General features: G+C 41.2%; 1 protein-coding gene across 1 annotated transcript; it reads left to right on the top strand.

Moving 5' to 3' along the window:
* The first annotated feature begins 9,737 nt into the window (after window positions 1–9,737).
* On the top strand, window positions 9,738–30,369 carry DLL1 (delta like canonical Notch ligand 1). The gene is made up of 11 exons (XM_070733910.1): window positions 9,738–10,521; window positions 11,102–11,437; window positions 14,575–14,635; window positions 15,574–15,831; window positions 21,697–21,757; window positions 22,797–22,927; window positions 23,060–23,229; window positions 23,335–23,551; window positions 27,999–28,791; window positions 29,127–29,241; window positions 29,666–30,369. Exons 1-11 carry the CDS (start codon window positions 10,462–10,464, stop codon window positions 29,669–29,671), a joined length of 2,208 nt encoding a protein of 735 aa, XP_070590011.1. The 5' UTR covers window positions 9,738–10,461; the 3' UTR covers window positions 29,672–30,369.
* Window positions 30,370–60,948: the final 30,579 nt, after the last annotated feature.

Here is a 60,948-nt window from a genome sequence, read left to right as displayed (position 1 = left end):
GTGTGAGTATTGAATGAATGCAAATGAATGTTTTAAAGTAGAATTTTAAAGAATCTTTTAGTATATTAATTGGATAAACTGTATTGTTATGTTTTTGGTATATGCTGAGCCGCCTCGAGTCCGCAAAGAGGGGCGGCATACAACTCCAATAAATAAATATATTTCAAAATTTTCTGCACATATTGATGTCCATTTTCCACTGATTTGAATTATGTTCTATATAGCCTTTTGACTTTAGCAGAATTGAACTCCAAAAATAACCCTAATCTCCAAGTCTTCACAATCCATTCAAGATCAAGCAAATGCACTGAGTTTACCTAAAAGTAAATACAGTTGAAGAATGAATGAGTCATATGACCTCTGGGAAAATAATATCTATTCAGCCAAGGTGGGTTTTTTTGCCAATATTTGATCCTGGTTTTGGATTGATCCCTAAATCCATTTAGGATAAGGAAATTGGAACTCTCCAGATGTTTTGGACTATGGCCATCCTAATTCCTTCCTATTTTACTGGGGAATTTCAAAAAAGTTGGAGTTACCATGTTTCTTACCTTGAACTGAATCAGTTTACTCAGTCAGTGTACATGAAAATATCTAGCTTGTTAATCAATAGCTTGGACCTCAAAGCAATTTCCTCCATGTTAAAGCCTCATGTCTTGGAGTTATCTTTTGTAGGTGGGAAGCTTCCAGTAGATTAAATTAATGGCACGCTGATATGAGACTATGATTAGTCAATAGCAATCCTTTGGGTTGATTTTTTTTTGCACATTTATAAAAAAACATCTAACCCTATTTTAGCTCACTGCCTAAATTGCTGAGAATGATGATGGAAGTTGCTGCCCATTTCTTTTGGAAGATGCTGGAATGGGGAAGAATGGTTGTTTTAGTCCAATATCAAAGGAAGGTTTCCCGTCAGTGAATGAAGCATTATAATTCCATATCATCCTTCTTGAAAGTGTTGTTTTCCTTACTCAATGGATACATATAGGGTGAAGAGATGAGCTTGATGAATCCTAAGAGAAGAGCTTGCAAATGGAATTATTTTATCGTTCTGACTTGGAGTCTCTGGACTTAGTGGAATTAATGGAATTTCTTGCTATAACCATATAAGACCAACTGGTTTAATGTTCATCAACCTAGCCCACTGTATCTGGTAATAGAAGTAATACCATAACTGGGTTGCACAAATTAAAGCTCATCTTGTGTTCACATAACTGTGCCAGGCATATTATGATATAGATCCCAATATTTTCAGGTTGGTGATTGTTCAATGTCCAGTTAGTGGCATGACATTTTAGAGATTATTATTATTATTATTATTATTATTATTATTATTATTATTATTTATTAGATTTGTATACCGCCCCTCTCCGGAGACTCGGGGCGGCTCACAGCAATAATAAGAACAATATATGGTAATAAATCTAATAATTAAAAAACTAAAAAAAACCTTATTTAAAATAAATCATACACTCAAACATACCATGCATAAAATATATAGGCCGGGGGAGATGTCTCAATTCCCCCATGCCTGACAGCAGAGGTGAGTCTTAAGTTTACGAAAGGCAAGGAGGGTGGGTGCAATCCTAATCTCCGGGGGGAGCTGGTTCCAAAGGGTCAGGGCCGCCACAGAGAAGGCTCTTTCCCTGGGCCCCGCCAGATGACATTGTTTCATTGATGGGACCAGGAGAAGGCCAACTCTGTGGGACCTAACTGGTCACTGGGATTCGTGCGGCAGAAGGCGGTCCCGGAGATATTCTGGTCTGATGCCATGAAGGGCTTTATAGGTCATAACCAACACTTTGAATTGTGACCGGAAACTGATCGGCAACCAATGCAGACTGCGGAGTGTTGGTGTAACATGGGCATACTTAGGAAAGCCCATGATTGCTCTCACAGCTGCATTCTGCACGGTCTGAAGTTTCCGAACACTTTTCAAAGGTAGCCCCATGTAGAGAGCGTTACAGTAGTCGAACCTCGAGGTGATGAGACTGTTGGTCATTAACCTAGAGGTAGAGGCCGAGACATGCTCACATCACATTTCTGATCGTATCCTGCAAAAGGTTACCTGGTTTTACTTCTCCCAAACTGGCAGGAGAATTGGCAGTTCTTGGAAGTTGTGGGATTTAGTTTTCCACTAGCCAGGAGAAATGGAACCTTTTACAATGTGATTCAATCTTGCTTGTAGTTTCTTACCAAGGGTGGTCACTTATACCCTTCTCTAGAAAGCTCCATTCTGTCCTCTTTTCCATTTCCCTGCAACAGCTTGCATCCGGTGCCCCTTAACTCAATTTTTAAAGTTTTTTTAAAACATCTGCATATTTTGCTATTTTCTTTTTTAAATGGATGCTTCCTTTTTGTACAGTATTACATCCATAGATACCTTAATTCTGTCTATGTGCAGACCCATACAAATTCAACATGAATGAAAGTTAAATTGAACCCTGTGTTCAAGGAACTAAATGAGAAAGTAAATATGTGTTGCCTTGATGCTTATAAATGTAGGGTTTGGTTTGCATACTGTGTGGAATTATCTTTTTGTTTAACTCTAGTTTCGTGAGTATGCTTTCCGCTGATTGGATTCACATCACTTCATGATTTAGGAATTTATATATCATATTAATGATTATGAATCCAGGTAGTCCCCTTATCATTTATATACAGTACAGGTACCACTTGACCAAGGACTCTCTAAAACTTCTTACTTGGAAGTATCTTGGGCTGAACTTTCTCCAGACCAAACAAGTTTATTCGTTTATTTGTTCGACTTGTAGGCCACCCAACTCCTCACAGACTCTGTCCCTTAGTAATGACTATTAAGGCAAAGGAAATGCTCGAGCAAGATAGATTCTTCATCTGCTCTTTATCATTTGTCTCAGTGGTGGAATTCAATTTTTTTAACTACCAGTTCTGTGGGTGTGGCTGGGTGGGTGTGGCTTCATGGGCACGGCAGGGAAAGGATGCTGTAAAATAGGGGTAGGGAATGTTGGCTCTTCTATGACATGTGGACTTCAACTCCCAGAATTCCTGAGCTAGCATGATTGGCTTAGGAATTCTGGGAATTGAAGTCCACAAGTCATAGAAGAGCCAATGTTCCCTACCCCTGCAAGATCTCCATTCCCTTCCCTCTCCAGGGAAAGGTTACTGTAAGTAAGTAAGTAAGTAAGTAAGTAAGTAAGTAAGTAAGTAAGTAAGTAAATAAATAAGATGGGGCGGGGCTAGTCAAAGGTGGCATTTACTGGTTCTCTGAACTACTCAAAATTTCTGCTACCAGTTCTTCAGAACCAGTCAGAATCTGCTGAAACCAGGTTTGTCTTGGCTATTTTTAGCCTCAGAAAAGGCTGCTCATAGTCTTGCTGGAGAAGGGCAACTGAAAAAGGTTTTTGCATCCTCCCCAGAAAGAAGTTGCCAACCTTCCACTTCTCAGATCACCCGACTACTCTCCAATCTGAAATTCTTTCAGAGCCTTTTGAGCTAACTGGAGCAAATTCTCAGGCTGCTCATAAGACAGGGGTTTTCTCTCTGTCCCCCTCCTGCAGAAAGAACCCCAGGTCCCCACCCTCTCAGATCTTGCTTCCTCCCCCCCAAACAGGAACAAATTCACCTTCTAACATTTTGTCTGTGCTGCTTAATGAGTTCAACGTAGTACAGCAAATTTGCTGAGGAATCAAAAAAGTATTTAAAAGGGGCTTGCGGCACTGCCTTAAATGAAAAATGGTAAGGATTTATCACTTTTTTCCCCCTGGCTGATTTTTTCCCCAATCACCCTCCTTTCTCTGTCCAACACCCCCCCCCCCAGTCTATTCAACATACTTTAACTTAAGCTGCCTTTGCACTGAGTGGAAAGGGGTGGTGGTGCAGGGAGCTAGAGAGAGACTGAAAGTGTGAGAGTGGAATCTAGAGACACGCAGGAGCTAGGATGAAAAAACACCATTTGGTTAGGAGCAGATGGCTGGCCAGGGGGGTGGATTGCATTTAAAGGCGTGTCATCTCCCTTCAGCTCGAATCCCTGAGGGCTCCCCTTGTCTTCAAAATCAATGAAAATTAAAGCGCAGAGAAAGGATGAATGGAGAGACGTGGAGTCTCTTCTTTGTTCGGCCTAGCTACTGGTGGGCAGGAGTTAAACTACAACAGCCTCCTATAGAAACACTTAAGTTAAACAGTCTCCCCGTTAGCCCAGAAGCATCTGAGAAGAAGGAGGGGGTGGGGAGCAAAGCAAAGAGGAAGGGGAAAAAAAAAAGGGGGGGGGTTTCTGCTTGATTTCCCCAATACAGAATCGCGTGGCATAAATTAAGTTGGAAGAGAATAAGCGCTTTGGGGCAGGATTCTGATGGATTTTATGACGCCTTTCAGTTCCGCTTTGCAGACCTAATCGAGAAATCTGTGCTGCGTCAATTTAACAAATCCTTGAGAGCGAAGGCAGGTTAGTCAAAAAAGTTTCGGAAAGATTTTTTTTTTTTAATGTGGGGGAGAGGCAGGGGTGACCCAGGGAAAGCAGGCTTTTAAGCCCTTGCACGCGCGCGCATTAACTTTGATTCACACTCCTTCCCATAACAGGAATGTCAAATGAATCTCCCAAAAGTCTGGCTTCTTGGATCAAATCACCATGGATCCTACATCTACTACGCCTTTATTCTAGGACACTGACTTAACTGACCTTGGAAAAGATGCCACCAATAGCAAATTTCTCTTTGCATCACTTCTTCCTCCAGCCTGGGCAATGTCTATGAAAAACAGATAGAGGTTTCTCTTGCACAAGAGGGCATGTTTTGCACAAGTAAAAATATGTTATTAATGAGATCCAGAAGGGTGATTATTATCTTTTTGTATTCCAGCTCCACTTCCATTTGATAGTACCCCTGGGTGAGAGAAATGCTTCTGGCTGAGGTTTTTTGGAGGAATTTTCAATATATTTCTTAGTTGTTGTAGGTTCTATATACTTACCTTATGATAGTTACTCTGAAAATTGTCTCAAAGGCCAATAGGGAACTTCTAAAGTGTTTGAATCTTACTCACCCTGTTTACAATCCCTGAATTGTATTGAAATCTCTGGGCTTTCACAAAAACTGGGAATAATTGAGAGTAACAGAATAATGATACTTCAATGTATAAAACTAATTACAGATGAATACTCATTTAAATATTTACTTGAATGAGTGATATAAAATTAAAATATGTGTCCAAACTCGAAAAACATGCCAACACTGCAACCCTAAATGAGACACTACAGGATTTCACCCAATGTGCTCAAGAGGAAGTGCTGCCCAGGGCCTATTTTAACTTACCTAAAGTAGTTAAAAGAATTCTTTATCTTTCCAAACAGGTTGCATCAGACCAAGAATGTAATGCAACCACAATTATTTTCTTCAGAAAACATTTACATTTGCAATATACAATTACAAACATACCTGCTGTTTTGCTATCCTGAGATGCAAAGGATCAAACTCCAAAATCTTCAACCTTACATTGTCTACAGTTGACCTCTCCCCTTTTCTAAGAGATCTGTAAAGGGCGTGCATAAGTGCATCATTGCACCTACTGTTCCTCTCCTATTGTCCTATTGTCTTTTTAAAAAAACATTACTTTCTATTTCATGTTTATACTGCATAAGCTACTATCCTATACTTGATTGACAAAAATAAATAAAATAAAAATAAATAAATTTATATTTCTGTGGAAATGCATTTACCCAGGCATACCATATTTTATTACACACTCAGATTTTCTTCTGTTTTTCACAGGTATTTCCCCTCTCATTTTAAATCAGACATATACCTTGTCCATCAGTATTCTCCATCCAGATGCACTTATTGTTCATTAGATTACAATTCCCATCAACTTGTAGGCCAATACACATTAAAAGCACTGAATGCAGAAAGTTTACAATAAGGTATAAGAAACTTCAGATGTGCAGAATGCAGCTGCGAGAGCAATCATGGGCTTCCCCAAATATGCTCATGTTACACCAACACTCTGCAGTCTGCATTGGTTGCCGATCAGTTTCCGGTCACAATTCAAAGTGTTGGTTATGACCTATAAAGCCCTTCATGGCACCGGACCAGATTATCTCAGGGACCGCCTTCTGCTGCACGAATCCCAGCGACCAGTTAGGTCCCACAGAGTGGGCCTTCTCCGGGTCCCGTCAACTAAACAATGTCGTTTGCCGGGACCCAGGGGAAGAGCCTTCTCTGTGGTGGCCCCGGCCCTCTGGAACCAACTCCCCCCAGAGATTAGAATTGCCCCCACCCTCCTCGCCTTTCGTAAGCTTCTTAAAACCCACCTTTGCCGTCAGGCATGGGAGAACTGAGATATTCTTTCCCCCTAGGCCTTTACAATTTATGAATGGTATGTTTGTATGTATGTTTGGTTTTATAATAAGGGTTTTTTATTTCTTTTAGTATTGGATTGTTACATGCTGTTTTTTTATCACTGTTGTTAGCCACCCCAGTCTACCGAGAGGGGCGGCATACAAATCCAATCAATCAATCAATCAATCAATAAGCAAGCAAGAATAAGCAGGTGAACTTCCAAAAGATACCCAGTTGATTATTCTCAGACCAATTTATCAGTGTTATTGGGAACTTAAAAAAAAAATATGAATCACTGCCTTGAAAAAGAGAAGATAAATACCTTAAGCTATACTTACAAACTGGTGCCCATACATTTGACATGCAAACTTAAATAAACAGCAACATTTTTCACTGGTTCTGTGGCATATCATATTTGGATCATTTATTTTTCTGGAGCAGCCTGGATTCCTTAAATATAGGACCTCTTAAAAGCAGACATTCATACCATGGTTAGAGTGAAAATCATTGCCCCTTTTTGAGGTGATTAGTTTGAGGTGAAGATATGAAAGTCATTTTATAGTTTTCTGATCTGGCTGGCTTTCTGAATTTGCCATTAATAAACTCAGACTGCTTGGTGCAAGTTGATTTACACCATCCTTTTCAAAATCTGATCATTGGGTCTCTAAGAGTGGTACAACCAACAATTATGTGCACTAACCCATCCAGACCTATCAGAAGCCAAGCCATATGGCTGGGATGTTGCCTCTGCTTATAAACTACCATTCATATTCAAATAACAAAAAATTAAGATATTTTGATCAGAAAGAGCCAACATTTTGCAGAAAATGCATTCCCTATGCCATACTTTGACACCTTGCATTAAACTAAAGTTTGTTTAACAACAGCCTTCTCCCTCCAAAATCTACCCCTTAATTGGCTAAACTGTACATAATAAAAAACCAAACTATTTTATGGCATACCATGCTGGGTAAACCCAGCTATTAGATTCAACGTTAAATTTCTCCTATGCCACCAGGAAAAGTAGACTTGTCTTCTCCAATGCATATCCAATTAGTGATTTTCTTTTAATTGACCTTCAACAGCAATTGGATTTGATGAAGTGGTTTAGTGGTTTCCCCCCTTCTTGCGCTCCTCACTCCTGCCCCCCTCCGCAGGCCCAACACGCACATTGTAAGGCAATTTGTGATCAAGCCATCTGCTTCAATGAAAGTCGCATTTTATCCATTGGAAAGGCCGTTCAAATCCCATAATGCGGTCATAAAAGATTTCCAGCGGGCCTTGCGAAACAGGGAGCTAACTCTTCGCAGCCAAACCTTCTCCTTCACCATTCTAAAGCTGCCCCGGAATCTCTAGCATTTCAAGTGACGTTTGCACAGATAGTTCAGGCTGCCTCAAAAACTGCCTGTTTTGGTGGAGGGGGTTTTGCAACGAGGCCCATCTTCCTTTCCTTATTAAGGCCAACTTCCTGGCGTTGCTGTTGCTTAATTCTAAATTCTTGCTTCCAGGAAGGCGGGCTTATTACATTTTGCTCTGATAGCAGGGCGGGTTTCCCCCCCCCCTTTACACGCGTGCATTTTAACCAATATAAAAGCTTCCGCGTTAATAAATGCGTTAAAAAGAAAAGGGGAGAGGGGGAGGAGGGGAAAAAAATAAGGTTGACACAGAGTAGGGTCCCCCCCCTCGGGTAAGGTAGGGAGGGGAATGAAGGCCGCGGAAAGGGATTTCTTTTTTAAAAAATGGGGGCACATTGTTGTAGAGTCAGTAGCGTGCGCTGAGGGGAGCTCTTTCTCTCAGTTGCATTGTGCAGAGAGCAGGTGCTTGTCCACATTACCATACAGCTGAGGGCACAAAGCGCCAACTGATGCAAGGCCTCCCATAATAACAAACTGCCTTAATGACAGCCACGCGAACGACCCACACCGCTCACGTTAAACACACACACACACAACACAAAAAGTGCGCTCAGAGAAGGCGGGGGGGGGGGCGCAGAAAGAGACAGCTCAAAGCACGGGGAGAGGGGAAGAAACGAAGTCGGGGCCTCGGTCGTTGCGAGTTGGCCAAGAATTCAGGGGAAAGGGAGGAAAAAGCGGGAGGAGAGGGAGCGGGGCGAGGGACTGAAAGAGCTTTTTTTTGCGGGGGGGGGGGGAGATCTTTAAAAAGCAAGACTGTTTACCCAGCCAAACTTCCCTCCCGCTTTTCCCCCTCTTGGAACTTAAAACAAGGCAAGAGTCTTTTCCGGGATTGTTTGCAACTGAAAGTCTTCGGGGGTTTATTGCACGTTAAGGATCCCGGGAAAAGCGCGCAGGGACTATTTGGAACCTTCCCATCCAACTCAACGCGCCCCCCCCCCTCCGGCTGTAGGATCCCCATAACTCCATAGCGCAAGCGACCGAGCCTTTTGGAAAACAACAACAACCCAACAGACTGTGCAAGACGTTTTGGGAATCTTAAGGGAATCTCTGGGAATTGCGCCCACGTCTCCCGTTCCTTCCCTTGTCCCAAGACTATTGAAATACAAAGAGAGCTCATTCAAGAGATGCCGGTTCCCTGCAGAAGAGACTCCCCTGCGCTAGATAAGACGCGTCGCACTACACTTCCCATCACTTTGTGTCGAGGCGATGGGAATTGTAGTCCGACGTCGGAAAGGCTATGGAGTGCAAGCGGATTTACGCATCCCTGTAGACTGCGCTTATTAAGCGCAAAGGAGCGAGAAGAAAAAAGCTTGGTGCGCCCACGCGAACGCAGACACGCTTTTAAGACGTTTCCAAATATACAGTATATATCCAGCGGGGTTTTTTTTCTCCTCCCCGATGCTTGAAAATGTTTCCTGCCTCCTTCCTGTTCGGGGAAGAAAAAGCGCGAGCGAGGGAGGCTATTGGGAAAGCCAAGCCAGGGTGCGCGCGTGGGGTGGGAGGTCGGTTTCTTGCGGTTTCCCAAATTTGCAGGCGCGTAAATCAGGGCCTTTGGAGATTTTGGTGGGAGCTGAAGAGGAGGGGAAGGCGAGGGTTGCCCATTTTACAGCTCACTGACCATTTGGTGATCCATTGAGGAAAGGGAGGCTTGGAAAAGTGGTTCCTTTGTGACCGCTCTAGCCAGATTGGGGGGGCGCGGGAGGGGCTGCTCATTTGCATCTCATTTGCCATGCAGGCGGCCGGCGAGATATAAGGCAGGCGAGGCGCCCGAAAAGCAGGCAGATCCTTAGCGCTGCACGGAGCAAAGGCGGCGAGGGAAAAATTTAAAAAAGAAAAAAAACACCGGGAAAAAAAGGGAATAATTTTAGCCAATCTAAGCAAGGCGAAAGAAAAGCTCCCCCATGGCTAAAGTGGAGAGCAGACATTAACGCGGGAACCGCCAAGCCACCGACTTTGGAAAATCCACGAAAGCAAAATCATTTTGCTTGGTGTTTTTTTTCCCCTGGGAGCCGGGGGGGAGGGGGGCCCGCAAAAGGCTTGGATTTTTTTTCTTTTCTTAAAGCAACGCATCGATCGGAATTCATTGCGAGAAAGTGGCGACCGGCAAAGCCTGGAAGGAGGGGGGATTTGAAAACAACTGCTTGTGCGTAGTCGCCAATCCCTCCAGCAAAACTCAAAAACCACATGCACGCCAAAACAAACCCGCCACTCTTCTTCGCCTGAAGCCACCGGGAATTATCTCCTCGTACCTTTGAGGGATTTCCAGATCGTTGATTATTTATAATCTGCTTTGGGAAGTCTTTTCTTCGTCCCTGGGAATTAAGTGGCTTTCCCCCCCTCCTTTTGCTTTTGGTTGGAGCAAGAGAAAACCGAAGCGCTAAGAACTGTATCTGGAAAAGGAAGCCAAGGAGGAGGGTAGTCCTTTTTTTCTCTCGCTTGCGGCTAATTCATCTTTAAAACAAGATCTGCCAGTCAACTCAAGGGCGTATCTGAAACGCATCGACGAGAGGGGTCGCGGAGGGGGGCCAAGAGAGAGACTGCAAACAAAATAAATCATCATTCTAATCTCCCCTCCGGCCAGGCTCGGAGCGGAGAAACGTCCGGGACCCTCGCCTTGACCAGAAGCTCATCTTGGTTTTGCCCGTTTGGAAAGGAAAAGCCAGGACAAGAAGGGAAAGAAGCCCAGGACCTCTTTTCTTCCCCTTCCCACCTCCCCTCGTTTCATCAGCCTTGCCAAAATGGGTGGACGGTCCACGCTGGCTTTGGTTGTCTTTTGCATGCTTCAGCTTCCCTGTCAGGTAAGCCCTCAGGGATGCGGTGTGGGGGGGGGCGAGGATGCGAAAGGTGTATGTGAGGAGGGGGTGCGTGCTGAGGGGGGCTCCGGAATTCAACCATCCCTAAAAGTTGGCGCGCGCCCCCTTTCTGGGAGGGGGGCACGCGAGGAGAGAAGCGTCGGCGACCTGCTGCCTGTCCTCCCTCAAGAAATTTTTGGCGTCTCCTTTCACGCGTTCCCAAAGAAAGCGCGGCTCGAGAGGATTCCCGGGGAAATCTGCGCTACTCGGGACACGTGCGCTCTGTGTCTCTCTCGCGCGCTCTCGCCCTCTTTCCGCGCGTTTTTTTCCCCTCACCCTCCCCGCCGTAGGAGCGTCGCGAGGGGCCAGGTGGGCATCAAACGGGCGCGTGGCGCGCGCGCAATTTGGTGGTTGTCCATTACGCGTGGGCGCTGAGAGGGGGGAGAGGGCGCGCGCCGCCGTCCGTTTGCGATGCCAGAACTTTCATTGGCCTATTTGCCCCGCCCCTTCGAGACTGTAAACCCCCCCCCCCCCCGGAGCCCCTCTAACAGTGTGTCGCTCCCCCCCCCCCGGCCCTTCTCCACAGGTTTGGACCTCGGGCGTCTTCGAGCTGAAACTGCAGGAGTTTGTCAACAAGAAGGGGCTTCTGGGCAACCGCAACTGCTGCCCTGAGGGCCTGGGCTCCGCCAATCCCGGCGCTTCGGCCGGCTTGCAACGACGGTGCGACTGCAAAACTTTCTTCCGCGTGTGCCTTAAGCACTACCAGGCGAACGTGTCCCCGGAGCCGCCTTGCACCTACGGCAGCGCCGTCACGCCGGTTCTGGGAGCCGACTCGTTCAGCGTCCCCGACAGCGCCGCCGGCAGCGACGGCGAACCGGCTTTCAGCAACCCCATCCGCTTCCCCTTCGGCTTCACCTGGCCGGTAAGATCGCCCGGAGCCTCTTTGAGGAGAGAAGCCTGGGACCGAGAAAGAAAGGGGAGGTTTGCATGCAAGAGAATAGAACTGGATTTAAGCCCGCATCAAATGGACTTAAAATGTGTAATGTGGTAGCATTCTGAATGCTACAAATGTGCAATAACAATACCATTTAGACTTATATACCACTTCATAGTGCTTTACAGCCCTCTAAGTGGTTTATTTATTTATATTATTATATTATTTATTCAATTTTTAGGCCGCCTTTCTCCTTAGACTCAGGGTGGCTTACAACATGTTAGCAATCACACTTTTTAACAGAGCCAGCATATTGCCTCCACAATCCGGGTCCTCATTTAACCTACCTTGGAAGGATGGAAGGCTGAGTCAACCTTGAGCCGGTGATGAGATTTGAACCGCTGACCTACAGATCTACAGTCAGTTTCAGTGGCCTGCAGTACAGCATTCTACTTGCTGCGTCACCCCAGCATATTTATTGTATTTATATGCTGCTCATTTCAAAGCGGACTCTGAACGGTTAACAAATAGTATGCATATTGCCCCCCAACAATTTGGGTCCTGATTTTACCCACCTCGGAAGGATGGAAGGCTGAGTTAACCGAAGGGATCGGGCAGCATACAAGTCAAATGAATAAATAAATAAACGTTGAGCCTACTGAGATTCGATCTGCCAAACTGCTGGCAGCCGGTGATCAGCAGAAGTAGCTTGCAGTACTGCACTCTAACCACTGCACCACCAAGGCTAATTGGGTAGTATTTTGCATGTAGTGGAAGAATCTGTTAATTACTTGGAAATGACAATGCCACTCTGTTTATTTAAGAATGAGATCCATCTTTTAATTAGGGGGTTGGGGTTCTTTTGCCAGTGGAAAAAGTCTTAACCATTACTTTGGCGATCTGTATTGGGATAACATGTCCATGGAGATTCTCAGTCATCCAGGTCATGGTTGTCCCAAAGGTGCTTTTTCAAGAGGCAACTGGACTGTCTTGTTTTTCCCTTTGCATTATTTCCTTTGCATTCCCCCCCTAAAAATGTAAATGACCAGCTGTCTGCAAGGAATATAAATCCTTCCATTCCCCATCATACAATCAGAGTTGAAGAAGCTTCTTGGATGACAGGTGAAACTTCTTCAAAACAACAACAACCCCCAAGAAAGTCCAGTTGCCTCTTGAAAAAGCATATTTGGGACTGCTATAATATATGCAATACAGTATATGCATTTCACATACATAGATACCCCCCCCCCCTGACACACAGAGCTATAAATTACTAGTGAGGAAATGACCTTGGAATGCCATTCTATCTAGATTAGGAAATGGATGTTCACAATGAAAAATGCATGGTCCAGAAATCTATAGAAAGGATACGTTATTGTTAGTCTTTCCAAAAGGCGGAACACTTAATGGTACTCTTGAATTCACCTCAGTGGACAGATTCTGGGTTTAGAAGGAAGGGATCCAATTTATTTCAAGTCAAGTCATACAGAAGGAGCTTCCATGGGAGGCTTTCATTGGGGAGCTTACAAAATATATAGGTTCAGATGTTATTTGCCTCCGCCACCTCCTGTGTCTTATTTTCCTCTTTCTCGGTGATTTTATTCATGCCAAAGGAAAGCAAGTGTAAAGGAACAGCTCTGCAACCATTTAAAATATCAGAATTCTCTTGTTTGCATGCTTTAAGGCAATGGTTCTCAACCTTTCTAATGCCGTGACCCCTTAATACAGTTCCTTGTGTTGTGGTAACCGCAACCATAAGTCTAGCACCAATTCTCCCAACAGAGCTTTAAGCTGATTGGCTGGAAGGTCTCAGACGGACACCCCCACTGTAAACGCCTGATTGGTCGGATTGTAAAAATATGTTCCAAGGTGTCAGAATAGGAGCTTTGGGAAATTTGTCTTTTTCCACAGTCCTAGGTGACCCCTGTGAAATGATCGTTCGACCTCAAAAGGGGTCCCGACCCCCAGGTTGAGAACCACTGCTTTAAGGGCAGGCAATAGGTTGTCCTTTAGAACAACATTTCTCCAATGAGGCAACTTTTAAGATGTGTGGACTACATGGCTGCCTGGGAAATTCTGGGAGTTGAAAGTTGCCAAGCTGGAGCAACACTGATGTAAATGTTTCAGAACTACATTTCTTGCAGTCTGCTGCCATTGACCTTTCTGGCTGTAATTAATGGGAGTTGAAAACACAAAATCCTGGGTGGTACCAGGTTGCCTTAAATGAAAATGGGTGTCTGTTTTGGCAGAACTTTTTTGTCACCCTACAAAACAAGTGAGCCTTTCTAAAGACCTTCAGTTAGGTCAGGGGTACGCAAAATTGGCTCCTCCAATGACTTGTGGACTTCAACTCCCAGAATTCTTGAGGCAGTCATATTAGCTCAGGAATTCTGGGAGTTGAAGTTCACATGTCATAGAAGAGCCAACTTTGCCTTCCCCTGAGTTAGGTGGCTGCTTTCCTGGTGTTTCCTGCAGTATTCAATGCAGCTGAATACTTGGATTACCAGTGCTGATGGCTTGGAGGTAGTTCTTATCTGTCAGGAATTATTGTTCTACAGTTCTAACATATTTCTCTAGATTGTGTGGTATGCTGCAGTTCTGCCACTGGAAATGCAAACAATTTTGTAGACTGCAATTTAGTTGTGGCAGGTTGACAGTTGATCATCACTAGGAACCACAGCTGATCCATTGAAGGGAATAGGGTAGGAAGGGCAGGATTGACAGAATATCTGAACATAACCCCATCCCTCTTGTCTGCCTACTGTAAGAATACCAAAGTTGTTGCCAGTTTGACCCACCACTCTTCTAGCATCCTTCCCCCCCTCCCCCTCCCATCCCTCTTCATTAAGGGGGGCAGGATTGGCAGTCATGGCTGTTCCCAGCCCCTCACCATTTCCCCTCACTGCTCCATTTTAATACCATATCCTGTATGAGCAGGCTGAAAAAACAGGCCAGGAAGCAAGTTTTGAAAAAGTGCTGCCATTTCCTTGAGGGGGAAAAAAATGAGAGGCCTGAGTCAGGGGATCAGAGAGTCATGCTGGCTGTTGTGGCTGTAGTCTCCTGTGATTAGATTATTCTGCTGACTGCAGGCCTTCACGTTCATTGTTTCTTCCCTTTCTCTGCAGGGCACTTTCTCTCTCATCATTGAAGCGCTGCACACTGACTCTCCTGATGACCTCAGCACAGGTAAATAATGTTTTCCCAAGTGGTACATTCAAGAGTCTTTCTTAACCTGGAGCCGTGACCCCTGTGTTACCTTCCCGTGATGGGGAAAACAGTCTGGCACACCTGGAGGGCAACGGTTGTGAAGATAATTTTACACATTCCTTCTCATCTAATTCCCTATTCGATGGGCTGGCCTTCCATTATCTTCAGCCATTTGGCTAGAGGTCAAGCCCAATAGCATCCTGGGGTCTGTTCTTTTCTCATTAAACACCTGTCTTTTGCAACATACAGTGGTGCCTCTACTTAAGAACTTAATTCGTTCTGTGACCAGGTTCTTAAGTAGAAATGTTTGTAAGTAGAAGCAATTTTTCCCATAGGAATCAATGTAAAAGCAAATAATGTGTGCAAATCCATTAGGAAAGAAATAAAAGCTCGGAATTTGGGTGGGAGGAGGAGAAGGAAGAAGAGGAGAACAGTCGCTGCCCAGAGCGAAGGAAGCGTTTCTTTTCTCTGGGAGCTGGCAGAGGTTTATTCCCTCTCCAAGTGCCCAAAGAAAGGAAAATGCTTTGTTCACTCCGGACTGCCAAAGCCTCCTTAAGCATCACCGAAAGGCTCCTCTGGCAGCCCAGAAAAGCCTGAGATGTCTGGGATTAAAGGGGGAATGGCAGGAAACTGGCCGGGCCTTTGTGCCGCTCTCTAATTCCCTGGGAAATGTTTCCAGGCTCTGGTTCTTAAGTAGAAAATGGTTCTTAAGAAGAGGGAAAAAAATCTTGAATACCCGGTTATTATCTAGAAAAGTTCTTAAGTAGAGGCATTCTTAAGTAGAGGTACAACTGTACTTAGAAATACCCAACTTTTCCCAAAGTTCTTCTAGGTCTCCAGTGGCACATCACCTTTCTTATTTAATGAACTCTGTTGCTTTTCCATTTCCTTATCCCACTCTACCCCTCCCTCTTCAGAGAATCCGGAGCGTCTCATTAGCCGCCTGGCTACACAGAGACATTTGACTGTTGGGGAAGAATGGTCCAGTGACCTGCATAGCAGTGATCGCACTGACCTCAAATACTCCTACCGATTTGTGTGTGATGAGCATTACTACGGAGAAGGCTGTTCCGTCTTTTGTCGCCCTCGGGATGACGCGTTTGGACACTTCACTTGTGGAGAGCCTGGGGAAAAGATCTGCAATCCGGGCTGGAAGGGAGACTACTGTGGTGACCGTGAGTATCCGTAGATGAAAACTTTCAATTTTCTCTCTGTTGATTCTGGTTACTCTGCATAAATCCAAACATGCCCCACTCATAGATCCCTCTTTGCCATTGGACAAAATGATGGTGGCTTCCCTTAGGATATTGCCTGTTGGTATACTATAGCCCATTTCCGTGTCTGAACGCTAAGAAGTTAATCAATGCAAATAAATTATGTACATAAACACACTGTGTATATACAGTATGTGTACATTGTAGCCTGGGTGGCCCCTGGAGTGGGGCTGAAAGGCAGAAGTAAGCAGTATGTTCCCTCCCACATTTGGGCATACCAGGTGACTGACAGAAAAACATTAATCTTTCCCCTGGCACAGCTGATAAGGGAGGAGAACTTATCTTTTAAGTGGGTAAAAGCACTGTCTAACTAGGCAAGCAGCCCAGGTTTGAATGCTAAAAGGATATGGCTAGCTGATCAGAGCTAAATAGTTTGAAATAAATCTATACTAGTCTCCCTTTATTTCTTTTTCAGTTCTTTGTAAGTTTGAATACATACAAAGATACATACATTCATACATACATACATATATAAACATATACACGCACACATATACACACACATATATATACACATATATACATACACCCAAAACTAAATCTGATCTCATTAAGATATGGGGTAAGGATCAAACATGAAGAGCATTTGATCCTAAAAATGAGGTAATTAATGCAAAGCAATGATAAAAATATATCAGTTATTAATCATATAATTGTTACGTATGATGACTTCACTTACAAGGACAAAGAAATAAAGGTCTGTAAAGATATTTCATTAGTTTCAAAATTATGATCACAGTCCAGCTAACATTATGTCTTAAGACTTTGTTTTTAAGGGTTATTTGGAACTAAGAGACTGACTTTGAAGAAAATGTCTCATTGTTTTAAGAATTGACTTAATTTTATTGAGTTGATTCCTTAAAACAAACATCTGTTTTCAGATTTTCATGCAATCCTGGAAAAAAAATCAAGCTGCTCTAATGAATAGCAGAGAGATGCTGCAATATCCAAAACAATTCTTTGTAATTTTGAATGCAGAGATCTATTAAACATTAATCAGTTTTAATCCCCATGGTTCTTTCTGGGAGACTTGTGTTCTACCACTAATATCTGAAACTTTCAAGTGGCTAACATCAATGATTCTATTCTTTGAAATTGCAAGTGAAACAATATCTCTGCAAAATATAGGCTCCTATCTTAGGTTAGAAATTTCCTTCATGTAGCTCAGCCAAATTATGTGCAGCAGGTTCTTCAGCCTGGTAGCCTCTAGCAGTTTTAGTCCTCAACTTCCATAATTCCCAACCACAATACCATAGTCCAACACAGCTGGAGGGCATTACTCTGGGAAAGACTGATACAGAAGCTTTGGAAAAAATTGATAGTGTTTTAGAAATCTCATTCCATCTTTCAAAAAGTGAAGAATTCCATATTCTGTCTTGAACAGTAAAATAGTGGCCATTAGAGAATCAGTAGCAGTCAAATTATTTTACATGGAGGCCTGACTGTCAGTGAATGAAGCAATGTAAAGAAACTCACATACATATTCAGTGACAATTTAAATAAATTTGCTATAGAATAAGGTTTCTTGAAGATCATCATTTTTCTCTTGAATAAATATGGCTACGTTTAATGGGCATTAAATGAAGTTAGCAATACCATAATCATGATAAAGAGATTCCTCAAGTGGATACCAGTGGGGATAGGGAGGAGCAGGAGTCTTCCCGCTGCAATTCTTAAACTCCTCAGCTGCTCTTTCCTGCTATGGCAGAAGACCATGGATGCTAGACTAAGCTGAGTCAAATATCAATGCCAAAATCAAAATATAGAGGCATCTTACTGGCTTCTTTCTACGGGAAAGGAAGATGATGCCATCTTGTCATTCATCTCAGGTGGCAAAACCTCTCCGACAACCATGACATTAAAGCTTACAAATCCCTCAAAGGGTTGTATTGTTCATTAATTAATTAGTAATGTCAGCCAAATTGATCCACCTAATTCCCTCTATTATTTATTATGTCCAACAAACTGACATAGCATCGCAATGGCTATCATAAGTTAACTGTCCAATAAATGCATTTTGCAAGCATTTTGTTATGAGCAAAGAAGGCAGTTCTTGTTTTTTTTAAATCTGCATTCCAATGTTTCTATTAGATAGCGTGTTTATTAGACCATCGAATAAGATTACATTACTGTTCAAGCATTCAAATTCTGTAGAATTATTCAGTGTTGGATAATAACTGATCTAAGATATGGGTAAGGTAGTGATAGGGAGAAGAGCAGAAAAAAGACAAAATTTTCTCCTTTTCTTCATTTTATCTCCCCTTTCCCACCCATTTCTTTCACTTGCTGTCTAGCATGTAGTTCTCTGACATCCTGCTGACTTAGTACATTATATTGTTGCAATCTTACATTTGGAAAAGTTATTCAAAACACCAAACAAAAAAACTAATTCCCTGCCCTATTTTCTGCACTTTACAGAAGCTTTTTGTATTATTCATTTTACTATTATTCTAGATCAGTGATGGTGAACATTTTTTGGCTTGGGTGCCAAGAAGGTGTGCGTGCAGACTAGCGTGCATGCGCATGCCCACATCCAAAATGCAATTCCCTCGCTCATTCATACAACCCGCCCCCCCTTTGCCCCCAATGCATGCTGATCGGCGTCACTGAAGCCTCTGGTCTTCCGGTAGGCCCATTGGGCTGTTTTTCGTGATCCCCAGGGTTCAGGGAAGTCCCCTGAATCATGGGAATGGCGAAAAATGGCCAAACGGGACAAACAAAAGTTGGGAAACAAACGAAAAGGAGGCCCCAAATCAGCTGGCAGGCAAAATCAGCTGACATAGGGCAATGCCTGGGGTGCCCTCAGATATGACTCTATGTGCCATCTGTGCCATAGGTTCACCATTACGGTTCTAGACTGTCTTCCCTGAAAAGCTAAATTAGTAAGAAGACTGGCTTAGGAAAGGCTTGGGTGGCATAGGATGACACAGGCAAAGCCTGACAGCGGATATTTATAAAGGGCAAATCCTCCCAATCGTTGTTTGACCCTTAATTTCAATGGGTTGTCAGTCATGTCATTCTTAAAAAAAGGGGGGGGGGAGAGTCTTACTGAAATCAATTTGTTCTCTAGGCCAGGGTTTCCCAACCTTGGCAACTTGAAGATATCTGGACTTCAACCCCCAGAATTCCCCAGCCAGCGGGGAATTCTGGGGGTTGAAGTCCAGATATCTTCAAGTTGCCAAGGTTGGGAAACACTGCTCTAGGCAGTTTATTAAATGTCAATAGTGATAGTGAAACTCAGAAAAGTAGTTAGAAACATATTTCATTAAACCCAGATCTGTTTCCAAGTAACTTGGATTACATTTCCCAGAATTCCTGGCTATCTTCTACGCCAGCTGCAGTTTATAAGGGTCGTAGCTCAAAACATCTGGAGGGCATCAAGTGGCCTAACCTTGAACTGGACACTCTTCATTCAAAGTCACACACTGGCTGCGTTACAGGGACATAACTGCAAATACAGTATAAATATCCGGGAAGTAGAACAAGTAAGCACTCATATACTTAACTAGCCAGAGTGGATCATAAATAACATGGAAAACAGCCAGCGGCAATATTGGCCAGAGTCCAAGAAATTGCATGATTAATTCTTACTCTAAAGAGGTTTTAGATTTGTGCCTTTTAGCAGAGTTAAGTAATGTTGGTATCTGTACTTAATGGAATTTGCCCCTCCTTCCAATTCAACTCTTTATTAAAATTTCATTAATTTTCAGATATGTCAGCCAGCCCTAATCAGTTTGGAGCTATCCTTATGCTTCTTTAAAAAAAATCCTTCAAATTTGAATTCACAGATTTTCTTAAATAGATTATGATTTAGCAGGAAATCTTCCATTCTTTCATGAGAAACAAGTATCTTTTCTTCTGGATGTTCCTTGGTTTTAAAGTTGCTTGATAACTTTGCCTGGTGGGAGAGTATTTAAAAGTAGTGGCGGAGTCAGAGGAGGAAAAAAAAATTCACTAGAAATTTTTCATTTTTATTGCATGCCTCAAGTAACTGTCCAAATTCAGGCTATTATGTTAAGTCATGTGATTGTCCTCATTGAGAATTAGTATGACATACTGACTTATAATTACTGGTCCAGGAACTGGTATGTTGGCCTGGAGCTCCTGGAGGAAATGAAACAAATAAAACACTGTTAAAACTTCATAGGTCCAATGTCTACTGGACATTGTGCAGAGATTGGAAGGGGAATCTCAACTTCAACTTTGACCAAAGTACTTTGACAAAAACATGGAATCGAAATGTCTCTCTTCAAAGTGATGAATACGTAAGGCCCCTTTCCAATGGATGGAAGCAGCCAGCTGAACTGAATTGGAATGCCAATTGGATGCTTCCATTTGATCTGTCCAAGTGGGGTCATTCGATTTTCCCAAGTCAGGTTGCTGCCTTAATGAGTGCTGCAGTGGTACAGATCAAGGGGTTTGCCTCAGGATTCAGAGAAGCTGCTTTGCATGGGCCCCAAATCTCTAGTCTTTGGAAGTAGGACCACCATGATTCTGATTTGCTTAATGGGTCAGATAAGAAAACCCTCATGTGATAGGATCTCCAATGCATGTTGCTCCCTTTAATTAGATTTAGGGGAGTAGATGAGAAATAAGATATTGTTGGAAGCCATTGGAAGTAAAACAACAACAACCCTCCCTGCTTTTCTTTCCAAAAAATTCTGAACCTTGTGAGCAAGTTGTTAGAATGCATGGTGCATTTACTTGGGGTTGGGGAGAGGGAAATGATGTCAACCCAAAAGCCTGTCCCAAAATTGGCAAGCTTGTCTCATCTACACACTTGCACCATTCATTCCTTCTCTTCCTCTCCCCCCCCCCTTTTTAACAATCTGATGATCAGTCCCGTTCTTCTTCATCTTCTGTTGCTCCTTCTGGGCTTGTCATTGTCTCTGGCTTGCTTTGTGGGGTTAAAACTCACAGTGCCTGCTTAATGAGTTCCATAACCAGGCAAAGTAATGAGCAGAAGTCTTCCCTCCCTGCCTTGCTCCCAACCTCCCTCCTGCTGGCCTGCTTACCTCTTTCCTATGTCTGTGTTCTTCAGGCTCCACTCCCCCTCCTTCCTTTGGGTGTGTGTGTGAAAGAACTTTAGACTTAATTATTTGAATAAGAAAAACCCTTCCCCTTTGCCCAGAAATCATGCGCGTGCCATAGATTAGATCTGGGTAGGGATAGGCTGATGAGAAAGCACATCTCGCCTCTGATTGGCTATAAGGAGTTGGGGTATTGTTGCAGCGGGGCAGCTGCTGGGAGAGAATAGACAATGGAGCAGCTGTCCCGGCTGGCACCCTGCACACCAGCTGTCTATCCTTATCTGTGCATGCTCTCTCTCTCCTCTCTCTCTCTCCTCTCTCTCTCTCTCTCCCTCCCTCCCTCCTTCCCTCCCTCCCTCTCTCTCTCTTATACTTGCTGAGGATGCTGACGATACCAAGAGGAGGAGCTCTGGTACTGAATGGGATGGGGGAGGGAAATAGGACTTCTGACCCTTACTGGGAAGAAAAGGCGGATGGGATTTTGTGCAGGATTTTGTGCGGAAAGGAGTCATTGTGTGCTCTCTTTTGTTTGTGTGCAACTGCATTAAAGGGAATGTTCATTCCTAGTGATAAGTAAAGCCCCCTGTTACAAAAGCACGACCACTACTCTTAGCAAATCTCCGAAGATTCATTTAGCTGCTGTCACCAACTCAACTGTCATGAAAAAGAATTTGACCTAAGCTCACAAGGCTCCAAAAGGCTTATGGATATATTTTGGTTCCTTTGTGTTTTGCAGCAATTTGCTTGCCAGGCTGTGATGACCAGCATGGATTCTGTGACAAGCCTGGAGAATGCAAGTAAGTTTCCAGACCTCTCCTTCTCCTGCTCTCGCTCCATCCTTCTTCCTGCAAACTTGATTTGAGAATCCCAGATTTGATTATATTCAGGCCTGCTTTACTTCTTAACCTAATGTCCATGTAAGTCAAATAAGAGGAAGCCAAAGCATCACTCCAGAATTTATGATATTTGGAAGAAGTTGAATGGGGCTTAGTGTCAGGCAGGCAGGATTCCCTTGGGTAACATTTGTTGGGGGTCAAGGGAAAGGGAGGGTTTTGCCTTCTCTTTCTGCTTCAGATTCCCATGTACAATTGGTGGGCCATTGTGTGACACAGAATGCTGGACTCGATGGGCTTTCACCCAATTCAGCATGGCTCTTCTTATGTTCTTAGGTGTCTAGAAGGACACTAGGAGCACATTAACTTTCAAACTTAATGGATGCACTGTGCCTTGAATCTAGCCATTTGAAATCATGGAAGAATTATAATTAATTTGATGGAATAATTAGATGGCTCTTTATGGGTGTGATTACTGGAATAACTCAATCAAGGAGAGAATAGATGTGTTTTGGTTTGGAGCAGGGAAGTCTATGCCTCTCTGATGAACTATAAAAATATGTGGCCCTTGGGAAATCAATTTCTCCGTCGGAATAATCATCTTTGCAGAGTTCATGTGGAGATTAAATGGGATTAGCATTCTTAGTGTCTTGGAAGAAGAGTGATTTATAAAAGTGATGGTTAATAAATCAAGGCTACCAGCAAAAGGAACTTGAACTCAGGAGTAAGGACAACAAAAATGAAAGAGATTAGCTTGTTCACATAGCTAAAAATTATTTCAGGTAGCGAAAAAGCTTCTGAGCTTAATAAGATCAATAGTATTGGAACAAGTATACTACTTAAGAAGTTTGATTTTTGTTTAGTTTAGATTTGAATAATTTTCAGTCTTCAGAGAGGGGCGGCATACAAATATAAATAATAATAATAATAACAATTATTATTGTTGTTGTTGTTATTGTGATGGGACTCCCTGGACTAAAATGGTTTAAAAATTGTTTCACAGATGTCGTGTTGGTTGGCAAGGGCGTTACTGTGATGAATGCATCCGATACCCAGGTTGTCTTCATGGTACCTGTCAACAACCTTGGCAGTGCAATTGTCAGGAAGGATGGGGTGGTCTTTTTTGTAACCAGGGTAAGTTTTATCATTTGTAACTTTTATACAGTCTACTTTTCTTAGGCTTGAATCTCTCTTAAATTAAATGTTCTTGCAGAGCCACAGGTAATCTTCTGGATGTAACCTTTTTGTCTGTAACTTCTCCCGCAGATCTAAACTACTGCACACACCATAAGCCTTGCAAAAATGCTGCCACTTGTACCAACACAGGCCAAGGAAGTTATACCTGTTCTTGCCGTCCCGGTTACACCGGTTCCAATTGTGAAATTGAAATCAACGAATGCGATGTCAGCCCTTGCAAGAATGGAGGAAGTTGTACTGTAAGTTAATGCTACCGTGGCAACTAGTCTGAAAAGAAGTTTTTGTCCCAGTTGCTAAGAAACGTAGTAAAGATTGCTAAATAGGGCGGGCCTTTCTTCCAACAGGATCTTGAGAACAGCTACTCCTGTACCTGTCCACCTGGCTTTTATGGTAAAAACTGCGAGCTGGGTGCAATGACTTGTGCTGACGGGCCTTGCTTCAATAGAGGACGATGTACAGACAATCCTGAAGGTGGATATAGCTGTCGTTGCCCCGTGGGTTACTCTGGATTTAACTGCGAAAAGAAAATTGACTATTGCAGCTCCAGTCCTTGTACTAATGGTAAGCTAAACCGGTACCTGTATTTGATCACCCATTCAAGTTAATGGCCATTTTGCCCTAAACTTCCATGGGAAGTTAATGACCTTTCTGCCGCAGTTCACTTAACTTCTAAGGGGAAGCGAGTAAACCTCTCACTGCAGTTCATTTGCCATGTTATAATCGGAGGTCTTGATTTAATGGAGGAAGAGAGAGATACAAGCATCACTGAAACTTGCTAAGCCACACTGGTTTCTGTGGGAGAGAAGGGACAGTTTGTGAGTGTGTGGTCTTCAGCATAAGCCTGACACTCTTCAGTGATTCTTAAACAATTCTGAAGCTGTTGTGCAATTTTTTAAAAATAAAACTATGAAACTACACTAGACTGCAAAAAATATGACTTCAGCAGTAGAGTGATGAACTCTGGAATGCACTACTTGACTCTGTGGTTTCTACTCCTAACCCCCAAACCTTTAACCTTAGATTATCTACAATTGACCTCTCCCCGTTTCTAAGAGATCTGTAAAAAAATAAATAAAACACAAAAAGTCATCAACTGTTTGGAGAAATTTTACTTTACCATTTTGTAAGGAGAAGAAGGGTGCATTTCTGAGAAGTTTTATATGTCTTGCCCGACTTCCTCTAGACTTGTTGGATTTCAATTCTTATAATTTTCCAGTTCAGCCACCATTATGAGCATCCTTGTTGAAGGATTATGGGAGGTGAGGTTTAACATAGCGAGAGGGCATCAGATTCAGGAAAGCTTGAGTTATACGTCAGTTTTTGTTCCTTCCTTTCCAAATTAGGCTAAAGGCAGAATCCAAAAGGAAACCTAGATGTATAAAATGTCCATCTGGAAAATTTAAATCAGTATAATTGGCAGCTGGAATGATCCAGTTGTGCAGTAATGTACATCCAGACTAAAACTTGCCCCTCACTTTTGTTTGAATTAGTCCCATGAGGCTTGTCTGTTCTTCAACTTAACAGTGAAAGCCTGTAACCTTTATCAACCTACATGTGAAATAAGGCCAAAAGAGCCCGAAATCCTGTTTGTAAGATTGCAGACCTATATGTGGCTATTTCCATTTAAGTGAGCCCATGTAGGATGATCGGGCATACCCGTCTTTAGCAAAAAATACCGGCCTTATAAATGTGATGACTAGTGGCACCAAGTCCCCACATGATGCCTACTAGAGATACAGGGGGGTCTCTTTCCATCTAATTGGCTGTCAACTGATCTTGAAGTACCAGGCTCAATGATGCTGACTCGATGAGTCCATTTACCCTTTTCAATTAAAGTAGGTAGTATGTTTTATTGAATGCTCCACTTTAATCTATGGGTGGAAAGTTCATATTTGGAAGTTTTCCCAAAAACTTTCGAAACAAAAAGCAATTGGGTTTTCTTTTTCCTTTGAAAAGAGACTTCTTGAATGAGAAATAAAATGTTTTCAAAGGGGGGGGGGAACAAGCCCAGTTGCCTTTGGGAAAAAACACCATTAGGATAACTATGACCTGGATGATTGAAAATCTCTATATATTCATTTTGAAAAAATCCTGAAGAATGGTTCAATTATTTGATTTCTGCAGGAGGTTAAATGTCTCTATCATAAGAACAAGGGCCTGGAGTAGTAGTGTATTCTAAAACCATTTGCTACTGGTTCACATGCTTGTGTGCAGGCACAATACTTCTACGCATGTGCAGAAGCGTCCCGGGCAAGTGCATGCAGCCTTCCGCTGGTGGTGGCACTGGTTCTTAGAACCATGCTGAACTGGGAACAACCCACTGCTGGTCAGGAGGAAAGATAGAAAGACAGATCAAATTGAATATTGACCCCCCCCCCCAAAAAAAAAATAGAGGAGTTCATAAGGGGGTCAAAGAAAATAATTTGAAAACAAGCACAACCAAACGTTAACATGGATTTGTCAAGAATATGTTGTGCCACACTTCCATTAATGTGTGGGTGTGGGTGTGGTTAAATAGACTGCAAGAATAATGTAAACATAATACACTGATTTCAGAAAAGCATTTGAGAAAGTATTGAGATTAGCTGGCTAGTTAAACCTGGTGTGGAGGAAACATAATTGAAGTTGACCCTTTCCCCATAGGCTTGCTGGTGGATTCTCATAGCAAATAGTCATTTCTGGGAAGAGAAGAATCTCAATCTGTGGCTTTAGGAAGTGCTTGGGACTTTGATATCTGAGAACCCAAAGGATACTGGCAATGCTGTATTCCCTTCTCTTTGCCTAGAGATGCAGCAAAGAGGGGACCTCAAGCACTTCAGAGTAATTTGAAAGAATACTATGTGCTGAAAACATGTATGGTGTTTTCTGTGAGGAAGAGGTTAGCTTTTTCAGGGGCATATTCTTTCCCACCCTTCATGGAATAGTTGTGAAAATTGGCCATTTGACTAGGATTGGTTGTTCCACATCAAAGTTGATAGAATAACAACAACAGCAACAGAGTTGGAAGGGACCTTGGAGGTCTTCTAGTCTAATCCTCCTGCTTGAGCAGGATACCCTACACTATTTCAGACAAACATCTTAAAAACTTCCAGTGTTGGAGCATTCACAACTTCTGGAGGCAAGTTGTTCCACTGATCAATTGTTCTGTCAGGAAATTTCTCCTTAGTTCTAAGTTACTTCTCTCCTTGTTTAATTTCTACCGATTGCTTCTTGTCCTACCCTCAGGTGCTTTGGAGAATAGGTTGACTCCTTCTTCTTTGTGGCAACCCCTGAGATATTGGAACACTGCTATCATTTTTCCCCTAATCCTTCTTTTCATTAAACTAGACATGCCCAGTTCTTGCAACCGTTCTTCATATGTTTTAGCCTCCAGTCCCCTAATCATCTTTGTTGCCCTTCTCTGCACTCTTTCTAGAGGGTCAATGTCCTTTGTACATCACGGTGACCAAAACTGAATGCAGTATTCTAATACCAAGGCATTATATAGTGATATTAACACTTCACGTCATCTTGATTCTGTCCTGTTAATGCAGCCAAGAACTGTGTTGGCTTTTTTGGCAGCTGCTGCACACTGCTGGCAGCATGTAGTTTATTATTATTCAGTAGTTTATTCTTATTCAGCAGTGGATCTGATTTAGTCTAAATGTAGTCTTGGAGTTAGTTAACTGACTGAATTGGCCTCTTTTTAATGTTCTCATAATACATTAAGCCCCACCTTAATTAAAAAAGTTGTGTGAACAGATTTTAGAAGACAAGAAATTAGGGTGGGAAAATTTAATCTTATTTTTGCAATGTTTGTGGAGATTTCATTTATTCATTTCATGTAGGAAAAAAGTATCTTTTTTGTTGTGTACAAAAGTAGCCTGAGGCCAGTACAGAATATGTGCTGCAACCTTGGTTCTGTTATGTAGTTAAAATAATCTGAAGGCTTTTATTCTGTTTTAAGGCTGTTGGTCATTTATTTTGCTCTTAATTGCTTGGACAATATTACGTTAATCAGGTACAAACTCCCACAACATTTAAAAGCAGCCATATATATGATCTGATTTTTAAATACTCTAAGCATCCATTTATTAGAGTAGGGGTGGGGAACTATGGCCCTTTTATGTCCTGTGGACTTCAATTCCCAGAATTCCTGAGTCAGCATGAGTGGCTCAAGAATTCTGGAAGTTGAAGGCCACAAGTCACATAAAAGCTGTATTTCCTAACCTCTGCATTAGAGTAATGAAAGGCTGCCTTTAAAATAGTCATAAAAAGTATCCAGACTCTTATACAAGTAATATTATAGCCTGGAAACCTACGGCACGGGTGCCACAGGTGGCACATAGAGCCTTATCAGTTGGCACGTGAGCTGTTGCCCTAGCTTAGCTCCAACGTATATGTGTGTGGCAGTCAGCTGATTTTTGGCTTGCACTGAGGCTCTTGGTGGGCATTTTTGTCCTCCAGAAAGCCTCTAGGGTGATGGGGGAGGGTGTTTTACCCTCCCTGGCTCCAGGAAAGCTTTTGGAGAAACACGAGCCTACTGGGTCCACCAGAAGTTGGGAAACAGGCCATTTCCGGCCTCCAGAGGGCCTCTGGGGGGTGGGGGAAGCTGTTTTCACCCTCCCCAGGCATTGAATTATGGGTGTGGGTACTCGTGCATGTGTGATAGTGCGTACACACGCTTTTTTGGCACCTGAGGAAAAAAAAGGTTTGCCATCACTGCCTAAAAGAATGTGCCATCTCTTCATTCATTCCTGTTCTGTTCTTATGAAAAATAACTACATTATGTCAACAGCAAAAAACTCTATAAGCTGTAAGGTTCTGATGTACTGATTATGTAAATCCTGGTCTTCTTGAATCCAAAAAGCTGTTTGGATGACCTTGAATGGTCCCTGTCTCTTATTCTTTGGTAGGCTTGTTTTAAATAGGCAGCACCCTGGATAGATAATAAGAGATCACCACTAGCATTGCTAGTCCCTATGACTGGTTCCTCCTATTTATCATTGTCCTCTCCAAACCTTTGCAGGAGCTCAGTGTGTGGATCTTACGAATTCCTACATATGCCAATGTCAAGCTGGCTTCACGGGAAGACACTGTGACGACAATGTGGACGACTGTGCCTTCTTTCCTTGCTTAAACGGGGGGACCTGTCAAGATGGAGTCAACGACTATTCCTGCACCTGTCCTCCGGGATACAATGGAAAGAACTGCAGCTCTCCTGTCAGCAAATGTGAGCACGATCCCTGCCACAACGGGGCTACTTGCCACGAAAGAAACAACCGCTACGTGTGTGAATGTGCACGCAGTTATGGGGGCCTTAACTGCCAGTTCTTGCTTCCTGAACCCCCTCAAGGGGCCGTTATTGTTGACATCAACGAGCAATACGCAGATCGTCAGAACTCCCAGTTCCCGTGGATTGCAGTATGTGCTGGGATTATCTTGGTCCTTATGCTCTTGCTGGGCTGTGCTGCCATTGTGGTCTGTTTCCGTCTCAAAACACAAAAGCAGCAGCCTCAGCAAGATGCCTGCAGGAGTGAAGTTGAGACCATGAACAACCTGGCCAACTGTCAGCGAGAGAAGGACATCTCCATAAGCGTCATTGGCGCCACCCAGATTAAGAATACAAACAAGAAAATAGACTTCCACAGCGAAAATGCGGATAAAAATGGCTACAAAGTCAGATACCCGTCAGTGGATTACAATTTGGTCCATGACCTCAAGCATGAGGACACTGTAAAAGAGGATCATGGGAGATGTGAAAGGAAGGGTGAAACATATGACTTGGAAGCAGAAGAAAAAAACACAGTACAGTCCAAAAGGTATGGGAGCATCAGAGGGGCGTGGCTGCATGGGCCAGGTTTTTAATTTGTCAAAAGTGATGGTATATTGCAGTACTGGGTTTCACTTACCTTGGCTACCAGTTCCGAACTGTGAACCCGCATGTTCTTGCTTTGCTCGTACATGGTGCTCTGCGCATGCACGGAACCTTCTGCGCATGCGCAGATTGTCTCTGATGACATACAGGTGGGTGGACGCAGCCTCCCACCCCCACTGCTACCGGTTTGCCCAAACCAGGGCAAACTAGTGGCAACCCACTATCGGTGTATTGAAATTGGCTGCACAACCAACCTCATCTGAAATTTTCTCTTTGCAGTGAAACATCTGAAAGGAAACGGCCAGAATCGGTATATTCCACTTCAAAAGACACAAAGTACCAGTCAGTGTATGTCATATCAGAAGAGAAAGATGAATGCATCATAGCAACGGAGGTAGATATATTCTCTCCCAGGCTCAAAATCCCCTCCCATTGCACTAACGCACCACTTCCTCTAATGCAGCTTGGTTTGTTCCAATCATGGTTTCTTGGCTTTGTAGGGATGGGTTAGTAGGGCAATTTCAAAATTAACAGCACATGAGCTTATGAATCTTCCCCATAATAATATGCAGTATTGTCATCCCATCTTTAGCCATTGGTGGACAAATTCCAATCTTCCAATTCCGTCCAATAAAATGCATTAGTCACCCTGTCCATGCAGAAATGTGGGTGGGTAGGAAATAAAACCGCTTTCCTTCAAAAGCCTCGCCTGGAGGACATTCTTGATTTGCCTAACAATCAAGTGAATACCTTTTTATGTCTTAATGTCTTAATCCTTGGATTGTTTTTTTCACCCTGCCTCTCTTGAAATCTTGCAGGTGTAAAAAGGAAGATGACATAGCAAAATTGTTTTGACACAATTTTCAAAGGTGATATGCCCCAATGAATGCTGCTGAACAAGGAAAGGGAGAGAGATTCCTTCACTGACTGCTGCTGAGAAACTAAATTCAGACTGAGCTGGTTCTCTACTGAAGTTAGCAAAAAGGACTGCAAATAATACATGATGGACGCTAGGTCAGGCTCTGTGTTCAAAGATACCTGTTGCACTGCCTTTTATGAAGATTTATCATTGCACTATGGTCAGTTGATTTCTTTCCCCTATATGTATTTAAATGACAGACTGAATTTCTACACAAGAAGTGTGCACTGCCTGGAGTGTGTATTTTGGATTCTATGAGCCAGTTGATTCTTGAGATACAGACACTGCCTTTACTTGTCCTTTTTTTATACTAAAATGTGTTTTTATTAGGTGGGGAAAGAAAGTGTGTTATTTTTTTTAATCTGTAAAAATTATTTTCAGGATATTTGTAAAGCTGGGGTATTTTGTGATTTTTTTTAATAATTTAATTTTTTTGGTAAATATGTACAAAGGCACTTCGGGTCTATGCGACTATTTTTTTTTGTATATAATGTATTTATGAAACATTGTGCAAAATGTTATTTGAGGTTTTTTTTTACTGTTTTTGTTAATAAATAAATTCATTTTTAAAATATTTTTCCAAAATAAATATTATTAATGATATCCAAGGCATATGCATTTTTATTTTGCAAAACACTTCTGAGCATTCAAGTTGAGAAGCTGCTATTGGTATAGCAGCAACATCAAGGAAAATTAAATGGTTAGCAGTGTATGTGTCAGGCGTGAAAGATCAGGTCCATATGTGAAGGTCTAATTAAACTGATTTATTTCTAATCATGAGTGCATAGGAACTAACAGCATCTGCTTGGGCTTAGATAAATACCGTATCAACAGAATTCAAGGGAGGTTGGGCTTAGTTTGATTATGACCACGTAGAGCAGTGGTTCTCAACTATTCTAATGCTGCGACCCCTTAATACAATTTCTCATGTTGTGGTGATCCCCAAACATATATCTAGCACCAATTCTCCCAGCAGAGCTTTAAGCTGATTGGCAGGAAAGTCAGAGCCCTCCCCCTATTGTAAACGCCTGATTGGATTATAAAAATATGTTCCAAGGTGCCAAAATACAAGCTTTAGTTCCTAACACCATGGGAAATTTGTCTTTTCCCATGGTCTTAGGCGACCCCTGTGAAACAGTTGTTTGACACCCAAGGGGGTCCTGACCCCTAGGTTGAGAACCATTGACGTAGAGTTTCTAGTCTGATCTGTCTTTTAACTCTGTCCCTAGGTTCTGTCACTCCTACTGTTTGAAATTCCATGTTTTGTTACTAATTAATCTTAGAATTTAAAAGGACTTAGCAGTGGGGGCTCTGGAGAAATCAAGGAAGGCAAGATGGTAGCTATGTAGTACAATCAAAACCTTATCCTTTTGTGCAATAATCAACCAAAAAGCAAACAAGGCAAATATGGAAGGGCAGGACTATAATAGAAGTATTATGTCATTGAGAATGTTAACAGAGATTCAGCATTGGGTTGGATAGATCAGTTTTATAAATAATATGAATAGAGTTTCTCACATTTAAATGAGTGGTATAGGCCAAAAAGTGCATAAAGCACTGAGCAGGAGGTTGGATTAAATGACCTCTGACTCTTTCCAAATTTTATGATTTGGAGAGGGGCGGCATAAATATAAAATCAAATCAATCAATCAATCAATCAATCAATCAATAGCATTCAATTAGAACTGTTTCAGGTTTGGTGGAAGAACGTGAACACTTGCCCATTCGTGGAAAATAGCTATTCTATTTATTCCCTGCATAGAAAATATTTTACAAACCCATGGGCTTTGGGGGGTTTACTTGCAAAAACGCTGAGTACTTTATTAGAAAATCACAAGACTTGCACTGGAATAAATTAGTAGGCTTAACTTATTGGAAAAAAATTATGGTTTTCAGTTTTTTGTTAATACCTAACAAATTATACCTAATACTTATGCTAATACTGTACCTAACTTTCTGGAATCTTTCTGGAAAGCCTAACACTAGACCAGTGCTTCTCAAATATGCGGTGTGCTCTTTTGTGGGGGGGCACAGAACGATGTTGGGGTGGAACGTGACCCCCGAGAATATGCTTTTTGCTGCAGGGAGTCGGATTTGTGTCCTACCTGACACTTGTACCCGTTCCTCTGTTGCTTTGTTCCTCGGCATTGTGTCCAGAGCAGCCCGTTCTAACAGAAAATATATCATGAGTTAAATCAAACTTCTTGAACTCGCGAGATGTTTTCTTCTAGAGTAGGCTGCCTTGGACACGATACCGAGGAACGCAATAGAGGTACTGGTACAAGTGTCAGGTAGCATGTGCGTCTTGCGATGGGGTGCAATTTGGGGGTGGCAGATTGGGCGGGCCGGGCTGTGATATTATTTACAGGACAGTTGGGGGTGGTGTGAAATATGTACTTTTTCCTGGGGGGGGGGAATAGCAGAAAATAATTGAGAAGTACTGCACTATGGTGGGTAAAGCACATTGCACATAGACCTTCCTCTCACACAATGGACCCTTCGATGTTGATTCCGAGTTCTAGTTTTGATAGCCCAGTTAAAAGGCTTTCTTGTTAGTTTACTTCTAAAACATCTTCATCATGCTTCTTTCAGTCCTGCTTTGGTTTGAGATAGTATTTAATATGTCTATACCAAAATGCAGTACGTAGCAGTGAAACAATTCATTTTGTAATAAATATGGATCATAAATGGATGCCTGTAGCCTCATTTTTGGTGTGCATGCCCAATTTTGTTTCTCTTTAAAGAATATTTTTGCTGTTATTAATTAAAAATCCACATTGGTAAAAATGTTAAATTCCAATTTAAATTTTACTAAAATCTAGTGTAATTTGGTACAATACATGTCACTAGACCTAGAGTTTTTTCGATAATTCTATCAACAGATGATGTTACTCCAAAAAAGGAGTACAGTGTTCCCTCGATTTTTGCGGGTTCAAACTTCACGAAAAGTCTATACCACGGTTTTTCAAAAATATCAATTAAAAAATACTTAGCGGGTTTTTTTCCTATACCACAGTTTTTCCCCTCCAATGACGTCATATGTCATCGCCAAACTTTCATCCGCCTTTAATAAATATTTTTTTAAACAAACTTTGATAAATAAACATGGTGAGTAATAATCTAAATGGTTTCTAAGGGAATGGGAAATTGTAATTTAGGGTTTTAAAGTGTTAAGGGAAGGCTTGAGATACTGTTCATAGCCAAAAATAGTGTATTTACTTCCGCATCTCTACTTCGCAGAAATTCGACTTTTGCGGGAGGTCTCGGAACGCATTCCCCACAAAAGTCGAGGGAACACTGTATATTGAAGAGCATAACTATAATGTATGAATTAAACTGTCCTCAAATTTCTTGTACCACCAAGATGAGTTGAATTTGACTGAATGAATACTATGAATAGATTATAAAGAGAATCCAAATGATCTTTTCACATGAAAGAAATTGAAAGAGGAGGAATATTAAAAGAGGAAGAAAGAATATTAGAAAAACGGAGGAAAATGAGAAAGATGAATACGTTATCTTTACTATTGCTGCCGATGGCATAGCTCCACAAAGGAATGTAATTAAGCTGTGCAACACCAAATTTAATATCATAATCAAAAGAATTTGAACCTTATAACGGCAATCTCATATCACTGTTGGTCCTTCTATGAAGTCTTTGAAATTTTCAACTCTTATGTTGCATACTTTGTGTAGATGTGAAGATCTAGATCTTAAAAAATTTCCTCACTAGCATTGAAACATGCATTTTTTCTTTAACTAAGAAAAAAGTAAAAAGAACTTTGAAAGACTGATGTTGGCTATTTTAGTGACCCAGTATTAATCCTAATGTGGCCAAAGGGGGGAAATTCTTTTCAAAATGAAAATGGACATGGAGAACAAGTCTTCCATATAGAATCAATGGTCTTCCAAATCTGTTGGGTTCTTAGTGGAAGTTGGAAAACATCTACTTATTAACATAACTGCTGTCAAAGTAAACAACATAAACAATAACTACCTAGTCCAATGGCCCAGTTCAGTATAAGGCAGCATCATACAAGTAGTCCTCTTTTAGCGACCACACTTGGGACTGGTAACTTGGTTGTGAAACAAATGTCTTGCTAAATGAAACTATGACTGCGTCTATGAACTTACTTCAACTGTCCTTTGCTTTACAGACCAGCAAAGTTGATTTTTCATCATTATTGTAATTGTGAACAGTTGCTATAATGAAACAGTCACTCAATGAGGACAACCTGTATAGTATACTTTTATCCAGAAAGCCCATATTTCATAAGCAACCAAGAATCAGCCCAACTTATCAATGTAGGAACAGCAACATGTTGTGATAGGATAGCCACAACTTTAGCCTTCTAATTTCTGATCAGAGTTCTAGGATCATTACACATAAATCACATATTCCTCAAGGATACTGCAACATGTAATTTTTGGTTGAATTTTTGTTTCTTTATTTCGGTCATAGCAAAGGATATATTGACCCTGTAGTTGTAACCAATGGATGGAACAATAACTGGAAATATTATCTTCACTTTAGACAATGATTTAAGAGACTCAACAGCAAAAGCAAGAATAGCCAGACTGAAAAATATTAATGCACAACTAATAACAGTAACATGGTTACAAAACAGCTAACTTTAAAAGCTCTGAAAATAAATAATTTCCTTTCATCTTCTTAGCTCATTTAATTATGATCTATTATCATAACAGTCAGCTTTTCCACTGGCCGGTATCGTAGGAAAGAAGAGAAAACCTAAATGCAATTTCCAAGCCAATGGCAGTGGCGCAAGGATTGTTTAAAGCATTGTATAATAGAATAGATTATTGCAATTTACACACAACATCTCGTCAATTGTTTTGGCAAAAAGATCAAAATTATACCAACTGATATGCAACTAAAACTCTCAAGTACCCATAGCTCACCAACTCAGGTTGCATTCTGAGGATAATCATTAATGTCTCTTCCATCACTATTTCAGCCACAAGAGATGCTTTGACAAATGCTTAACATCTAATCCAAGATGAATCTTGCTCAAGTCCATGGACTTAAGTGGGTTCCTCCCTGTCTCCTTTAGCATTAGATTTGGTCCATTTAATCCGACAATGTTGTTTTACGCTTCATCCTGCTTTCCTTGCTTTCTAGTTTTAATGAAGGGGAAAGCAATACAATCTTAGGTACTGACAGGCTATTTGTGTAATTCTGTCCAGGTTGGCTTTGAATTAATTCCAGGAAGTGTTATCTATTTGAACAGCAGCTGTGAGCATCCAGAAGTTGGGTAGGTTTATCTAGGTTGTCTATCTATCAAGTGCAAGAGTTCTTTTGACATTTCCTCTTGAGAAAGACAATGCCATGCTTTGTTCAAATTTGCTGTTGTCCACTTACATTTGTCTTGTGGCATAATTTTGTAACAACATGTTTTCACCAAGTTCAAATGAGCAGTTCTGTTTTCATAAGTGTGTGTCTATGGAAAAATCCCAATGGTTTACTTATCTTGACAAAAATACACTTTTATTTTTGACACATGTTTAGCATTTCACTAATAAGTTTATAATTCAAACTGTTAGGAAAGAATGGTTTCCATTTACTTTATAATACTTAAGCATTTAGATTTTTAAAGATGTTGTTAAGAGTTAAACAAAAAGAATTATTTTGTTTAACTTATATTCTTTAGCTTAGCTTCTCTTATTTTTTTTTAAATTTGCACTCTTCAAATATGAGGTCTTCCCTCTTGATAACATCTAAAAATAAAACTATAAATTGGAAAGGGAGCTCTCAGCTCCTGGCTTAGAAAAATCTGACCATTCTAAAAGCTATGTCACAAAACTGGAATTATGGCTATCCATTTAGGTTTACACATGTGAGACATATTTTCATGAGAAGTCATGCTTAGAGGTCTGTCTAATCTTGTAGCTTCCAAGAAACCCGCCACAAGTTCATGATTAGATTTCTTGTATTCTACAGAGTTAATTTTTTAAAAAAATTAGGGCTACCAGACCTGGGTGAAAAATCAGGACAGTCACTACATTCTGCCATCTAAAGATCATCTGGATTGTTTGCACCCCAGAATCTACGTATGCCATTAGTCAAACTCACAGCATCATGTTACCGTCACATGACTTATTATTGTTATTATTATTTATTAGATTTGTATGCCGCCCTTCTCCGAAAACTCGGGGCGGCTCACAGAATAAATATAGAAACAAAGCATACAAGACCAATATAATACATTTTTAAAAAACTACAGCTAAAACCCCAATGTATTACACAATCCAATCACACCATGCATCACATTTATTGGTCAGGGGGGCAAGATCTAATTGTCCCAGGCCTGGCAACATAGGTGAGTCTAATGCTCCTGCGGAAGGGGAGGAGGATGGGGGTAGTGTGAATCTCTGGGGGGAGCTGATTCCAGAGGGCCCCTCCCCCCACAGAGACAGCTCTTCCCCTAGGCCCCGCCAAACGACATTGTCTGGTTGACGGGTCCCGGAGAAGGCCAACTCTGTGGGACCTAACCGGCCACTGGGATTTATGTGGCAGAATGCGGACCTGTAAGTAATCTGGTCAGATGCCATGTAGGGCTTTGTAGGTCATTACCAACACTTTGAATTGTGTCTGAAAACCAATTGTCTGGCAGTGCAGTCCGCGGAGTGTTGGAGAGACATGGGTATATCTAGGGAGACCCATGATGACTGCTCGCGTGGCTGCATTCTGCACTCTTCAAAGGTAGCCCAATGTAGAGCGCGTTGCAGTAGTCGAACCTCGAGGTGATAAGAGCATGAGTGACCGTGAGCAAGGACTCCCTACCCTAATGTTTCCCTTCATGCAGCTGGGGTGGGCGTGACCTGTGTGTGATACATCCGACCCAAGGGCCACCAATTTAATACCTCTGCTATAGATCCATTAATCTTTCCGTTTAGGGCTATTAGTTGTGTATCAGAACTTTCTGAAAGGAGTCAATCACCTGGAAGAGCCAGATGAAGGGAGGATAATCTACAATTTAAAGGAGATCCTCATTAAGGACTTTGCTCATTAATAGTTGAGCTGCTGCACCCAATTCCCAGAAACGCAGTTCTGCTCTGACCATCCATGATTTGTCTTTGTGCTTTTCAAGTAGGGAAATGGAAGAGCCGGGGTGGCGCAGCAGGTAGAGTGCAGGCCACTGATGCTAACTTGTAGATCTGAAGGTCAGCGGTTCAAATCTCATCACCGGCTCAAGGTTGACTCAGCCTTCCATCCTTCCGAGGTGGGTAAAATGAGGACCCAGATTGTGGGGGCAATAGCCTAGCTCTGTTACAAAAGTGCTATTGCTAACATGTTGTAAGCCGCCCTGAGTCTAAGGAGAAGGGCGGCATAAAAATAGAATGAATGAATGAATGAATGAATGAATGAATGAATGAATGAATGACATTACTGTGTTTGGAATGGTCTTGTTATTGCTTATTATGAGTATAAACTCCAGTAGTTAATTGTAGAACACAGGGAAAAAAAATGTATCAGGAATCTATGGGGGGCTGTTTGGCTTAATGATAGCTTTATTTGACTATTTCACATACTTCGATGACAAGATAGCTATCATCCCAATAAACATCCATAAGAGCTATTGGTTTTCAGTTGAGCTGGGAAAGCACTCAAATTAAGCTTGGGCAGGTAAATATGTCGTTCAAATGTTGCTGAACTCCAATTCCTGGAGACCCCCTCTAGCATGAATAATGGTAAAAGATGCTGAAATTTGTAGTTCAAGAACCATTGGAGGTTGAATTGTGAATTAAGTTGTCAGGGCTGAGCTAAAAGACTGCTGGTACCTATGAAACCATTAAACACCAACAGGTTTCCCAGCCACTTCTGCATGGAAGCTATAGCATAAAATGGTGTTTAACACCATGCAGGGAGAATTTGATTGTTACTGTTTTGTTGCAAGAAAGGTTTTCTTTGAGGATTTAAAGAAAAATATCTTACAGCTGAAATATGCCAGCCAATTACCATGGAAATGCCATATAAAGGAGCCTCTGCTTCTGCAACAGACAAAGATTTTCTTAGCCTTTTCCAGAAATGTTACAGGAAGTATAATGATGAGGATAAAGAACAGGTGCTTTCAACAGCTGTTAATGTACTACAAGTTGCCTTTTTTAAAATTGGTTTTTGTTACGGGATCAAGATCTGTTTTTTTCCAGAGGGTTTCATCATCAAATATTCAAAGAATCTTTCTTTCTTTCTTTCTTTCTTTCTTTCTTTCTTTCTTTCTTTCTTTCTTTCTTTCTTTCTTTCTTTCTTTCTTCCTTCCTTCCTTCCTTCCTTCCCTTCCCTCCCTCCCTCCCTCCCTCCCTCCTTCTTTCTTTCTTTTTTCCTTTCTTTTTCTTTTTCCTCTTTCTTTCTTTCTCTCTTTCTCCCTCCCTTCAGAGTCTTCGGAGGGGGCGGCATACAAATCTAATCAATTAAATTAAATTCAATTCTCTCTATGCTTTTAAAATTTAAGAAAAAGGGTAAAAGTCATTTTCATTTGGTTAACATGCAGCCTTCAAAGTTATAACTTTTCAGCAAAATTAATAACGTAGCTTATTGCTTTCTGCATATGAGCAATATAAACATATCTTTTGGAAACCCAAAGAACATTTCTGATGAATGGCTTGCAAAAAAAAGACTTTAGAATTATTAGAAACACAAACTTTGCAATAAATACAGTATATCAGAACCCAATTTGCAAATGGGTTCTTACTTCACTTGGTTATATTGCCTTACATTCCACCTGGATCAGAGTGGAAGCGGCAAAAGGAGAAATTAATATAAATACCTTTCCTAATTTGTTAGATAGATACCTTGTCTTTCTTCCATAATCTCAAGAGAGTATACATATCTGTTCTTCACAACTCTGTGAGGGAGATTGTGCGAAAGTAGAGTGATTAAATTTTAAGTGAATTAGGAACTTGCAATAAATGTTCAGTTTTACATCACCACTTACACTGGCCAGGATCTCTTCTCAATATTACTTCTCAATTGCTTTATTCAAGTTTGATCAGAGATTGAGACACTGGCAGGCTGCAGCTGCTGCCGAATATCATCTGCTCCGGCAATCTCACACTACTCACAAGAGCCTACAAAACTTTTGCCAGACCCATTCTTGAATACAGCTCATCTGTCTGGAATCCATACCACATCTAGGACATCAAAACCCTCAAAAATGTCCAAAGATACTTCACCAGAAGAGCCCTTCACTCCTCCACTCGAAACAGAATACCCTACGAAAATAGACTAACAATACTGGGTCTAGAAAGCTTAGAACTATGATGCCTAAAACACGATCTAAGTATTGCCCACAAGATCATATGCTGCAATGTCCTGCCTGTCAATGACTACTTCAGCTTCAACCGCAACAACACAAGAGCACGCAACAAGTTCAAACTTAATATTAACCACTCCAAACATGACTGTAAAAAATATGACTTTAACAATCGAGTTGTCGAAGCGTGGAACTCATTACCGGACTCTGTAGTGTCAACCCCTAACCCCCAACATTTTTCCCTTTGACTATCCACGATTGACCTCTCCAGGTTCCTAAGAGGTCAGTAAGGGGCATACATAAGTGCACCAGTGTGCCTTTTGTCCCCTGTCCAATTGTATTTCCTTTATCTCATACATCTTTTCTTCCTTTCATATATTTTCTCCTCAATTTTTATATCTTTTCTCCTATCCTTTTCTTTATATATATTACTACATGTCTATTCTCTTCAATATGTATTGTGTATTGGACAAAACAAACAAACAAACAAACAAACAAACAAATAAATAAATAAATAAATAAATAAATAAAATGTTTGCTGGCTCTTGTGTATGTGCCTTAGAGTGGGACGTCCAACCGGGCTGATCACCCTGAAATCATGTTTTCCCCAAAATAAGCCCTAGTGGGCCTCAAAAGAAAATAAGTCTGGGCCCCAAAAGAAAATAAGTCTGGGCCCCAAAAGAAAATTTTGGGCCCCAAAAGAAAAAAAGTCTGGGTCTTATTTTGGGAAAAACAGTAGTTAACTCCCATGTAGACATCATACAACCCTATCAGTCCATCCACCTGTCCATTTTATTTGTTTTTTTCCATTTGATACTCAACATTTTCTGTCTACTGAATATATTCAATTCAATCCATGGTGAATTAGAGATGATAAAAAATGTGTGTAGGCAGGAGTGCACTTTTCACCAGTTAGATTCTGCTGAGTTAGATGACACTTGGTTAGAAACCACTAGCCAATGGCTTAAAAGAAGTCAAGTATTGGCTCATGCTCACACATTGATGGAAACATTTTAAGGTGAGGAAGCTGAGAGTAACAGTTAACGTAATTAAATTTACGAAGACATTTTTATTGGACCAAATATCATGAATCTAAAATGTGAAATGTAGGCTATGGAAATGTGCCATGACTTCTTACAATTCTGGAAGTGATGAAACACACCACCACTCTTTGCCAGAAAACGTATGCCAACATTAACTTAGTATGAGCAGTAAGGTTTGTTTTGTGCGTGTGTGTGTGTGTGGGGAGGGGGGTCCAGTGTCACTTCTTGTCATTTTATCGTGGATTTCTTCTGCATTATTGGAAAGATGTGCTATGAGATGATGCAAACACAGAATAAGTGATTTTATAAATAAAACAATATAAACGAACGCTACTTTAAAAATCAGAATGCATAAAATTTATGCCAGTTTACTTTACACTTGGCATACAAATTGTTTTTTCTTAAAAAACAAATAAACTATCTATTCAAACATGAGGATTGTTATTTAGGATATCCTAAATTTAGGATATTAGGGCTTGACATCTGGACAGCCTGGTGTCAATACTTGTCAGTTGTAAGAAAATCTTGTTTGTCTTCAGAATAATTCATATTCCTCCTCTTTTTCCAGGATGGGAAAATATTATAAAGTTATAGAAGAGTTTCCTTTGAATTGTATTCCTTTGGATAGATGGGATTTTAACATTTATATTTCTCAGCCATTAGGGGAACTGAAAGAATTATGGGATGAACTCAAAATATGCTAAGATTGCAACTCCTAGAAATCTAAAGAAGTTGTTTAAATCAATATTTACCGGTAAGTCAAAATAGTGGGAAAACAGCATATTGCACAAAGACTTATTTGATATTTGTGTAGAAGATGGCTATAATATTTGCCATTTTGTCCTTTATCTTTGCCAAAACCCTTATCCCTAAAACAACTCCAAATTCTTCCTTTTGGGCTACCTTAGGAATACATTTGTGGTATCTCAAATGGTTGGAAAAATATGCTCTGTTAAAAAGATTTCTACTCCAGGAAGAGCAGATGTTAAATCTAAAGGTAAGAAAGGTCATTGGGATGGTTTGTGGATCACTATGGAAATGATTGGCCATTGGTTAATGATCTTAAAGACGCATTCCTTTTGTCTGCAATAAATCTATCCCATAGTGTTTCCCTTTTGATCCCTTTATATAGAGACAAACAAAAAGATGTGTTTGCAGTGAATAACTGGAGCTGATATTCTTGCCAGCTGTTAGGGGACATTTAAAAAAAACCCGAAGGGGGAAGTAAGGTCAATGACATCTGGTTAACAATGATGTTTCCAAACAGAACTATTTGTTGGGAGCTTCTGGAAAAAAAGAAGGTAATAAGAGATGCTGTCAACTAGTGGCCTTGCATTCCCCTTTTTGAAAACTGAAAGTGATGACATGGAATCAAAATCCCAGTAACATTAATAGGAACCTGATAGCAAAGAAATGATGGCATCGCATTAGCTGGTATTAAATAATGCAAGCATTTGTGTTTTGCACTGTAAACTTTCCAGTTTAGCTTTTTCCCTTCTCCCGTCAAGCTACTCAATGGATCCACCCCTTATTTTTTTTGTTCTGCAAAATATTGGAAAGACAGGCAGAGAATGAGTTCTTTATATTACCTATCCACCCGTTCTCCTTTTCTGCTCAGCAATTAGCCACAAAGATTTTCACTCCAACTCTTTTGCTCTAAGTTGGCTTCCCAGTTTCCTTTTTTCACCTTCTTTCCAATTTTACAGATCATGTTCGGAGAAAATGTCATCAATAAACACATTTGTTTTTAAGCATTAAAATCTTGTTTGTTTGTTTTTAAACTACAATTTAGCTTGACTACCCTTGGTACAAGACACTAGGATTTTCAAAGGAAAAGATGAAAAGCCATATTTTCATTTCCTGGTTTTCCTCCCCAGCTCTTCCAGTAGAAGGTGTGTTGACTTTTGCTCGAGACTAAATTCAACTTAGCCTGCCTTTCTCTTTCTGTTCGTTTCACGGAAGTCTAAGCAGCTCAAATCAGTAGATAATGAAAATCCCAAAATGGAAACAAGATTTATTTTTCTAATAACGTTGTTTCCTGAGGTCAACAAAGGACAGGAAAGGAGATGACAATTACTTAAATAAACAGGACTCAGAGGGAAAAAAAAATCAGCATGCAAACGAAACCACAAAGTCACAAAACTGTGATTCCAGCAACAAAACAATTATTCTACAAATCTATTAGAACTTTGTTATTTTTAGTCAAATGGCCTCAAGGAATATTTGAAAGACTGTAATGCTTTTTTAATTCCTGTATTCCTAAAATTATTACTTCTATTAGTACTAATAAAATACAACCCCTTGAAAATAGTTTTCAAAATGATAGTAATACTAAAGTCAGCCAGATTAAAGACCAATTTGGGATTAATTACCTCCTAATTAATCTCAGATTTTTAATACTCCCAAGAATGTATAGCCCACCATTACTGTTTGTTAATAACAGTATATTGAGAGATTTACTAGATTTACCCTTTGCTTTAACTACTTTAAATTATTTCGAGCAATAAAAGCAAGTTATTTGACTCATGACACATGGGAAAGCACATAGATCTGAGAGCAAAACAAAAACAGCTTGAAAACAATCTTTGCTTACTAATGGAAAAATCCATAAGGATGGCATTTGTCATATAACATTTGGACTGAAATGGCTTGCATTTTGATACTAAAGTCAAAATGTCTATCTTTGTCCTGTTCTTCAATAACTGAAGAACCAGGAAGAGGCCAAATAGTTTATTCTGGCTTTGCACGACAGGAAAATAATCCCCCAAAGGAAGAAGTTATGTAGCTTCTTTCTCAAACTTGGTAGCTTCCAGTTAATTCTGGGACATTTTACTTCCCATATGTTTGAGGCAGTCAAGCTGGGGAGAGCTCTGATGTCTTTGGCAAACAAAGGCATATTTTTCAGATCTTGATAACTCCTTATGGCAGGCCCCTTCTGTACCCCAACATTTGCCAAATCTGTGAACATTAAAAAAAAATCAGATAATTTAAATTCCATGAGCTGAATTGAGAAAGCTCAAAATGTAATTATTGAGAATAATCATAGGATCATTATGTTCTTGAATTAAACTAGTATTCTGGTAAAGCCCATTGAATCACATTGTCTAATTCATACATTGACATTTGTGTAAGCAGTCAATGGTTCGTTCAGTGCCATGATTGTGGCTTTTAACATCATAATTGTAGTAGCATCTACATGTGTGTATCACTCTGTGATTGTCTGAGTTAAGGACAATATTTGGGAAAATAGTTCTGATATTGAAGGTATTGACCAGCTAAGCCTCTAATGGAGCCACTAAAACAAAATAGACTTTTGGAGGCTGGTCAAACTCCTTTCATGATAGTCAAGTTGGTGATACTACCATAGTGTGGGAAGTTCCATATTTTAGCAAAAAAAATAAAAATAAAAATCCTAAATGTGGTTTCGGAAAAATAAGCTAAGCCAATAACCCCTAGCCAAAGTTAGCAACTAAATCAATAAATAAAATTAACAATCTCTTGAGCGATTACACATTGTTGTATGCTAGGAAGAACCTGAGAACTAGAATGAGAGAAATAACATGGGGTAGCTGACCATAGGAGCCATTTAACATAAAGCATTTTGTTGTTGATCATACTGATTGGAGATATATTAATAGAAACCAATTTATGAGTGGCCAGCTTGTCTGTCACTCCCTGCTTCTCCAAATCTACTTCCCAACATACATACAGACTGTTGCTAAGCAGCCAATATAGTGTAGTAAAGCTGTTAGTGTGGTTTTTAGTTATTGCAATAATAAGCTGTCAGAAACAGTATCGCAGCAATTCCCTGAGTTTCTGCACATGGGAATTCTGTCTGGGTATTCCTACACCTGATTAAAATTATAGACAGAATCATGGGATCTGTTGTCTAACGTTGTTGTCTTCCTCCTGATCCTGTGCTCAGCTTTACTATTTTTAATCTATTCGAGCAGTGTTGTCTAAACAAGGGGCTCTCCAGATTTGTGGGCCAATTTCAGAATTCCCTAACCAACATGGTTACTTTTGTGGTTAGCTCTGGCCCAGCTCCTGCCCCAAGGACTGTGGATGTGGGGGAGACATCCACATGCTGCAGGCCTGTTTTGCTCCCGGTGGAATCTGCTGATGAAGGCTCCTCTGACCAAGAAGACATGAGTGACAGGGAGGAGGAGAGTGTGGCAGACAGCTCAGAAGGAGATCAATTATCTCTCTCCTCCTTGGATTCGGAACAAGAGTTAATGATACAGCCACGCATGCGGAGAGCGATGCATAGGCAGCAACAACTGAGAGAGTATTATCAAAGAAAATGAGGCCACCTGTGGTTGGGTGGGGCTGTGATAATTAGTGAGTTTGCTATAAAGAGCAGCGTGTGGGTTTGGCCATTGTGGAGGATTATCTGATCATTGTGTTTCGTGCCTGCCTTGCTGACTTCGACCTTGGTGTGTTGCTTTTTCCCCACTTTGAAACTAAAGCAGAGCAAAGGGTGTTTCATTTCGTGAAAGAAGAAGGACTGTGAATTGCCTCACAGCTGCAAGCTAAGTGTCTCAGAACTGATAAGGGACTTGTACCAATTACCAGTTTGTTTGGAGACGAGTGCTCTTTGCTATACCAAAAGAGGACTTAGTTTAAGTGAATTTTCGTTATAAAGAACATTGTTTTGAATTTTCAAACGTGGGTGTGTCTGCAATTTGTACCTGTGAATTTTCGGGAGGATTCTACCAGAGAGCCCGACAGAACAGTTACACAGTTTGGAAGTGCCAATTTTGGGGCAGATTACTTTGAAGAGTGAATATCTGCAAGAGAGAGAGAATACACTTCTGCTGCATAAGTTCCATCTCTCCAAAATGTGGTGGGAATAGACTTCAGATAGATTCAAATGTTATGTTTCATTGATATCTATACTTATACCTTAACTATACCTTAATACAGCGTTTCCCAACCGGTGTTCCGCGGCACACTGGTGTGCCGCGAGACATGGCCAGGTGTGCCGCCAAGCTTCAGCTGGGTGGGGCGCTGCCGGTACTCCCGCTCGCAGCTGTCTCCTGCTCGATGCCGCGGTTTTCGGCGCTCTCCTGCTGAGCCCCAAAGAAAGAAGGCAGGAAGAAGGAGAGCTCCATTCTTCGCACCTTTTTCCCGCCTTCTTTCTTTGGGGCCCAGCAGGAGAGCGCCGAAAACCGCGGCATCGAGCAGGAGGCGGGGGACAGCTGCGAGCGGAAGCCCCAGGACGGAAGTACCGGCAGCGCCCCGCCCAGCTGGAGCTCCTCTTTCGTCGACGGCAAGTGTCCGATGGGAGCGGGGGGGGGGGCGTCGGGGGAGATGGCGGCGGCGAGAGGGATCGCTCGCTCTCTCTCTCTCAGCTGACTGCAAGTGGGAGCCCTGACGGTGGCGGTTGGACGTTCTGCTGGACGTCGTACATGCTGGCGCTGCGTGCCTGGCATATACGGTGTCCAGCACCACGTCCAGCTGCCGCCGTCAGGGCTCCCGCTTGCAGTCAGCTGAGAGAGAGAGAGAAAGAGAGACATATAAGAGGCAGAGAAAGAGAGAAAGAGAGACATAGCAAGAGAGGCAGAGAAAGAGAGACAGAGCAAGAAAGAGAGACAGCAAGAGAGGCAGAGAAAGAGAGATAGAGAAAGAAATAGAAAGAGAGACATAGCAAGAGAGGCAGAGAGAGAAAAAGAAAGAGAGACATAGCAAGAGAAAAAGAGAGACTTAGCAAGAGAGGCACAGAGAGAGAGAGAAAGAGAAAGAAAGAGAGACATAGCAAGAGAGACAGAGAGAGAAAGAGAGATAGCAAGAGAGGCAAAGAGAAAGAAAGAGACATATAGCAAGACAGTGAAAGAGAGAGAGAGAGCAAGAGAGAGAGAAAAAAGCAAGAAAGAGATAGCAAGAGAGACAGAGAGAGAGCAAGGGAGAGAGAAAGACATAGAGGAAGGGAAGGAGGGAGAGAGAAAGAGAGCAAAAAAGAGAGGAAGAAAGAAAGAAAGAAAGAGGGATGGAGAGAGAGAATGAAGGGAAGGAAGGAAAAGAGAGAAAGAGGGAGAAATAGAGCGAAAGGGAGGAAGAGAGAGGGTTTTTTTTGTCCAAACTTTTCTTTAGCCCCCCCCCCCTTTCAGTGTTCCCCAGGATTTTGAAAATACGAATAATGTGCCGCGGCTCAAAAAAGGTTGGGAAACACTGCCTTAATATTAGGGTTATTCCGGCTCAAATCTAGCATAGTTGCCTCTGACTCTCTTATTTTAGGGGTTTTTTTTAAACAGCCAAAGAATAATCATTATAAAAATCAGAAATCTAATATTTCAAATAGTCCTCATTTAGTGACCGCAGTTGAGTCTGACACTTCTATCTTAAGCCATTGTGATAATTAAATGGATTACCACATGACCTGACTCGAGTTTATGATGGCCACTGCATCTCAGGGACCGCCTTCTGCTGCACCAGTTAGGTCCCACAGAGTGGGCCTTCTCCAAGTCTCGTCAACTAAACAATGTCATTTGGTGGGACCCAAGGGAAGAGCCTTCTCTGTGGTGGCCCCGGGCCTTTGGAACCAACTCCCTCCAGAGATTAAAATTGCCCCCACCCTCCTCACCTTTCGTAAGCTTCTTAAAACCCACCTCTGCCGTCAGGCATGGGGGGAACTGAGATACTCTTTCCCCCTAGGCCTTTACAATTTACACATGGTATATTTGTATGTATGTTTGGTTTTATAATAAGGTTTTTTTTAGTCATTTTAGTATTGGATTGGATTGTTACATGCTGTTTTTATCACTGTTGTTAGCCGCCCCGAATCTACGGACAGGGGCGGCATACAAATCCAATCAATCAACAAACAAACAAACAAACAAACAAACAAACAAACAAACAAAGTTGTTAAATAAATCGCATGGTTGAATTTGTCTCTAATCTGAGGAAAGGAAAAAAAGAAAAATACATATAAAAGGTAAAAGCAATGTAACCTGGGCTATTTTGGGAATCTCAGATGAGGCACACAAACCTGCTCAGATGATTCAGCACACTGACATGGGATTATAATCTGGCCTCAATATTCAGAGCCAATTAAAATTCGTGGACCTTCTCTTCATAGGCAACCTCAAGTAATTTACAAGGACTGCAGGGATTGCAATCGCTCAAAGTTGGAATCATATTGCCAAGGCTGGATCTTAACTTTGGCAGACAGAGATGCCACTGATATAATAGATCAAATCTATTGAATGGACCAAACTTTCTCTTTTTACTATAGCATACAAATATATATATATTTATAAGCATCAGATTCTATTTCATTTCTGTTATTACTTCACTGAATGTGTTATTTCACTTCTTAAAAGGAAAGGATTGGGTTTTGAGAAAGAGGCAGGTACAAAAGACCCCTTTATTGACCCCATAATTAAGAGCCTGGGTGGCGCAGTGCTTTGACTGCAGCACTGCAAGCTACTTCTGCTGATCACCGGCTGCCAGCAGTTTGGCAGATCGAATCTCAGTAGGCTCAAGGTTGACTCAGCTTTCAATCCTTTCAAGGTTGGTAAAATGAGGACCCAGATGTTGGGGGCAATATGCTTACTCTCTGTAAAAGGCTTAGAGAGGGCTGTAAAGCACTGTGAAGTGATATATAAGTCTAAATGTTATTGCTATTGCTATTATTCCAGCAAACTATTCCAACAAATTCCCGCGCCACAGGAGAGAGAGTCTTCGGAGAAGGGCGGCATACAAATCTAAATAATAATAATAATAATAATAATAATAATAATAATAATAATAATAATAAGTCCACTGGAACTTGTGCCAGAACTGCCATCTACCAGTGGCAAAGAACGATCAAAAGCCTGAAAATGTGGTTGAAAATGAGTAAACAAAACTACTGTGGGACTTCCGACTTCAGACTGACCGAATTCTGAAGCATAACACACCAGACATCCTGATTGTGGAGAAAAAGAAAGCATGGATCATCGACATCGCAATCCCAGGAGACAGGAGAATTGAGGAGAAGCAGCTAGAGAAATTAGTGAAATACGAAGATCTAAAAATCGAGCTGCAATGACTCTGGCATAAGCCAGTGAAAGTGGTCCCAGTGGTACTTGGCACGCTGGGTGCAGTGCCAAAGGATCTCAGCATACATTTGAAAACCATTGGAATTGACAAAATCTCCATCTGTCAATTGCAAAAGGCCACTTTACTGGGATCGGCAAACATAATTTGCCACTACATCACGCAGTCCTAGGTGCTTGGGAAGCGCCTGACTGGTGATGAAATACGAAATCCAGCATAGTGATCTCGTTTGGTGTGTTGTATTGACATAATAAGTTAGAGGTAGACATTTATCAGGGGAAAACTGAGAGCAGATGCTAAATTTAACAATTGTTTTTCAATGTACTGTATATTTAACTCAGGGATGGGCTGTGCACCAGGACGGTGGAAACGCCGTTCCGTTGGTGGCAATGAAGTGCGTAGGTTAGCTCCATTGCCACTGGGCATGAACGCGCCGTGCATACCCAACCGGAGCAATTCCGGTAAAAATTACCAGGTTTTTTGCTGCCGCGCATGTACGGAAGCAAAGAAACCGGCAATTTTTGTTGCTGTAAGGACGTCCGCGTGTGAGATTTTGGCTGCTGCACATGCTCAGCTCCAGCAGCTTGGCCTGGTGTCTGCTCTCCTGCACCACAGGAGACAGATGCCTGAGGCATGGGAGAGCACAGAGAGGCCGTGCAGCAAGGTAAGGGCCAGGTGGGGTGGCAGAGCAGGTGGTGGGTGAGGAAGCTGAATCTCGTGCTGAGCGCGCACACTGCCATGGTCGTGCATTCCTGGCCTATTCCATTAGCACCGGGAATGGTGGCCCGTCCCTGATTTAACTATAAAATTAGATAGCAGTCAAGTGTATTTGTTGCACCTGAAACAATTTCCCCTTACCATTAGGCAAATAGCAACATAGATGAGATGCAGTGACAAGGCATGACACCACATTTGGAATACTGTGTTCAGTTCTGGAGACCTCACCTGCAAAAAGATGTTGACAAGGGTCCAAGAATGGTGGAAGGTCTTAAGCATAAAACGTATCAGGAAAGACTTAATGAACTCAATCTGTATAGTCTGGAGGACAGAAGGAAAAGGGAGGACATGATCAAAACATTTAAACATGTTAAAGGGTTAAATAAGGTTCAGGAGAGGTGTTTTTAATAGGAAAGTGAACACAAGAACAAGGGAGCACAATCTGAGGTTAGCAGGGGGAAAGAACAGAAGCAACGTGAGAAAATATTATTTTACTGAGGAGTAGATGCTTGGAACAAACTTCCAGTAGACGTGGTTGGTAAATCCACAGTAACTGAATTTAAACATGCCTGGGATAAACATTTATCCATCCTAAGATAAAATACAGGAAATAGTATAAGGGCAGACTAGATGGACCATGAGGTCTTTTTCTGCCATCAATCTTCTATGTTTCTCTATGTAAAACTGTAATGCAGGCTGATCTCTGCAGTAGAAAACAGTTTAAAAGAGACTTTGGAAGTGTTAAACTGTGAAAATTTTGGACTGAGGATCTATGTTCTTTTGAAAGGCGCTGTGAGCTTTATACTTTGCTTTGGAAATCTTAATTGTCTTGTTTTAAAAGATCTCAGCAGTCATTAATTTAGTAGTCTCTATAATACAAATTCGAGATTTGGATATTTTGATAAAACGAATAAAGCAGACACTGCCGGATTTTGTTTGTATTCCTCCAGCCAAGGAAGGCCCACAGGTTACAAGAGCCAAGAACCTAATCAACAATGTTATTATTTTTGGGGCAAGAACAGAAAAGACACAGGAAATTGCAGACACCACCTTGATATAATTAAATTCAATGTTGCTAGGAGACAAAAATGTATATTGACACAATCCATATCAGGCTTTTCCTCCGGGATAAGCAGAGACACTGTGGCCCAGTTTGCTTGATACTCTTTACCGCTTGGGGTGGCTTAAGTGTGTTGAGCAAGCTCCAAAATCAAGTTAAGCAGCTTTGCTATTTAACCCAGAAATAATTAGATCTAGCCCTAAACAACTCCCGTCATCTCCTGTCAAGCAAACGACTCATTGGAGATGATGTCCATAATGGGAAATTTCAGAGAGACCCTGCAAAAATGGGAATTTTTTAATGATAGGTCATATGCCTTGTGCACCAGTTGCGACCCTACTTGGACCAGGAGTCACTGCTCATGACGTCGGACCGCCAATTTGTGTTCGTGTATACGAGTTCTCAATCTTTTTGCCGTTTCCCCCACATAGTGGTGTGCACAATTATTGCAGTTTATACGGTAAATTACCGAGGAGGACTCCTCCTTCACTAATTGTGCAATAATTGTGCACACCACTATGTGGGGGAAACGGCAAAAAGATTGAGAACTCGTATACACGAACACAAATTGGCGGTCCGACGTCATGAACAGCGTTCCCAGATTTGGATACACATGGAGGAGCAGGATCATGGCTTCGATTTCCAGGGAACTGAGATTCTGGCGCGAGATGAAACCAAGGGAGGTCGCCTCCTAAAGGAAGCCTGGTTCTCCAATGAAAATTCTTTAAATAGACATATTGAGATGCCATCGGCATACCAGGCTTTAAGGCACCAGCAACGACTCAAAGGGGATAGGTCATTAGGATTGGATAAAGCCCCCAACAGAATTCCCCAGGCCGGGCACAGAAACCAGCTAAATGAGGGTAGAGCAACCTCCAACGGGAAGCAAGGAAACATACTGGAGCAACATGGAGGTAGAGGGGGAGGGGCACAATGCAGTTCCAACACAGGGGACAAGGGGGGATTAGAACAGTGCAGACCTAAGACGAGGGCATGGGCAAAAAAATTGCAAGAGCAGACATGTACCACTATAGAAAGTAACAACGATAATGGGGAGGAAAAAGTAATACCAAACACCTCCGAAGTATTGCCTCGTAACTCCACCTCCTCCCTTGGGGAGGGAAAGAGGCAACAGACACGAGTAAAAGCGGTAGATCCCCCTTTAGCCAGCATGAGCAAGCCCACAATTAGGCTTGCCGCAGAGGGGAGGGAAGGGGGCGGCCCTATGACGCGGGCAATGAGCAGACTGAATAATGCTTTATAAAGGTGATTGTCTCCCATGGCATTTTAATACTCTGACGAAGTTAGCAGCACGCTAACGAAAGCTAAGTGGTTTTATTAAAGTTTCTATGTTCCGGTGATCGAGATGGCTGCTGCCTCATCATATATATATATATATATATATATATATATATATATATTTGTAGATTTTCACGGGTATATGTATGTAGATTGTTCTGAGTTCGGGTTTTGGCCCGTGTAATGTTTTGAGTGTCTATGCGACGTTTCGGTGAAATCACATTCACCATCATCAGGCTGAAGTTTTAAGCTTCCATATTTACAGCAGCACGAAGCTTAAAACTTCAGCCTGATGATGGTGAATGTGATTTATATATACCTGGCTGACTATACCAAAAAACCTGGAACAGGCTGATGTTGCTTATCATTGCAGGATGTAAGTTGTTCTAAGTAAAGCTAGCCTTTGCAATTGACTGGTGGCGATTTTCTCAATGCCTATGGTGTTCAAGTCGTGCTTCATATGTTTTGGGATTGCACCCAAGGCTCCTATCACTGTTGGTACTATTCAGTGAAGGGCTGCAAATTTTTTTCTACCACACTGTGGGTGTGGCTTATTCTGTGGGTGTGGCTTGCCAGCCATGTGACCAGGTGGGAGTGGCTTGATGATCATGTGACTGGGGGTGGCTTAAAGGTCATGTCACTGGCTTAAAGGTGGCCAACTTGATGTCACTCTCATCAAGGGTTAGAGTTTGGGTTAGAGTGCCTGGCCTCTCCTCACCTCAAAGGGATACAATTTCCCTATCTATTTACTATTACTGAACACCCAAAATATACTATTTAATTCTATGTATATATGACATGTGTGTACATACATATTATACACAGGCACAATATATATATACAGTGTTCCCTCGATTTTCGCGGGTTCGAACTTCACAAAAAGTCTATACCACGGTTTGTCAAAAATATTAATTAAAAAATACTTCACAGGTTTTTTCCCTATACCATGGTTTTTCACACCCGATGACGTCATATGTCATCGCCAAACTTTCGTCTTCCTTTAATAAATATTTTTAAAATAAACTTTAATAAATAAACACGGTGAGTAATAATCTAAATGGTTGCTAAGGGAATGGGAAATTGCAATTTAGGGGTTTAAAGTGTTAAGGGAAGGTTTGTAATACTGTGGATAGCCAAAAATAGTGTATTTACTTCCGCATCTCTACTTCGCGGAAATTCGACTTTCGCGGGCAGTCTCGGAACGCATCCCCCACGAAAATTGAGGGAACATTTATAGCAGCAGCCCTAATTACTGGAGCCCCACCCAACCACAGGTGGCCTCACTTTCTCTTGTAATGATCCTTCAGTTGTTGTCTCCTATGCATCATTCTACGCATGCGTGGATGTGGTGTCATTAATTCTTGTTTAGAATCCAGGGATGATACAGATGATTGATCTCTTCCTGGGCTGTCTGCCAAACTCCCCTCTTCCCTGTCACTCACACTTCCTTGGTCAGAGGAGGCTTCATCGGCAGATTCCATCCGGAGCAAAACAGGCCTGCGGCATGTGGATATCTCCCCCACATTCTTGGGGCAGGAGCTGAGCCAGAGCTAACCACAACATACCTAGTAGGTTATTATTATGTGGCCCAGTATCTCTATTTCATGCAAAAACACTGATGTTCCTATGTCAATTGATGCAAGGAAGGAAGCCCGTCTCTGAGGAATAATTTACGGATATTAATGGGAAAGGTATCAGCTGCTAGAAGAACACCAATAATATCCATAATTAAAACTATAGTCTCCAGGGTATTTCTCTTTTATGAGCTTCTCTGAATCTGGATGTTTATTTCCCCTTATTCTTGTGTTTGACCCTGTCTAGGGAGATCTCTCTTCTTGCTCCTGCAAAATGCAAGAAGTGAATGTTCTTCCTCCCTGCATAATGCCCAGGATACTGTATTATAGTTTCAAATTTAAAATTGTATGAGGTGCTCAGATCAATATTTTTCTGTGCTTTGGTAATAGGGCCATTTTATTATAAGTGGAACACACTCAGTTCACGTCTGTAGAAATCCACGCCATGGATGAATGGGGTTAGATTCAATGTAACATAAAGATGGGTATCATGGTGCTCGCAGTTGACCCCTTAACACTTGGATATGGTAAAAAGATCAACTAGGGGTTAGGAAAGCCACACTGAGGATTCCCATTAAAAGGTACCATATTTTTCGGAGTATAAGACCTTAGTTTTGGGGGAGGAAAATAAGGGGGTGAATCTACCTACCAGGTATTCATCTGGCTAGCATCCTTAGTCCAATCAGCTTCAGCACATCATTTTATCCCCTGGTTAGGGCTGAAAAAAAACTGTTTTGCAGGGAATAGCAATGAAAACAAGCCTGCAAAGACTTAAGGCTGGAAAAAAACTTCGGAGTAGCAATGAAAAAATCCTGCAAGCTGGGAAGATCATTAGCACCTTGTTAGGGCTGGGGGAAAAAAGCTTCAGAAAAGCTACATTTGGAATATAGGACACATCCCCTTAATGCTAAGGAGACCACACAAAGATGCTATTTTCAGAGTTGGCTATGTATAGTATGATTGAGACTGGGATGAGTTAGGATTAATGGGTTTAAATGTTGGAATTTTAAAATTTGGGTTTAATGGTTGGGGTTTATATTTTATATTGATTTTACCTTGTAAGTCCCCTGAGTCCCCTGGAGAAGGGCAGCTTAGGAATTTGATAAATAAGTAAAATAAATAAAATGATTTCTTTGGTGCTGGTGAATCTTCTGCTCTCATACATCAAAAGGAAACATTTCCTATCTAGCCTCTCTCTTTGCCTAACACCTAAGTGCAGGTGCAGGTAGAACACAGTGGTGAGATTCAACTTTTTTACTACCAGTTCTGTGGGCGTGGCTTGGTGGGCATAGCGTGGCTTGGTGGGTGTGGCTTAGTGGGCATGGCAGGGGAAGATTTCCATTCCCTCCCCACTTCCGAGGAAGATTACTGCAAAATCCCCATTTCCTCCTTATCAGCTGGGACTCAGAGAATAGATGGGGTGGGCCCAGTCATAGGTGGTATTCACCGGTTCTCCGAACTACTCAAAATTTCTACTACCAGTTCTTCAGAACTGGTTACAGCCTGCTAGAACCCACCTCTGGTAGAACACCTATTTTGCTTTGCTGCTGAGACAAAATAGCAATCTGCATTGTGGTGAGCAGTTGTTTTTTTCTTTGCAATTTAATTTTTTAAAAAACTCCTTATATATACAACAATACATATACCATAACATCTTATTAGGTATTAACCTATATTTATACATTGTCATCAAATAAACAATCTTATGTACAGTATATCATTATCAATTTGCTCTTCTGTTTCCCTTATACCAGATGATATAACTCCTCTTTCTCATCTCTTTTCCTCTCCCCTACTTTCTTTCTCTTTCTCTCCCTTCTTCCTGCTTCCTTTTCAAAAAAGGAGGTTTTATTGAGTTATTTACATTTAAAAACAACAAAAAGGACACATAATACAAAAAATAGACAAAACAATAGAATATCATACAACTACACTACATAACCTCTAGGATTATAATACAGCAATTTATACTGACAATAAATTCATTCTTATGTAATCTTAACATAGTTAATTCGTAATTGATATAATTGTTCCATTTTAATATAGTTGAAAATCATTATATTTTCACTACTAAGTTAAGTTTAAGTTTAAGTTTAAGTTTAATCAGATTTGTATGCCGCCCCTCTCCGCAGACTCGGGGCGGCTCACAGCAATAACAATACAATGTAAAACAAATCTAATATTTAAGTTAATTTAAATTTAATTATTTACTGATTTATTTTGCTTTCTCTTTTCAAACCAATCATATAATTAGTTCCAAATTAATCATATAATTAGTTCCAAATTTCATAGTATTCAAAGTCCTCCTTTTCATTAAATTCCATCGCCATTTTGTCTAATTCAGCAGTCAAGAATTTTCTTAATTATTGTATTTTTAGTTGGTATATCCCTCTGTTTCCAACGTTGTGTGAGGCTGATTCTAGCTGCGGTAACTATATGTAATATAAGGTAATAATATTTTTTCTCAATTTTCAGGTCCAGTATTCCCAGAAGAAATGTTTCCGGTTTCATAGTTACTTTTTGTTCTGTAATTTCCTCTAACCATTTCCAAACTTTGTACCAGAATGTCTTTATAACAGGACAAGTCCACCACATGTGATAGTAAGATCCAATTTTCCTACTTTGTACTTCCCTCTTCTTCCTTCCTCTGACCTTCTCCCCCTTTTTCTCTACCTCTCTTGGTGAGTAGTTCTTTGAATTGATAAATTTTGGGCCAACTCTTGGTATGAATGATGGCACTATGGTGCTGGTGTATGGAAGATCTTTCAAGCTCAAAACTCTCATTTTGAATTTGAAACCAGTTATTTCAAGTCAAGAGGAAATATTCTGTCCTGATCTTAGTGGAAGTCTTCTGACCTAGAGATCAACATGTCCTTTTTCCAGTGAAATCAAAACAATATCAAGCAACTTCCTTTGAGGCTGAAGCAGCCAATTTCAAACATGAAATGTTTTTCAGGCCTCTAGGGTAAGGACATAAATTTGCCTTCATTCCTGAGAACATAGAAGATAGTCTGGTGAGGTTCAATGTAATTAAGATGATGATGTGTACTCTCGTTCTCCCATTCCAAATTTAACTTCACAGAAATCTGCTACAGAAGTTATGTACAGATTGGGAAAAATAGATAAGCTTTTCTTTGTCTCTCCTAAAACACTAATCTTGTTTTGGTATGAGGCACATCAATGAGAGTTCAGGACAGATAAAATGAAGTATTTCTTTGCATTAGACATTTATTTATTCATTTTTATTTATTCATTTGTCCAATACACAAATACATAGGAAGAAAAATAGACATGTGATAACATAAAAGAGGGTGAAAGTGAACTTAGAGGAGAGAATATATGAAAGGAAGAGAATATATAAGATAGGTGAAAGAAAGGAAAGATAATTGGACAGGGGACGAAAGGCACACCAGTGCACTTATTTACGCCCCTTACTGGCCTCTTAGGAACCTGGAGAGGTCAATCGTGGAGAGTCTAAGGGAGAAGTGTTGGGGGTTAGGGGTTGACACAATTGAGTCCGGTAATGAGTTCCACGCTTTGATAACTCGATTGTTGAAATCATATTTTTTACAGTCAAGTTTGGCGCGGTTCGTATTAAGTTTGAATCTGTTGCGTGCTTTTGTGTTATTGCGGTTGAAGCTGAAGTAGTCATTGACTGGTAGGACATTGCAGCATATGATCTTGTGGGCAATACTCAAATTGTGTTTTAGGCGCCGTAGTTCTAGGCTTTCAAGGCCCAGGATTGTTAGTCTATTTTCGTAGGATATTCTGTTTCAAGTGGAGGAATGAAGGGCTCTTCTGGTGAAATATCTTTGGACATTTTCAAGGGTGTTGATGTCTGAGATGTGATATGGGTTCTAGACAGATGAGCAGTAGTCTAGGATGGGTCTGGCAAAAGTTTTGTAGGCTCTTGTTAAACTACGGAATTTCTTACCACAAAACATGACATGCTTTCTTGTTTTATCTCATTTTTATTTATTTATTTTTAAAATAATTTTTATTAAGTTATGTAGATTAAAAAACACAAAAAAATACAACACACACAAGCACACACACACAAAATAGAAAATTATCTCCAAGTGCTTAATATTGGTATTGTATCTTTATATTGCACTATTGTTTTAAAAATAAAAAAGAATTTCAGTAAGGTGGTACTCATTGCTATTGTACGCCTATCATTCCATAAACTGAGATCTGATCATATATTTTAGGGGAAAGCTCCACTACCCCAGTGTAATAACAGTCTGCTATGTACCAACAGTAATGAACAGAGGCCGAGGCTAACAAAATTCATATCTTTTTCTCACCCATAGCTTTTTCATCTGAAAAACCTCTTTGATCATTCTCCTTCAGATGATGGCAGTCTGTTAGTATTGATTTTCTGCCTAAGCCAGGCTTTGCTTCAAACGTCCACTCTGAAATCTATCAGGCTGCTAAAGTACAGAAGTCAATGCATCCCTCTTGAAGGATGAATCTATTGGCACACAAAGGGGGAGGGGTTCAGTACTGAGGCTCTAACAAAACCAGAACAGGTCTCCATATGCTGCTTTGCAATTAAAAAAGAAGGCACTGGGTGGATTAATAATTTTTTGAGAGAGGTACCAGGGGGGTGGGGGGGGGAGGGAGGTGTGGGCTATGGCAAGATAATGAGTGAGGTGGAGACAGAAGTGGTGTTCGGCCATACATAAAGTACAACCCTTTTCCTTTCAGTCTTTCATTTCCGGATCACCGGTTTCAATCTAACCCAGGTCGATTGTGAACAAAAATCATTTTCCTCTGATGGCTGCTTGCTGACCTATGTGAAATGAAATGGTCAAGTCAGCCACCTTCTCGGTTGTCAACTGTCCCCACAAGCAAATCCAGGGATCGTTAGAAATCACAATACAGTGGAACCCCGACATAAGAGCTGCTCTACTTAAGAGCAACTCGAGATAAGAGCTGGGAGGGGAGAGATATTTTTGTTCTACTTACAAGCCCAAATTCGAGATACAAGCGCCAAGGAGCTGTCTCCTGAAGCCAAACGCTAACTTCCGCGTTCGGCTTCAGGAGACAGCTGCGAAGCGGCGCGCGTGTTTTAAAAGGTTGCAGCCGGCCTGGGGGGCTCGGGGGGGTGCTTGCAGCTTTCTTTCTTGCTCTTTTTCTTTCTCTCTTTTACCTTCCCTTCCTCTATTTCTTCTTTTCTTTCTCCTTCCCACCTTCTTCCCTCCCTCCCTCCCTTCACTCATTCCTCTCTTACTCTCCCCTTTCATAAGTTTCCTTGCTTCCTTCCTCTGTTCCTGTCCCTTCCCCCTTTCTTTCTTTCTTTCTTTCTTTCTTTCTTTCTTTCTTGCTCTTTTTCTTTCTCTCTTTTACCTTCCCTTCCTCTATTTCTTCTTTTCTTTCTCCTTCCCACCTTCTTCCCTCCCTCCCTCCCTTCACTCATTCCTCTCTTACTCTCCCCTTTCATAAGTTTCCTTGCTTCCTTCCTCTGTTCCTGTCCCTTCCCTCTTTCCTTCCTTCCTTCCCACCCTCCGTCCATTCATTCACCCATTCCTCTCGATCGCTTAAAGCCGGTCCCTGGTGCAAAAAGGGTTGGGGACCTCTGTCCTACAGGATTGGGTGGCAGAGAAGTTGAACATATGTAAATTTAAAAGTTTAAGAAAGTTTACAAGTTAAGCGAAAGAAACTTCATTATTCATTTATATGTACATGTACATTTCTTCATTAAAAACATGTCTTTCTGCATAATTTAGACTAACTTTGTGAGTTTTTTGAGGGCTGGAACCAATTAAAATTATTTACATTAATTCCTATGGGGAAAAGTCGTTCGAGATAAGAGCTGCTCGACTTAAGAGCCCAGGTCCGGAACGAATTAAACTCGTATCTCGAGGTACCACTGTAATTTGGCAGAGCACAGAGGTCATTTAACTCAATCTTCTCAAGCCAAGGGAGGACTTGCTAGGACATGTCCCATGCGATAAGGTCTTGTTCTTCATACTTAGGAAGACATCCAAAGGATCTTCATCAGTGATGGGCAACCAAAATTTTTACTGCCACACTGTGGGTGTGGCTTATTGTGTGGGTGTGGCTTGACGGTCATGTGATTGGGTAGGAGTGGTTTGCCAGCCATGTGACCAGATGGGAGTGTCTTGACAATCATGTGACCAGGGGTGGCTTAAAGGTCAGGGTGGGAATGGTTTACCGACCAAGATAAGTTTTCAAATAGGTGCTTGGACTCTTTTTCAGTTGATTAAGCCACATTTCGTAAGTTGTTGAAAACTCACTTGTGCCGCCAGGCATGGGGAAATTGACATCTCCCCATACTACTTGTTTGATGTATGGTTTGATTGAGTTGTGTGATTATTTTATTATAAGGGTTTTTTTTAAAATTGTCTTTTAAATATTGGATTTGTACATTGTTTATGATTGTTGTGAGCCAACCCGAGTAGTGATGGGCGAACTCAACGGTGTTGGGGTTCGGCAAGTTCGGACGAACTTTACGCAAAATTCTGCCGAAACTGAACCGAAGCTGAACTCAAACCTGAATGGGGAACCCCTCTCACGAAGAGATTTCGGGGGTAGAGCTTTGATGTCACCAGCCATTATTATTATTTTTTGTGTGGAAAAAGGATAAGAAAAGTATTCATAAGGCCTGGACGGTAAGGCACTCAATAAATGTTAAATAAAGGCAGTACAATTTATTAATGTTGTGTCCATTTCAGCTTTATTATTTTTTCTGTTGGCTCAAGGACATGTGAGTAGCAATTTAAGTCAGCAATGGGGAAAAGCCTTAGGAAATACTTTAACTAGCTTTGACTAATGAATTAATTGCCCTTTGAAAAAGAATGGGCATTGAGCATTCACATCTTGTTTTATTGACAGATATCACATGGTCTCAGAAATCCAGATAAGCAGAATGCTGTACCATATTCATTTCCGGGAGATGACCAGAGAACTGTCTGTAATCCAAAGAACCACACTTGTTTCACACATGACAGGCTTGTTTCTTGAGCGTCTTTCCAGGCCTGCTGACAAATCATTTCTCCAAATGCAATAGACATTCCAAAGCAGCTGGTAATATTGCATGTAGGAATCTGCCACTTGAAGTGCAAGAAAAAAAGAATTGTGCGAACATGCTCAAATCTTGGCTTTGTTCCTGGCTGCTAACCTCTGAAATTCTGAGAACTGTCATCTCTTTTTTTGACATACCAGAAAATTATGCAAGTCTTTGGAATCTACGTGCTTCTGAGCGATAGTATAAAAAATAGATATTGTAGCTGAGATTTCCAAAATTATTGAATGATTTGATATTTTTTAGTTTCTTGAACCCATGGAAAAATACTCCTTCTATTACTTATCTCACTATGAAAACCTAAAAAATAAAATAATACAATGAGAATTTTGCTGAATCAAAAGCTTAGTCTTGAAAGCTTAGAACTACGATGCCTTAAACATGATCTAAGTATTGCTCACAAGATCATATGCCGCAATGTCCTGCCTGTCAAAGACTACTTCAGCTTCAACCACAACAACACAAGAGCACACAACAGATTCAAGCTTAATATTAACTGCTCTAAACTTGAGTGTAAAAAATATGACTTTAGTAATCGGGTTGTCGAAGCGTGGAACTCATTACCAGACTCTGTAATATCATCCCCTAACCCCAACATTTTACCCTTAGACTATTCACGGTTGACCTCTCCAGATTCCTAAGAGGTCAGTAAGGGGCATACATAAGCGCACTAGAGTGCCTTCCATCCCCTGTCCTATAGTCTCTCCTATATCTCATATTTCTTCTCTACTATATCCTCTATAACCTTCATTGTGTATTATTGTGTATTGGACAAAACAAACAAACAAACAAACAAACAAACAAACAATCCAGCACTGTGTCCTTATAGCAGCCAATCAGTTGCTGACTATCTGGATAAACTGACAATTGAGAAGGAAGTGCAATTATATTAAGAGCTGCATAAACTGGCTTTGATACTGAGATAATACACCACCACCATTATTAATGATCATTGCTAGCCTTATCCTTCATAGATTTGTTTAATCCCTTTCAAGAGCTGTCAACTTTGCACTAGTATTAATGCCACTGCAGCTGCCTTACTTAAAACAGAGCTGATAATTTAACAAGGAATAAATGTTCCTTAGATAACTGGTTGAATTTTATAGGTAATTATTTTTCTGAGTAC

This window comes from Erythrolamprus reginae, chromosome 1 (genome assembly GCF_031021105.1).
Source record: "Erythrolamprus reginae isolate rEryReg1 chromosome 1, rEryReg1.hap1, whole genome shotgun sequence".
Classification (NCBI taxonomy): domain Eukaryota; kingdom Metazoa; phylum Chordata; class Lepidosauria; order Squamata; family Dipsadidae; genus Erythrolamprus; species Erythrolamprus reginae.
Note: the sequence above shows the minus strand (reverse complement) of the source record. Positions and strands in the feature narration are given on the sequence as shown.

What these genes read in the sequence shown, in the direction of transcription:
- DLL1 (XM_070733910.1), top strand. Translation starts at nt 10,462, where the DNA reads ATGGGTGGACGGTCCACGCTGGCTTTGGTTGTCTTTTGCATGCTTCAG. An exon ending in CCTTCGGCTTCACCTGGCCG is followed by an intron (nt 11,438 to 14,574) that starts GTAAGATCGCCC and finishes CTTTCTCTGCAG; the next exon opens with GGCACTTTCTCTCTCATCAT. An exon ending in TCCTGATGACCTCAGCACAG is followed by an intron (nt 14,636 to 15,573) that starts GTAAATAATGTT and finishes CTCCCTCTTCAG; the next exon opens with AGAATCCGGAGCGTCTCATT.